Below are 72,089 nucleotides of genomic sequence, written 5' to 3' on the forward strand. Positions count from 1 at the left end.
TCATGTCACAAATGTTGGCCCTTGATGATTGTTTCACAGATATGAAACAGATATGATATCGCACCAGTTTATTTAATCTCAGTCTTAACTCAACGTCTCTTAAACGTGTAGCAGCTGATCTGACAAGTGCTGTACTATAGTTGTGAATAAGTATTACGTTAAGTCTGTTCTACCAAAGTGTCATTTCAGAGGCTCACCTCAATTTCAAATGAGTCCTTTTAGACATTGTAACGTGGAGGCTTTCACACTGAGAAGCCTCTTTCCTCCGATAAGGGATATAACACAATTCATCATCAATCACAATCATATCAACGTTTTCATAGGCTAGAAAATATTTTAAAAATTATTATTTCACGGTTGCAACTAAGCAATAAATGACTCTTCATGTGACCACCACGCTCTGACTGTAGGTGGCGCTACCCGTTCAAAACCGTTAAAAATAACGGTAGTAGTGGGTCGCACACACCAAGACTTCAGTTCAAAATATTTATTTCGTTTTTGAACAGGGACAAATGTTTCGGCTATCCAGCCTTCATCAGTGTGCAACAGTTGCAAGCAAGACGTGACGCAAACATGAACCTAGCAATTAACTAGTAGAAAAATGACATCTCTTGAGATGTCATTAAAAGAAGGTCCACTGGCACCTGAAGCAGCTCCACAGTATCCATGACTCGGTGCATTGTCCGTTCACTCCTCACACATCACGACCTTATCCAACACAACGCAACACAACATGCAGACTTCTGTGGCACGTTATCGAGAGTCCTGGCGACAAGCGGTACTATTTTCTAATCCCTGCTCGTGTGGGAGGATTTAGGAGCGTCCCCAAGACGAGTGGGGTGGTGAGGGTGACTGTCTGAGCATCCCAAACGGTGCATGGATCGATAATGGGGCCGTCGCGCCCCACACCCCGAGTCCGCTAACAGAGGAGCAGCAGGCACCTTGGCTAAGTGCATTCCCCGGGGCCCGCGGGCTCTCGTCCAGGGCCCCGACCCAAATCCCTGCTTGACCCCTGCTGATAAACTATGCTATGGATAGACCACTTCAAGGTTCTTTTCTATTCTCTGTTTTAAGAATTAGGGTTATTCCACAGTTTAAATAACATTGACTGAATCTGAAAATGGTCCCCGTGTGAGCAGACTCCATGATGTTACAATCATATCAGCTGTATTTGTACAAATAAGTAGCAAAAATGATATCGGTGTTATGTATTATTTAATGGCACTATGGCAGCAATACTGAGCCGTAATATCCAAATTATAAATCAACTGATATGTATTAGAAGGAGTGACAGGAGTGACAGGAGTGATAAAATGGGTGTATGACAGTCATAGTAAATGATGATGAATGAACTAGAGACATGTGAGGCAGAAACACACAGAGAGAAAGAGAGAGACAGCAGGAATGACAAAAGTGGGGGGACAGACAGACAGGAAGAAGATCCAAGGCTCTATGACCTATAGGGAAGCTCCAGTTTTGGCATTGGGCTAAGCCCAAGGAAGTCTGGCTTGCCTCAGCCGCCTGCGGACGTTAATTTGGCATGACTGAGAGGGCCCCGGACCAACGTGTTCTTGGAAGGATGGGATTAACACGTCGTGGTCGCCTCAGGACCAGTAGATAAGGGTTTGGGCCCTTTTTAAAGGAGACCCGGCCGTTCAACTGGAGTCCTTGAAAGTATAAGGTATTACAGGCCCTGGCATGAAGGTTCTCTTCACTACAATTTATAACTTTTGTCCTGATGTGTCATAATGTGTGATTTAACTTATTTAAGTAAATAAAAACGGTTATACTCGTGAAACTCATCATGCTGTTGAACTCTCCCCCTCCAGACTCACATTTCCTTGGCTGATCTGAGTTCAAAAGCTGAACAAACTGATAAGAACCAAAGCGAACCAGGGCAAAGGAAAAGGCTGTTGAATTCCTGTTCTGTTCTTTGGCTCTATAGAAGTGTCTATGTGTACGTCTCTAAATGTTTTGATGAATTGACCCTCTTGTAAACAAGTGTAATGCTTAATTGGGTCGTCCACTCACAGTTAACAGTCTTTATATTGAGTTTGGGCTTGAAATGTACTGTAATTCTGCAAACTGTTAATAAATATTTCAATCAATCAATCAATCAGTCAATCAATCTGTAGGCTACTCACTGTCATTTACATTCAAATGCCTGCATGGTATTTAGAACATGTTTGTGCAAAATTGTCAGGCCGGTGGCCTAGTGGTCCAAGAGTGCATGCCACATATACAGTAGGCTCTGGCCTGACAGTGTGTTGCGTGTTCTAGTCCTGTTGCTGCATGTCTCTCCCCTTCTCTCTCTTCCTCTTTCCTGTCAATCTTCACTTGAAACTATCAATAAAGGCAGAAAAAACTAATCTTTAAAAACAAAAAGTATATGTTTGTATTATGTTCAGCAACCACATTATAGGGAAAAGGTGGTTTAACCTCATGAACACTCACAAACATCTGCTGTCTGCCATGTCTCTGCCTGTTTGTCTACTGCTAGCCCCTCAGAGACTGAATACTTGTGATCAGGGGACACCAACAGGTCCGTGGCAAAGACTCGGTCTTGTCCGTGGCAACATTTTGGATTTTCTGCTAGTTTTACACACCTTTATAAATGTTCTTATTTTTTATCATAACACCCACTTACTGAATGTCAAGTCTCCAGGTTTTCTTCAGAATATGTACAGTATGACAATTATTTACTATCACTATGGCATATTAGGAGTCCAACTAATACTAGGTCGTTCTCAAATGTTTCATTTGCAAGGACCCCCTTAACTCTGAGAGTGTTCCATTTGAACACTCTCAGAGTTACAGACCTGCTATGGTCTATCTTTGTCTATATCTTTGTCCGCTCATGGCCGTGGCAAAAATGTCCATCACAAGCCAACATGGAGATGACCCCTGCTTGCGATCATAAGCCTCACTCTGCAGGAAATCTAATCTGGAGAATTTTGGGGGAAAATAAAAGAAATATGCGAGAGCATGAAATATTCATTTGGTTTGTGTCAAACGCTCAAACCATCATGGATCAGTTCCTGCCTTCTTAGAGCAACTAAATTAATCATGTGCATGGGTTTCTTCTGAGTGCTAGATCTCTCCCACAGAGCCAAGCGTAGACTTACTCATTCTTTGGCGTCTGTGTAGTAGTGTGTATGTTATGTGTACTGTTGTTGTACATCATAGCTGGGAAGTAACAGCAGAAGCAACTGATCTTGTGGGGACATTGGTCTGATCCCCATGAGAAAAAAGGGGTGTTTTTTTATGGGTAGACCTAAAGGGATTTTTAGATTTGGGTAACAATGTATGGTTTAGGATTCTGGTAGTCTCCGTCAAATTCAAGGGAAAAGAGGGTGCTGTTTTTCCTTTATTTTTTGACGATGGGTTCTCAGATTGAGGTTCTGGTGTTGGGTTCAGGTTAATTAATTATAATTATAATTATAATTTAACATAAGGGAAGGGGTTTTGGATTAGGGTTAGTGGTTATGATTAAGGTTAAGGTTTGGCAAATCACACCCATGTGAAGTGAGGGGCGCTCTTGTCGTCATACATCTAACAATACAAAAATGAATATACTTCTTCATGAATTAAATTGTCAACTTCTGTTATTATCATTTAACCATGATACAATTTTTTTTAAACTCATCTTTTCACCATGATCATGTAAGATGACAACTGAATTTATGTATATATATATATATATATATATATATAATATAAGCCCCTCACTTCACACGAGTGTGATTTCTATTTCTCTTTTTCAGCTTATGTAATAGTGGAGATTTTGCGGACTTTTCTGGGTCATGTAAATTATACTTATTTCATTTGCACGCCGGTGTCGTGCACCAAAAATAGCTAATCTACAACCTCACAACGCGTCACACTGCTACATGTTGCTATCTTAAACTGTCTGTACAGTACACACACAGTACACAACACCGTATATGCAATGAAGTATAAATTATAATGACTCCAGTACAATGCTTGAAATGGACCTTCCCTCCCAGCTTATCGGGCCCTGCAGCTTGGCCAATATAAATGGGAAAGACGCCGGTTCCTCTTTATGGGTCCCCACATTGTTTGGTCTAGGCCCTGTATTTAGTCAGATGTAAATCAGCTAGCAAAAGTGTTACATCCTGTCCTTGTGTTGTGGGTGGGAGTACGGGGCTCCTTTGGGGGAGGAAGTTGGACCAGTCGAGATTGCAATTCAACATAATCTTTTCCATTATGAAGCATGTTCGATGTAAGCAGCTATAGGTGACATCATCCAGCTTCCTTCTAAGGGCCTGGTTAGCGAGACAGGGCCCTTATACACCCACCTTATTCATTACTCAGCATTTTATGAATGGGAAACCTCGTCAAGCTAATGTTTTATGTGATAAGAGACATTGTTGGGTCCGAATACACAGTTTAAGCTTCAGAGTGAAAGAAAACCTTGTGTGTGTCACTGGGTCTGTCTAATCTATCTATCCATCTATCTATCTTCTATAACTGAGAAAACATTTGACACACTTGTAAAGTCTAACCCTTAGCCTACACGTTTGATTTGAACGCTTAAACTAAGCACATAAACATAATGGTAAATGGTGCATTTATATAGCGCCTTTATCCAAGGCGCTTTACATAGATAATGACTTCAAATTCCTATGAGATATAGTTAAATTGGGTCATACAACCTATTTTCTTCCCTCCCTCAGAGAGATGGGCTCCACAGAGGACCTGCATCTATATACTGCCTAATTAATTCAGGGGGCATGCACCCCCTTGATGGGTGATTAGTGTCTATGTTTTGTAAACAGTGTACTTACTGTAGGCCGTACCTGATAAATAATCATAGATCAAAGTCCCATACCCTCACCGATAGACTGTAAAAGCCCTCACCTCAAGAAGTCTCAAGTACTCAACTTGGCCTGTTTTTTGTGGACCTTCATTTCAACCAGATGTTTTGTTTTTGACCTGGGACCATCACAGACATTAGGCTATACTGCTGGACTTAGAGACATCACATAACATATAGGCTGCTATTCACTTATTTTCAGCTAGTAGTATGATAAAGAAAGTGCATTGCTCTAATAATCCTTTTGCTGATAAAAAACTATCTTTACACCTGGGAAAAACTGAATCCATTCTGTTTGGATCAGTAATCTTAGCAAGGCAGATGGCTTCTTGGTTAGAGTGGGTGACAGTATTTTCACACGAAAAGATGAAATTACCTACCTGGGTTCCATCCTGGAGGCAAATCTTTCCGGTGATAAAATAGCCACCAAGGCACCAACGTAGTCAAAAAAGTCAACCAAAGAACAAGATTCCTATACAGGATCTCCTCACTGCCTCACTGGTCAACAAAAACATCTTGAAGAGTGAAGACCCTAAACAGGAGACCTCGTACAAGGTTTCTTTGACTATGCATGCACCTCTTGGTACCACAGCACCTCAAAGGCTCCAGACTTCCCAAAACCAACTGGTCAGGCAGGCTGGCTACTACTTGGCCTCACTCCCCTAAGAACCCACCTCACCCCTGCCCACTTTGACAGGCTGTCCACACCCACAACACCAGAGGAAGTTCAACAATGTGCAACCCAGATTCGGCACAAACAAGGGACTAAATTCATTTCGCTTCTATGCCACCAAAATATGGAACGCCCTACCAACAGTCATTAAGACATGTGAATCCCTTGACTCCTTCAAAACCGCTCTCAAAGGGCACCTATACGGACGGCTGCAGTTCAAAACTGGCCCCCGTAAAATCTGAATCCCCCCACCCACCCCTTTTCCCCCTCACTGTATATGTTTTTTTTCCGTGTTTACCTCCTCTATGATGATTTCCTGTTTTTGGCTTAACAGAAGTGTATATTAATAGTAATACCATACGTCTCTAAATGTTACGATGAATTGAACATGGTGGACCCTATTGTAAACAAGTGTAATGCTTTATTATTATGGTGTCGTCCACAGTTCACAGTTTTGTATTGCTCAGAGCTGTGCTTGAGATGTACTGTAATTCTCCAATCTGTTATTTCAATCAATCAATCAATCAAACAAACAAAGTCAAAATAAAACGTGTTTGCTCTATGTGTCCTTTTTAGGCTTTTTTGTTGATTGATTGATTGAAATATTTATTTATTATTATTATTATTATTTAACAGTTTGCAGAATTACAGTACATTTCAAGCACGTGCTCAATACCTTCTTCTTTTTTCTTTTTTTTTTGTATATTAAAGAATATAAAGAACATTTTTGTTTGCGTGCAAATATAGTTTGAACTCCCCCCAGATCTACATTATGTTATTATCGTATAATATAAATTGAATTTGTTTTATCGCGCTGTCCCTCCTAGGCTTCCGTAGAGAAATTCCTTCACTGCGCTTGCAGTTGTGCAGCTAACCAGGGAGAGAGTGGTCTTTTCAGTGCACTAAAGGGGGAGAAGCAGTGCGTTGGGCCGCCAAGCCAGCCAGTATGGAACAGATCAATAACATTGAAGTGGGGCCGTGCACCAACTCCAACTACCTGACCCCGTTCAGGGTGCACTACAATCAGGTGAGTCCAATTAAATACCCCTCACTTAGCTTTATCACTGGTCAAACTGCGGGGCAACGTTTGGTACACCGGAATCAGTGACCTATTGAATACTGTGCCGCCCAGAGGTCGCTCGCTGTGTTTGGTGGTTTTCATTGATTCATCCTCCGACGGTTATTGTCTTTGTGTGGGGGGGATAGTGAAATATTTACCATTTAGATCAACTGCTAAAAGATTTAAAAAAAAAAAAAAAAAAAAAAAAAAGTGTTGCCTTGTTTAAAAGCCCCGTTAGTCAAAACATTAAGACATGCATCTATACGACTGGAGTCACTTGATTCGATAGGTCACCATTGTGGAGGTATCGCATAGCCCAACCCCCTCCCATTCATTTAGCATCTCTTGCTAGTATAGCAGGACCAGCCAGTTAACCTTAAAAGCAAAGGGACGCTGATGATATGATAGCACAGCTGCATTGATTCGTATTAGGTTGCACTGCTTAAATAATGCCGTGGCTTTTTGTGATGTTTTGGACAACGGGCTGTCCCGATTATCACAACAAGGAAATACTTTAAAAATGTAGCCTCGGGGCAGATGGGGGGGGGAGACAGATTTAGGTTAGCACAGTGACAGTCAGTCAGTGACTAGTGGGCTTGTTGTTAGGTTGGTTCCCCCAGCATCATTCATCACGATAAGACCACATGCTTTACATTAGGTCAGCTATAACCAGTTGGAAATTAGGCAGGTCCAGACTTCAGGAGAGTCGACACTGTCTGGGAGTCAAGATTGCAGTTGACTTTTTAAGTGCTGTGGCTGGCAAACTGAACTGGCAAGGCAGTCTGTACACTCCTTTGTTGTTTTATTGTTTTGATGATCAGGGTTGAAAACTTGAAATGATAATAAAAGTCAGTTCCAGACAGTGACACACAGGAAACGAGCGCTGTACAATATTATTGGGTTTAGGGTTATCCTTTTAGCATTAAATCTGTCCCACTGACTGCCTTTTTTTTGTGTGCAAAACTAGAAGTAAAGTATTTAATCAAAAAGACAATGTACATACTGTATTTTACTGTACATAAATAGACTCACTCCCCAAGTGTTGACACCAACACAGGCATGTTGGTGTCAGGGAGACATAGACCTTTACAGACCTGTACAGGTGTGTGTGTGTGTGTGTGTGTGTGTGAATGAATGATTAGGGCCGATTCATACTCCTATTTTACAGCTGTTTTGGCGCTGTAGTGCCGAAATGATTTCGGCTCGTCAGATATTTTCAGTAGCACCGAAGAGCCGACTTTAGGATGGTACCCCCCCCCCCCCCCCCCCCGAACCTCAAATGACGTCACATTGTAGGCTCTAGTAGCGCCGAACCGACTTTTATTCGGCTCTAAAATAGGAATATGAATCGGCCCTTAGTTTCAGAATCCAAGGGAGATTCTGTACTGTAGTTGCATAGAGAGAGAGAAAGTCACCTTCTTGAGATGTCTGCCTTCCTAGTCCTGCAGTCACATCACTGAGTCATCATGCACACACACACACACACACACACACACACACACACACACACACAAACACACACCATAGCTCATCCAGCCCCATAATCTCCTCGGAAGGGAGGAACACTGCATGTGCAATTTTCCAATTGTGCATGAGACCTAAATCTGTTTTGTCTGTCCTCCCGCTTTTAATTTAAGAGAGATTAGATTACCCCCCTAAAGTGTAGAATAATAACGCTGAACACGTTGACATCGGTGACGGAAACCCAGTGACCTGAACAAAAATGCAGAAATCCACCAGGATGACCTTATTTCCTGACTGTGTGTTAAAAAATATGTCATTCTTCTGGAGTGCTGGTTGTTCCACCCATAGTGGCACATAGGGATAGAAAACTGGCAAATTGCTACACATAATCCTGTATATCCCATTCTGACCTGAGATCAGATTCATACGAGTTTTCCACTGGACACACACTGGTCTGATTAACCCATTCTGACCTGAGATCAGGTTCTAAAAAAAAAATAGCAGACCTACAAGCTCGTATCGCGCCACTCGGTGGCGCGATATGAGCTTGTAGATCTGCTATTTTTCAATAGCTAAAGCATAACATGATGCCAACACCAAAATGGGTGCCCGGTCAGAATGGGATATATATATATATATATATATATATAAACAAAATGCATAGGAAATTAATCAACATTGTGACTGATGACATCATTACTGCAATGTGGATGGACAATTGGAGGCCTGGTGTAGTAAAGTATTTGGTGACCATCCCAGTGTAGGTGAAACAAGAGCCTAGTTCGTTGTACACCTCACGCATAGTGAGCAGGGAGACTCAGGGGAGCCAATGTGGTGGGAGTGATGATCACACTGCCCTGCTGCACCAAACAATGACAATTCAAGGAGACAGCAGAGGTGTGTGTGTGTGTGTGTGTGTGTGTGTGTGTGACTGTGTGTGTGTGTGTGTGTGTGTGTGTGTGTGTGTGTGTCCTTGTAACTAGGATGTTAAAGTAACGAGGTCAGTTGAGAGATGGGACCGTCCCAAATATCTTTTAGTCAAGCTTCTGATATTCTGCACATTTTGCAAAAGGTCAATATCCCAATCCTTCTGAATTAAATAGCCAATAAATCAAACAAAGGGAAGGCTCTTTGACATTGAGGCTGAATTAACAACACACACTGTAGTGGTATTAAGTCACTCCCAAGCCGGCCTGAAACCTGCTGGAGGACCATAGGTACTGCAGCGTGTTACATCTGGGCCAGACGCATGATGAACTTGTGAAAATGATTTAGTCCAATGGGTTTGACTCACGAGCTTGTGCACATTTCTTTTTGAGTGGTGCTAGCCACTCCTATGTGGAGCTAAGTGTGTATGTATGTGCACGTAGCTGCAAAACCTCAAGTGCCCCCCCCCCCCCACACACACCCACACACACACAGAGAGGCTAGGGAGGAGTACAGTACAGTACAGCACCACTCACTTCAGACGGGTCTGATTTTAACTATGGTCGCTCCTCAGCATTTTATGAATGGGGAAACCTCATCAAGCTAATGTTTTTTGTGATAAGAGACACTGTTGGGTCCAAATACACAGTTTAAGCTTCAGAGTGAAAGAAAAACTTGTGTGTGGGTCTGTCTAATCTATCCATCAAAAGGGGTTCCCGCGCAAAATGGGTTAATACCATAGACTGTAAAAAATATGGACAAAGCGTTCCCCGGGTCTAACATGAACGTAAAATGAAGCCTGTAATAATATGCTAATTCCTGATGTAAGTCGCCATCTTTGGTACCAGCTGGCCATTGGCTGGCTCCGTTTTGTATACCAGCTGGTCATTGGCTGCCCAGACAACGAGGCGGGACTTCCCCCCTTCTTCTCCGTTGGTTTTTATTTTGACTCGAGTGGGAGGGGAATCCCGATCATAGACTGTAATGGTAGCCACGCCCCTCAGAACATACGCGATGGTTTTTTTTCTTTATGGTCATTTTTTTAATTAATGGGACCATAATTTTCCAAAAAGAATATTATGACATTAGAAATGAGACTTTAAACTAGTGACTGGAAGAAGAAAGTATTCATGACCATGTTTATTAAGGTAATACAGTCTAGGTGAAGTTGGGCCAAAATACATGGGCCTCTATGGAGCTATGGGGCTTTTTGGGTCCGGTCCTGCGCCACAACAGGCCATTATATGAACTACCGATTTCAAATGAGGCTTCACGAAATATCTGGCTGACTGCCCCCCTGGTTAATACGCGGCACAGTTGAGAAGCAGGAGTTAAACTTTATTAATCTGGTGTCAGCTGAGGTTAGATGCAAGGAAGTTTAGAGAAGGAAAGGTCATGGTCACCAGGTCACGTGACTGGACACTTTTTTAAGAACACTTTCATGGGAGCCCGGAAGTTCCATGAATACAGACAGGTCAGTGAGTGAATGGAGCCGGCTGGACCAGCTCATAACAAACATTATTTCTGAACAATTGAGCCCTTTTTCTCATATAATTGTTTCCGGAGGCGGCGGTGGCTCAGGGGTAGAGTGGCTGGATGGCAACCGCAAGGTTGCCAGTTCGAACCCTGTGGGCTCCCCCAGAGTTAGTGTCGAAGTGTCCTTGAGCAAGACACTGAACCCCTAATTGCTCCTGATGTGCTGGCTAGTGCCATGCATGGTTTCTGCCGCCGGTGTATGAATGTGTGTGTGAATGGGTGAATTGATGCACAATCTATGTAAAGCGCCTTGGATAAAGGCGCTATATAAATGCACCATTTATCATTTAGGAATATAAAAGGAGACACAGGTTGTTTTCTAATCACTTTGCTTTTCGATGTGCACAGAGTGCACAGTATATCATTTTATCTGAGGATCTGAACAGCAGCAGGTATCGTTTCTGGCTCTGAGGTATCGCGTGATTTGACTGACAGACAGGAAACGGTGGGAAATCTCGCGATACTTGGTACATTCAGAAAGGTACTTTGTGCTCTTTAGATACCATGGGCTGTATTTTGCGTGTCTTAAGTACCAGGTCTTATTCCCTAACTTGAGTAAACTAAAGACCTGGAGGCGTGATCAATGCCATTTGGCTATTCTGAGTGGCCAAAGAGCATTGATCACGCCTCCAGGTCTTTAGTTTACTCAAGTTAGGGAATAAGACCTGGTACTTAAGACACGCAAAATACAGCCCCATACCTCTATAAAATTACACAGTGTACACGTCGAAAAGCAACACGGCAGACAATAATGTGTTACATGTCTTCTGTTATTTTCCAGAAGCGATTACAACATACTTTTCAGATAGTCGACATTTCTCGTTTAAAAAAAATCATTTTTTTTTGTGGTCTCGTAAAACATTCTAATTTGTTATGATTGGAGTTTTTGATTTTCATGAGCTGTACGCCATAATCATCAAGATTAAAACAAAAAAAAGGTTTTAAATACTTCACTTCATGCACAATGAATTGAGAATGTATGAAAGTTTCACCTTTTGAATTATATTAATTCATTCTATTAACTTTTACACAATATTCTAATTCATTGAGATGGACCTGTATAGCGTGTCTTGAGTGTAGATGTGTTTGATAAGGTCAGATCGACCTATGGAGGTGGCCATATACAGTATGGAGTGTGTCATGAGTCGCGACGGACATGTGAGCTTGTAGATCTGCTATTTTCCCCACACACTGCACAGTGTATGATTGACACAGAATGTAAGCAGCGGGTGATCCCCAGGGAAAACAGTCTATATACAGTAGGCAATCTTCTCTATATACAGTCTATATATATCAGTCTATATACAGTCTATATACAGTAGGCAATCTTCTCTATATGCAGTCTCTATATACAGTCTATATACAGTGGGCAATCTTCTCTTGCGTGTTGGACATTTCTACCTCTGCGACACTAGAGCTCGAATGGCCAGATGGAACTCATTACCTCCCTTATACATACAGTACATGCACCCCCCCCCCCCCTCTGAGTCTATACATTTATGGAAAGATGTATGTTTGTTATTGCTTAAAAATGTAACTTTATAATTTGATCGGGACGTCACATAAGGTGCTTCTATGTAGTTGTTCAAAACTTACATAGTGCTGCTTTAACCCATTTTGGTGTTGGCATCATGTTATGCTATTTAAAAATAGCAGATCTATAAGCTCATAGCGCGCCACCGAGTGGCGCGATACGAGCTTGTAGGTCTGCTATTTTTTGAAAAATCTAAGAACGACAGACATTTTTAGAATCTGATCTCAGGTCAGAATGGGTTCATCAGACCAGTGTGTGTCCGGCGGAAACCTCGTATGAATCTGATCTCAGGTCAGAATGGGTTAAGTTAATATTGGTCTTCCAGCGGTGCTAATTGTGCAGGGCACAGTGCAACAAGGCAGCAGTGTTGTTTATTTTAGTTTCAGTCATAGTATCTTGGATAGTTTTCATTTTAGTTTTAGTCACATTTTAGTCACCTGCAATGTTTCAGTGTTAGTCTATTTTTAGTCGACTAAATATCACAGGATTTTAGTCGACTAAAATGCATTTTGGCGGGCCTTGATGCCGCCGAAATGACTGATTTGACACTTGCTGAAAATAGCCGATCTACAAGCTCACAGTGCCTAGCAGCGCCACGCATTGTGAGCTTGTAGATCTGCTATTTTCGGCATGCAACGAACATTTTTCGTCTTAGTTTTAGTCGACAAAAACAACACTGTGTACTACACTTCTGGTCCAGGGTTGTCCCGTTGCATCAGTCAGGTCTCAAAGGCCTGAGTGTGGCTCCCATTGGCCCTGAGCATCTATGACAGACAGGTGGTTGGTGCTCCCATTGGCCCTGAGCATCTATGACAGACAGGTGGTTGGTGAGGCTCCCATTGGCCCTGAGCATCTATGACAGACAGGTGGTTGGTGAGGCTCCATTGGCCCTGAGCATCTATGACAGACAGGTGGTTGGTGAGGCTCCATTGGCCCTGAGGGTCTATGACAGACAGGTGGTTGGTGCTCCTATTGGCCCTGATGGTCTATGACAGACAGGTGGTTGGTGAGGCTCCATTGGCCCTGAGCATCTATGACAGACAGGTGGTTGGTGCTCCCATTGGCCCTGAGCATCTATGACAGACAGGTGGTTGGTGAGGCTCCATTGGCCCTGATGGTCTATGACAGACAGGTGGTTGGTGAGGCTCCCATTGGCCCTGATGGTCTATGACAGACAGGTGGTTGGTGAGGCTCCATTGGCCCTGAGCATCTATGACAGACAGGTGGTTGGTGAGGCTCCATTGGCCCTGAGCATCTATGACAGACAGGTGGTTGGTGAGGCTCCATTGGCCCTGATGGTCTATGACAGACAGGTGGTTGGTGAGGCTCCATTGGCCCTGAGCATCTATGACAGACAGGTGGTTGGTGAGGCTCCATTGGCCCTGTTGGTCTATGACAGACAGGTGGTTGGTGAGGCTCCCATTGGCCCTGAGCATCTATGACAGACAGGTGGTTGGTGAGGCTCCATTGGCCCTGAGCATCTATGACAGACAGGTGGTTGGTGAGGCTCCCATTGGCCCTGAGCATCTATGACAGACAGGTGGTTGGTGAGGCTCCATTGGCCCTGAGCATCTATGACAGACAGGTGGTTGGTGAGGCTCCCATTGGCCCTGAGCATCTATGACAGACAGGTGGTTGGTGAGGCTCCATTGGCCCTGAGCATCTATGACAGACAGGTGGTTGGTGAGGCTCCCATTGGCCCTGAGCATCTATGACAGACAGGTGGTTGGTGAGGCTCCATTGGCTCTGAGGGTCTATTGACAGACAGGTGGTTGGTGAGGCTCCATTGGCCCTGAGGGTCTATGACAGACAGGTGGTTGGTGAGGCTCCGTTGGCTCTGAGGGTCTATTGACAGACAGGTGGTTGGTGAGGCTCCATTGGCCCTGAGGGTCTATGACAGACAGGTGGTTGGTGAGGCTCCATTGGCCCTGAGGGTCTATGACAGACAGGTGGTTGGTGAGGCTCCATTGGCCCTGAGCATCTATGACAGACAGGTGGTTGGTGAGGCTCCCATTGGCCCTGAGCATCTATGACAGACAGGTGGTTGGTGAGGCTCCCATTGGCCCTGAGCATCTATGACAGACAGGTGGTTGGTGAGGCTCCCATTGGCCCTGATGGTCTATGACAGACAGGTGGTTGGTGAGGCTCCTATTGGCCCTGATGGTCTATGACAGACAGGTGGTTGGTGAGGCTCCATTGGCCCTGAGCATCTATGACAGACAGGTGGTTGGTGAGGCTCCATTGGCCCTGAGCATCTATGACAGACAGGTGGTTGGTGAGGCTCCATTGGCTCTGAGGGTCTATGACAGACAGGTGGTTGGTGAGGCTCCATTGGCCCTGAGCATCTATGACAGACAGGTGGTTGGTGAGGCTCCATTGGCCCTGAGCATCTATGACAGACAGGTGGTTGGTGAGGCTCCATTGGCCCTGATGGTCTATGACAGACAGGTGGTTGGTGAGGCTCCATTGGCCCTGAGCATCTATGACAGACAGGTGGTTGGTGAGGCTCCATTGGCCCTGAGCATCTATGACAGACAGGTGGTTGGTGAGGCTCCATTGGCCCTGAGGGTCTATGACAGACAGGTGGTTGGTGAGGCTCCATTGGCCCTGAGCATCTATGACAGACAGGTGGTTGGTGAGGCTCCATTGGCCCTGAGCATCTATGACAGACAGGTGGTTGGTGAGGCTCCATTGGCCCTGAGCATCTATGACAGACAGGTGGTTGGTGAGGCTCCATTGGCCCTGAGCATCTATGACAGACAGGTGGTTGGTGAGGCTCCATTGGCCCTGAGCATCTATGACAGACAGGTGGTTGGTGAGGCTCCATTGGCCCTGAGGGTCTATGACAGACAGGTGGTTGGTGAGGCTCCATTGGCTCTGAGGGTCTATTGACAGACAGGTGGTTGGTGAGGCTCCATTGGCCCTGATGGTCTATGACAGACAGGTGGTTGGTGAGGCTCCATTGGCCCTGATGGTCTATGACAGACAGGTGGTTGGTGAGGCTCCATTGGCCCTGAGGGTCTATGACAGACAGGTGGTTGGTGAGGCTCCATTGGCCCTGATGGTCTATGACAGACAGGTGGTTGGTGAGGCTCCATTGGCCCTGATGGTCTATGACAGACAGGTGGTTGGTGAGGCTCCATTGGCCCTGATGGTCTATGACAGACAGGTGGTTGGTGAGGCTCCCATTGGCCCTGAGGGTCTATGACAGACAGGTGGTTGGTGAGGCTCCATTGGCCCTGATGGTCTATGACAGACAGGTGGTTGGTGAGGCTCCATTTGGCCCTGATGGTCTATGACAGACAGGTGGTTGGTGAGGCTCCATTGGCCCTGAGCATCTATGACAGACAGGTGGTTGGTGAGGCTCCATTGGCCCTGATGGTCTATGACAGACAGGTGGTTGGTGAGGCTCCATTTGGCCCTGATGGTCTATGACAGACAGGTGGTTGGTGAGGCTCCATTGGCCCTGATGGTCTATGACAGACAGGTGGTTGGTGAGGCTCCATTGGCCCTGAGGGTCTATTGACAGACAGGTGGTTGGTGAGGCTCCATTGGCCCTGATGGTCTATGACAGACAGGTGGTTGGTGAGGCTCCATTTGGCCCTGATGGTCTATGACAGACAGGTGGTTGGTGAGGCTCCATTGGCCCTGAGCATCTATGACAGACAGGTGGTTGGTGAGGCTCCATTGGCCCTGAGGGTCTATGACAGACAGGTGGTTGGTGAGGCTCCATTGGCCCTGATGGTCTATGACAGACAGGTGGTTGGTGAGGCTCCATTGGCCCTGATGGTCTATGACAGACAGGTGGTTGGTGAGGCTCTATTGGCCCTGATGGTCTATGACAGACAGGTGGTTGGTGAGGCTCCATTGGCCCTGATGGTCTATGACAGACAGGTGGTTGGTGAGGCTCCATTGGCCCTGATGGTCTATGACAGACAGGTGGTTGGTGAGGCTCCATTGGCCCTGATGGTCTATGACAGACAGGTGGTTGGTGAGGCTCCATTGGCCCTGAGGGTCTATGACAGACAGGTGGTTGGTGAGGCTCCATTGGCCCTGATGGTCTATGACAGACAGGTGGTTGGTCAGTCATGACCTCTGACCCTTCCTTCTCCTGTGTGGCAGACAGACCGTGTGTCTGCTTGAGTTTAGCTGTGCTCTTTGTGGGACCTTCTGGAATCGATGAAGACTATAGGTTACCAAAGAGCTCACCTCGCCTCACCTCCTGTTTTTGAGGGGCGCTAGCCCCTCCTATATACAGCTTTTCGTCTCAACACGTGTCACATTTGCCATTGACAATGAAAGGACAATTTGGGCTCAATTGTCGTCACGGCTAAACCCGTATTTATTCCTAAACTAATTTAGCCTTTTTTTTTTTTTCAACTATTTTGCAAAACATTTTTGAATAGTTAAAATGGCCAGTCTCACAACGTGTCGATGTTGATTGGCTAGTTGAACTATTCAAAAAGGTTTTTCAAAATACCAAAAAAAGCCAAAGAAGTTTAGGGATAAGGGGTTTAGCGGTGATGAAAATGGAGCCCTTTACGTCGTACGTGTTGCAAATCGGCTTTTTGTGGCAACTTAAACATTAAATACATTGAATATTTTCTTTTAACATTGTAGAGAGAGAGAGAGAGAGAGAGAGAGATGGGGGGGGGAGTTGCACCACTCAGTTCACACGGGTGTGATTTATCTACAAGCTCACAACACACTTGTAGATCGGCTATTTTAGCTGTGTGACACACCATCGTACAACAGAATGAGGTGTGTGTGGTAACTATCCTACTCTATCATCCAATCACTATCCTAGGTCAGTGGACCCCCTAAATGGCACTCATTAGCCCACGTACCCCCCCATTAGAAAATATATGCCAAGGATTAAGGACCCCCATATCAGAAGATCTTTACAGCTCAAAATTCAGGTCAAACCCCCAGGTTTGACCTACGGGGGTACGGCCTACGACCTACGGGGGTACGGCCTACGGCTACGGCCCCCCATTTAATGGCATTTCTATCTCTGCGACCCCCAATTTATATTGTAAAATGTTAATTTAACTCAAGAGTGTACAAATGGAACCAATTTGGTTCCATTTGTACACTCTGAGTTACAGACCCATAAGGGTTCCAAACTTATCATTTTGCTGGGGACCCCCTGGAGCTCCCTCAAGGACCCCTGGGGGTCCCCGGACCCCACTTTGGGAACCAGTGTTCTTAGAAGGAGCTACCGGGATAGTATAGGGATCAACCTGCAGATGGATATAATTGCTTTTCACTCAACAAGTGTACTATATCCACTCCAATCCAGCGCTCCACTGAGCCCTTGTTGCTGTACTAATTAAAAGCAGGTTCGGGTCATGGGAGTGTGGGGCTTGAGTGCCCCCGCTGAAAAGTGTCTGGTGTGATGGTCATTACACCTGAGTGAGTGAGTGGGGGGAGGCACTGCTAAGCTTGTCAAGAGAGGGAGGCGGAACAGCTAAAGACAGCAGATGGACAACAAAAGAATGGACGGTGGTCTCTTGCTCTCTCTCTCTCTCTCTCTCTCTCTCTCTCTCTCTCCCTTTCATAGCAGCGCTGTGGCGTCTCCTCTCCTCCTCCTGGAGTTGGGGAGGGGACTCTCTGGAACACGCCACCCCTCTCTCTCTCTCTCAGTCTCACAAAGGCTTTTTTTCAGGACAGGCAGGAGAAGAGGTGGTATCTCATCCGAGGCTCCGTCATTCCTCCATTCATTCTTAATTCTGCAGAGGCAACATCTGCACCTTTTTTAGGCGCCACTGTCGATCTCTCACACAGTCACCCCCCCCCCTAATGTCAGCCCTAAGAGGAACTCTTATTCATGTTTGTAGTTTTGTTGCCTTTTGTTAACTCTTATTGCCTGCCCCGTTCTTCTACAAAGCAGGCAATTGCCCCTCATCGACGTAAATCCCACTAATCTTACATTGAACCACTGGTTGCTTGTTTGGGTACAACTAATTACATTATATTTATTCATTATACCAATTCAAATTGTTGCTTACAGCCATTGGCCTTTCTTTTTTTTTAACACTAGCATGACTGAAGTAAAATCAGACAGAAGTAGCATGTGCTTAACCTATTTTGACCCGAGATCAGATAAAAAAAAAAGTCTTCTACATCCTGACAGTTTTCTGAAAAAGCTATGTTTCTATGTCAGTGGTTCCTTGATTGGGCGAGTGGCGCGCTACGAGCTTGTAGATCTGCTATTTTTCAATAGCTAAAGCAGAACTTAATGCTAACACCAAAAGGGGTTCCCTTGTTTCAAAATGTTCAAAATGTTTCAGATGTCAAAACATGTCTGAGCTGATGGAATGGTGATGAATGATGATGGTCATGGAAGGGAGAACCTTCTGAAAGCTTCATGGGCTCAAAGATAATCAACTTCAAAATCTAAAAATAAAACGGTCAAAATGACATGCTAAATGGCCATGCAGGCCATCAGTCATGCAAATGTAATGTAATGTTCCTAACTTCCTAGACACCGGGGCAACGCCGGGCCACATTCAGAGCGCGTGGCTTCTCCAGACAGTCCAAACGAAGTACAGCACCAACACCTGGTCGTGTTTTCAAGGTAGCAGTGTGTTGTTTTTGTCGACTAAAACGAAAAGACGACTACCTTTTTTCACTGACGAAAACTAAATGGAAACTAAATGAAAACTGAGCTACAGTATGATGACTTAAGAGTAAGAATAAATGTATTGACAATTTCGTCAACAGATAAACTAAAATGTTAGGAAGGGACTAGTGGACAAGAGATCCAGTATGAGTCATTTTACACTTGGTTGCATGCTGAAAATAGCAGATCTACAAGCTCACAACGCGTCGCGCTGCGACGCGTTGTGAGCTTGTAGATCGGCTGTTTTCAGCAAGTGTAAAATCAGTCATTACGACGGCATCACGGCCCGCCAAAATACATTTTAAGCGACTAAATCAACTGTAGATTTAGTAGACTAAAATCTTATGACATTTAGTCGACTAAAACTAGACTCACTAAGAACACTTAAGACTTTCCAGGTGACTAAAAGAGATTTTTTTGACACTAGTCCATGACTATTCCATTAGAGAATATTAACATTACGTTTTACATGCAGGGCCAATCTCTCCATGACCATTTATAACACAGAGTTTCCTCCTGACTTTAGAATTGGTTCACGTGGCTCCCTTGCTTAATTCCGTCTGTTAGGTTATGTTAGGTTGTACAGGAGGAGGAGACCAGCTGATCCTAAATCCAGGGAAATTGAAGAGCACATGGTGGGAATTTAAAAGACTGCCATTTGTATCTGGCAGTGGGGGCGGGGCAGATGATTGTTTTAACCGCCCGCACCTGTCAGGTTCATATTTTGCAACGACGTGTGTCACGGTTATTAGACTTTAACCCATTCTGGGCGGGAACCCCTTTTGATGTTAGCATTGTGTTATGCTTTATAGCTATTGAAAAATTGCAGATCTACAAGCTCATATCATCGCGACGAGCTTGTAGATCTGCTATTTTTGAAAAACCCGTGAAAATGTGGCACAAATCTTTGTTCTTTCAGACTGAACGTTTTTAACTCAAATCTTTGCTTCTGGGGGCTCCTTGGTGGAACAACATATTTTCAGACGGGGGTCGGCGCAAACTCAGATAATTCCGCCGGTCCTTGACATGAAAAAGGTTGAGCACCGCTGACCATCAGAAAACTGTCATGATTTAGAAGACATTTTGTAGAATCTGATCTCAGGTCTAAAGGTTAAGTTGAATTTTGAGCAGGCAAAGCCAGAGGGACCACATTCATTTCAACCCCATACCTGAAAGTTGTTTGTGTGCAGATGTCCTATATTCAATAGCTTGTCCTTAGCTTCTCTCTCTCTCTCTCTCTCTCTCTCTCTCTCTCTCTCTCCCTCTCCCCATAGACTAATCTCTCTGTCGTAATCCATGTCGGCCTGGGATTCTCTCGGGTCTCCTGAGGGCCACCCCCCCCCCCCCCCCCAAACAAGTGTCCCTAGTAACGAGGGGAACCCCTCCATCTGTGTGTGTGTGTGTGTGTGTGTGTGTGTGCGCGCTCCAAACAGGTTGTGCCAGAATGCCATCTGATGTGGTGTGATGTGTAGATTGTTGAAAAGACTGTCCACATCTTCATTTATAAACGTTTGTAGTGTAACCCCATACCTGAAAGTTGTTTGTGTGCAGATGTTCTATATTCAATTTGGACATTGGACATCCTCATCCTGTTGTGCAATTGGTGGGGGGGAGGGGGGGAGAACTATGAGGCAATGCATCCCAGTCCCCTTACAGTACAGTCCCTAGTAAGTACAGTCCCCTTACAGTACAGGTCCCTAGTAAGTACAGTCCCCTTACAGTACAGGTCCCTAGTAAGTACAGTAAGGTGACGGTAATATTTGTAATATTATGTTGCTTTCCTTAAGGGCTACACACACCGTCTGCGAACCGTCTCAAAACAGCCGCCTCCGTTATTTTCAATGAACCTATCGCACACCGGCGGCGTCCGACGCGCGTTCACGCCTCGCCTGACGCTCCGATACGCCACCGTTCTATTTTCCAGGCCTGTGCCGCGTCGCTGCGCTGCGCACCCGCTGTGTGATGGGCGTTACACTACATATCAACCTCTGTGTGATGGGCTTTATACTACATATCACCCTCTGTGTGATGGGCGTTACACTACATATCACCCTCTGTGTGATGGGCTTTACACTACATATCACCCTCTGTGTGATGGGCTTTACACTACATATCACCCTCTGTGTGATGGGCTTTATACTACATATCACCCTCTGTGTGTGATGGGCTTTACACTACATATCACCCTCTGTGTGATGGGCTTTATACTACATATCACCCTGTGTGTGATGGGCGTTACACTACATATCACCCTCTGTGTGATGGGCTTTACACTACATATCACCCTCTGTGTGATGGGCTTTATACTACATATCACCCTGTGTGTGATGGGCGTTACACTACATATCACCCTCTGTGTGATGGGCTTTACACTACATATCACCCTCTGTGTGATGGGCTTTATACTACATATCACCCTGTGTGTGATGGGCGTTACACTACATATCACCCTCTGTGTGATGGGCTTTACACTACATATCACCCTGTGTGTGATGGGCGTTACACTACATATCACCCTGTGTGTGATGGGCGTTACACTACATATCACCCTGTGTGTGATGGGCGTTACACTACATATCACCCTCTGTGTGATGGGCTTTACACTACATATCACCCTGTGTGTGATGGGCGTTACACTACATATCACCCTCTGTGTGATGGGCTTTACACTACATATCACCCTGTGTGTGATGGGCGTTACACTACATATCACCCTGTGTGTGATGGGCGTTACACTACATATCACCCTGTGTGTGATGGGCGTTACACTACATATCACCCTCTGTGTGATGGGCTTTACACTACATATCACCCTGTGTGTGATGGGCTTTATACTACATATCACCCTCTGTGTGATGGGCTTTATACTACATATCACCCTGTGTGTGATGGGCGTTATACTACATATCACCCTGTGTGTGATGGGCTTTATACTACATATCACCCTCTGTGTGATGGGCTTTATACTACATATCACCCTCTGTGTGATGGGCTTTATACTACATATCACCCTCTGTGTGATGGGCTTTATACTACATATCACCCTCTGTGTGATGGGCTTTACACTACATATCACCCTCTGTGTGTGATGGGCTTTACACTACATATCACCCTCTGTGTGTGATGGGCGTTACACTACATATCACCCTCTGTGTGATGGGCTTTATACTACATATCACCCTGTGTGTGATGGGCTTTACACTACATATCACCCTGTGTGTGATGGGCTTTATACTACATATCACCCTCTGTGTGATGGGCTTTATACTACATATCACCCTGTGTGTGATGGGCTTTACACTACATATCACCCTCTGTGTGTGATGGGCGTTACACTACATATCACCCTCTGTGTGATGGGCTTTATACTACATATCACCCTCTGTGTGATGGGCTTTACACTACATATCACCCTCTGTGTGTGATGGGCTTTACACTACATATCACCCTCTGTGTGTGATGGGCTTTATACTACATATCACCCTCTGTGTGATGGGCTTTATACTACATATCACCCTCTGTGTGTGATGGGCTTTACACTACATATCACCCTGTGTGTGATGGGCGTTACACTACATATCACCCTCTGTGTGTGATGGGCTTTATACTACATATCACCCTCTGTGTGATGGGCGTTACACTACATATCACCCTGTGTGTGATGGGCTTTACACTACATATCACCCTCTGTGTGATGGGCTTTACACTACATATCACCCTGTGTGTGATGGGCTTTATACTACATATCACCCTCTGTGTGATGGGCGTTACACTACATATCACCCTGTGTGTGATGGGCTTTACACTACATATCACCCTCTGTGTGATGGGCGTTACACTACATATCACCCTGTGTGTGATGGGCTTTACACTACATATCACCCTCTGTGTGATGGGCTTTATACTACATATCACCCTCTGTGTGTGATGGGCTTTACACTACATATCACCCTGTGTGTGATGGGCTTTACACTACATATCACCCTCTGTGTGATGGGCGTTACACTACATATCACCCTCTGTGTGATGGGCTTTATACTACATATCACCCTGTGTGTGATGGGCTTTATACTACATATCACCCTGTGTGTGATGGGCTTTACACTACATATCACCCTGTGTGTGATGGGCGTTACACTACATATCACCCTGTGTGTGATGGGCTTTATACTACATATCACCCTGTGTGTGATGGGCGTTACACTACATATCACCCTCTGTGTGATGGGCTTTATACTACATATCACCCTCTGTGTGATGGGCTTTACACTACATATCACCCTCTGTGTGATGGGCGTTACACTACATATCACCCTCTGTGTGATGGGCGTTACACTACATATCACCCTCTGTGTGATGGGCTTTATACTACATATCACCCTCTGTGTGATGGGCTTTATACTACATATCACCCTCTGTGTGATGGGCTTTACACTACATATCACCCTCTGTGTGATGGGCTTTACACTACATATCACCCTGTGTGTGATGGGCTTTACACTACATATCGGGGACGTGCAGACTGCAGAGAGGCAGGTGCTGAAATCCCGTAAGAGGGCACTTTTGGACAAAAAAAATAGGAGATCTACAAGCTCACAACGTGTCGCGCTGCGACACATTGAGAGCTTGTAGATCAGCTATTTTCGGGGCAGCAAGCCAGCACTGTTTAGCGAGTGGAGAAGATGTCTCTTGTCATTGCACATCTGGCATTAGGAATTTAGGACTATGCCATGTCTATTCAATATCTTCCAACAGATGGTGCCCACTCCCTAGTGGACATATCCTTCCCAATTACCTTTTAGATTACTAGAGCAGTGCCCGTTGAGCACTGGCCTACTTGGAACGATGCAAGTTGGAAATGCATTGCACCCAAGTTATTTATGTCTGGGTCCCTTTTTTATGCCCATATATGGAGTTCTTTGTCAAGGCATGCCCAAATATGGAGTCTATGCAGATGTCAGAACAGCTCCAGCTCCATATATGGAGATCTAGGGGTGATCAGGTGTGATCAATTGGCTAATTTGGGCCCTGTCCAGAGCCCGGGAAGAGGCTCTTGTGGTGTTTTCGAGACAACGGTGTATCTCGCCGACTGACGAGGTCGGGCCCCCTGAGGTGGTGTGGAACGCGTGTGTCAAGTTGGTGGCGGCGAACGGTTTTCGAGTTATGTGGATTTCAGACGTACAGTGTACGTACACACGCACACACACACACACAGTCACGCACACACACACAGAGAGACGTGGTGCATTTACATTTAGGATATAAAATGTGCTAGGACAACACAAGCTACATCCAACATGATCCTATAAGCATGATCTTATGCATATGCAGAATTAATTAGCTGTCGGGGAGTTTGCTTGACTTGGTTAAGCTATCTATCATCTATCGCAGCCTCAGGATTACTGTACTTACTTACTGCGAAGGTCCGTCTCTACTCTCTAGAGGTGCCTCTCCTCCCAGAATGTCCTGTCAGAAGATAATTCTACACAGGCATTTTGCTTGCTTGTGAGTATTCACACTGCAAATATGCAAAGCTACAAAGCTTTGGTGTCTTCAGTTTGGTCTCCTGCCTCTGCCATTGATCTCAAAGCTTTGGTGTCTTCTGTTCGGTCTCCTACCTTTTGGTACGCTATATACTCAACTGAAACATTATGCACCAACCAACCAAGAAAAGAGAAATGTGCCTGTTTCCACAAATCTACGCCATATTTGGCGGACATTTGACCTACTTTCTCCTTTCATTGTCCATGGGACATTGTCCATGGGACATTGTCCCTGGGACATTGTCCATGGGACATTCATGGGACATTGTCCATGGGGCATTGTCCATGGGACATTCATGGGACATTGTCCATTGGACATTGTCCATGGTACATTGACCATGGACATTGTCAATGGGACATTGTCCATGGGACATTGTCCATGGGACATTCATGGGACATTGTCCATGGGACATTGTCCATGGGACATTGTCCATGGACATTGTCCATGGGACATTGTCCATGGGACATTGTCCATGGTGTCCATGGTACATTGTCCATGGTACATTGTCCATGGGACATTGTCTATGGGACATTGTCCATGGGACATTGTCCATGTGGGACATTGTCCATGGTGTCCATGGGACATTGTCCATGGTACATTGTCCATGGTACATTGTCCATGGGACATTGTCCATGGGACATTGTCTATGGGACATTGTCCATGGGACATTGTTGTCCATGGGACATTGTCCATGGGACATTGTCCATGTGGGACATTGTCCATGGGACATTGTCCATGGGACATTGTCCATGTGGGACATTGTCCATGGGACATTGTCCATGGGACATTGTCCATGTGGGACATTGTCCATGTGGGACATTGTCCATGGGACAGTGTCCATGGGACATTGTCTATGGGACATTGTCTATGGGACAGTGTATATGGGACATTGTCCATGGGACATTGTCCATGGGACATTCTTGTCTAAGTGTGATTTTTGGACACGGAATCAACTGGACTACCCAGACTACCTGATTGGCTCACCTCACCGGAAACTTCTCGTGACATCACAACACCTGATTGGTCAAGATTCACGTGACATCACAATAGTCTATATAAGAAGATGGAATGTGACAAACAGTACTCACTGCAAGTTATTATCGTATTCAGAATAATACCCACTTTATCAAACTGCTCCAGTCAGCATTAATTAGCCAAGCATTTAAGGTGATCAATTCTTGCACAGTGAGTTCAACGTCACATTTCCCCCCCACCTCTCACAGCAGTCGGCAGAAAATCCAGAAAGGTCTTTGTACCGGAATACAGGAAGAACCGGACGATTCCATTTAGGTCTGAGGTGGTGCTAACCGTGCGAGTGATGCTGCGCTGGACGAGGCATCTGAAAGGAGCGCCGCAGAGTGCTGCCCATGCAGCCGTGACGGCAGGGGAGCGTGTGTTCTGCTTTGCAGGAAGTTATGGGGAAGGAACGATGGATGTGCACGTCTTGGAAGTCAAAGACAACGAGTCTTTGGACAACCTGACATGGAAATTATTAGAAGTGACCGGCGACGCCCCCTCCAATCGCATCAATCACACAGCTGTGCTTATAGGTAGTCAAATCTACCTCTGGGGAGGAAGAGGAATAACATCAACATGCACACGTAAGTTCAATGAACTTCATGCCTTTGATATTGATGCACTTAAATGGTCCAAGCCTAAGACTTCTGGGGCTGTTCCAGAGGCCATGGGGGGCCATTCAGCGTGTGTCTTGAAGGGTGTCATGTATTTATATGGAACGCACGTCATGTTTGTAAAGGATCATGGCAACTTATCCTGTAAGATGTACAAGTTGGACACCGCCACATGGATCTGGTCTGTAGTTGACACCAGAGGAAAATTTAAGCCACCAATTTCAGATTTTCACTCTGCCACTATCATTGGGACAAAGATGTATGTATTCGGGGGAAAACCGCACCCGGAGGCCAATTTGAACTTTGACGATGATACCCCTTACTCGTCGAAACCATATACTAAGGAGTATTGTAATGCGTACAATGTCATCAGAGTGTTTGACACAGAGACGGACTGCTGGCTTCTTCCAGAAGGTCAGCAAGAGTACCGGTTTTCTTCACTGCGTCATCTAAAAGATCAGCCGAAGTACCAGTCCTCTTCATCGCTTCTTCCAAAAGGACGCCAAAGACATTCAGCCTTTGCCTACAATGGAGAACTCTACATATTTGGTGGATGCACGGTGCCGTGGAATTTATTCGATGACTTGTGGAAGTTCAACCCGGAGAGCTCCTCCTGGACGACGCTCCAGCCCAAGGGGAAACGCCCGTCCCACAGATATGGGATGTACTGTTTCATGCTGGGAGATCACCATATCCTCTTCTGTGGAGGAAAGGAAAAAGCGAACCACCATGGACTAGATGAGATGTGGATCTTAGATTTAAGCCCTCGCTTAGAGACACTGTGTGAGCTAGAGGTCCAACAGCATGGTCTACAGAAGGAACTACCAGGGTTCAGCAGGAAACTTCGCCTGTATTAGACAAATGTCGCTCCTGAGATCACAGCATGGCGTCTGATTTCCACAAGTGATCTCCACAGATGGGCATGTTAAGTCTGAATACTCTCCTGCCCATATATGGTCATGTTAAGTCTGACAACTCTCCTGCCCATATATGGTCAAATATGCTCACATTCTGGGACAATTACGGGTCACCCTCGCCCAACCGAGCCACCTGTCCACCTGACGGGCCCACCAGCAGGAAGGACGACGGCGAATGGGACATTGTCCATGGGACATTGTCCATGGTGTCCATGGGACATTGTCCATGGGACATTGTTGTCCATGGGACATTGTTGTCCATGGGACATTGTCCATGGGACATTGTCCATGGGACATTCTTGTCTAAGTGTGATTTTTGGACACGGAATCAACTGGACTACCCAGACTACCTGATTGGCTCACCTCACCGGAAACTTCTCGTGACATCACAACACCTGATTGGTCAAGATTCACGTGACATCACAATAGTCTATATAAGAAGATGGAATGTGCCAAACAGTACTCACTGCAAGTTATTATCGTATTCGGAATAATACCCACTTTATCAAACTGCTCCAGTCAGCATTAATTAGCCAAGCATTTAAGGTGAGCAATTCTTGCACAGTGAGTTCAACGTCACGTTTCCCCCCCACCTCTCACAGCGGTCGGCAGAAAATCCAGAAAGATCTTTGTACCGGAATACAGGAAGAACCGGACGATTCCATTTAGGTCTGAGGTGGTGCTAACCGTGCGAGTGATGCTGCGCTGGACGAGGCATCTGAAAGGAGCGCCGCAGAGTGCTGACCATGCAGCCGTGACGGCAGGGGAGCGTGTGTTCTGCTTTGCAGGAAGTTGTGAGGAAGGAACGATGGATGTTCACGTCTTGGAAGTCAAAGACAACGAGTCTTTGGACAACCTGACATGGAAATTATTAGAAGTGACCGGCGACGCCCCCTCCAATCGCATCAATCACACAGCTGTGCTTATAGGTAGTAAAATCTACCTCTGGGGAGGAAGAGGAATATCATGCTCACGTGAGTTCAATGAACTTCATGCCTTTGATATTGATGCACTTAAATGGTCCAAGCCTAAGACTTCTGGGCCTGCTCCAGAGGCCATGGGGGGCCATTCAGCGTGTGTCTTGAAGGGTGTCATGTATTTATATGGAACGCACGTCATGTTTGTAAAGGATCATGGCAACTTATCCTGTAAGATGTACAAGTTGGACACCGCCACATGGATCTGGTCTGTAGTTGACACCAGAGGAAAATTTAAGCCACCAATTTCAGATTTTCACTCTGCCACTATCATTGGGACAAAGATGTATGTATTCGGGGGAAAACCGCACTCGGAGGCCAATTTGAACTTTGACGATGATACCCGTTACTCGTCTAAACCATATTCTAACGAGTATTGTAAAGCGTACAATGTCATCAGAGTGTTTGACACAGAGACGGACTGCTGGCTTCTTCCAGAAGGGCAGAAGTACCGGTTTTCTTCACTGCGTCATCTAAAAGATCAGCCGAAGTACCATTCCTCTTCATCGCTTCTTCCAAAAGGACGCGAAACACATTCAGCCTTTGCCTACAATGGAGAACTCTACATATTTGGCGGATGCACGGTGCCGTCGAATTTATTCGATGACTTGTGGAAGTTCAACCCGGAGAGCTCCTCCTGGACGACGCTCGAGCCCAAGGGGAAACGCCCGTCCCACAGATATGGGATGTGCTGTTTCATGCTGGGAGATCACCATATCCTCTTCTGTGGAGGAAAGGAAAAAGGGAACCACCATGGACTAGATGAGATGTGGATCTTAGATTTAAGCCCTCGCTTAGAGACACTGTGTGAGCTAGAGGTCCAACAGCATGGTCTAGAGAAGGAACTACCAGGGTTCAGCAGGAAACTGCGCCTGTATTAGACAAATGTCGCTCCTGAGATCACAGCATGGCGTCTGATTTCCACAAGTGATCTCCACAGATGGGCATGTTAAGTCTGAATACTCTCCTGCCCATATATGGTCATGTTAAGTCTGACAACTCTCCTGCCCATATATGGTCAAATATGCTCACATTCTGGGACAATTACGGGTCACCCTCGCCCAACCGAGCCACCTGTCCACCTGACGGGCCCACCAGCAGGAAGGACGACGGCGAATGGGACATTGTCTATGGGACATTGTCCATGGGACATTGTCCATGGTGTCCATGGGACATTGTCCATGGGACATTGTTGTCCATGGGACATTGTCCATGGGACATTGTTGTCCATGGGACATTGTCCATGGTGTCCATGGGACATTGTCCATGGGACATTGTCCATGGTGTCCATGGGACATTGTCCATGGGACATTGTCCATGGGACATTCTTGTCTAAGTGTGATTTTTGGACACGGAATCAACTGGACTACCCAGACTACCTGAGGCTCACCTCACCGGAAACTTCTCGTGACATCACAACACCTGATTGGTCAAGATTCACGTGACATCACAATAGTCTATATAAGAAGATGGAATGTGCCAAACAGTACTCACTGCAAGTTATTATCGTATTCGGAATAATACCCACTTTATCAAACTGCTCCAGTCAGCATTAATTAGCCAAGCATTTAAGGTGAGCAATTCTTGCACAGTGAGTTCAACGTCACGTTTCCCCCCCACCTCTCACAGCAGTCGGCAGAAAATCCAGAAAGATCTTTGTACCGGAATACAGGAAGAACTGGACGATTCCATTTAGGTCTGAGGTGGTGCTAACCGTGCGAGTGATGCTGCGCTGGACGAGGCGTCTGAAAGGAGCGCCGCAGAGTGCTGACCATGCAGCCGTGACGGCAGGGGAGCGTGTGTTCTGCTTTGCAGGAAGTTGTGAGGAAGGAACGATGGATGTTCACGTCTTGGAAGTCAAAGACAACGAGTCTTTGGACAACCTGACATGGAAATTATTAGAAGTGACCGGCGACGCCCCCTCCAATCGCATCAATCACACAGCTGTGCTTATAGGTAGTAAAATCTACCTCTGGGGAGGAAGAGGAATATCATGCTCACGTGAGTTCAATGAACTTCATGCCTTTGATATTGATGCACTTAAATGGTCCAAGCCTAAGACTTCTGGGGCTGTTCCAGAGGCCATGGGGGGCCATTCAGCGTGTGTCTTGAAGGGTGTCATGTATTTATATGGAACGCACGTCATGTTTTTACATGATCATGGCAACTTATCCTGTAAGATGTACAAGTTGGACACCGCCACATGGATCTGGTCTGTAGTTGACACCAGAGGAAAATGTAAGCCACCAATTTCAGATTTTCACTCTGCCACTATCATTGGGACAAAGATGTATGTATTTGGGGGAGAACCGCACCCGGAGGCCAATTTGAACTTTGACGATGATACCCCTTACTCGTCGAATGATGATGACGATGATGCCTTAAAGGAACCATATACTAACGAGTATTGTAATGAGTACAATGTCATCAGAGTGTTTGACACAGAGACGGACTGCTGGCTTCTTCCAGAAGATCAGCAGAAGTACCAGTTTTCTTCACCGCGTCTTCTAAAAGATCAGCCGAAGTACCAGTCCTCTTCATCGCTTCTTCCAAAAGGACGCCAAAGACATTCAGCCTTTGCCTACAATGGAGAACTCTACATATTTGGCGGATGCACGGCGCCGTGGAATTTATTCGATGACTTGTGGAAGTTCAACCCGGAGAGCTCCTCCTGGACGACGCTCGAGCCCAAGGGGAAACGCCCGTCCCACAGATATGGGATGTACAGTTTCATGCTGGGAGATCACCATATCCTCTTCTGTGGAGGACAGGAAAAAGGGAAGAACCATGAACTAGATGAGATGTGGATCTTAGATTTAAGCCCTCGCTTAGAGACACTGTGTGAGCTAGAGGTCCAACAGCATGGTCTACAGAAGGAACTACCATGGCTCAGCGGGAAACTGCGCCTGTATTAGACAAATGTCGCTCCTGAGATGCATGGCATGACATCACAGCATGGCGTCTGATTTCCACAAGTGATCTCCACAGATGGGCATGTTAAGTCTGAATACTCTCCTGCCCATATATGGTCATGTTAAGTCTGACAACTCTCCTGCCCATATATGGTCAAATATGCTCACATTCTGGGACAATTACGGGTCACCCTCGCCCAACCGAGCCACCTGTCCACCTGACGGGCCCACCAGCAGGAAGGACGACGGCGAATGGGACATTGTCTATGGGACATTGTCCATGGGACATTGTCCATGGTGTCCATGGGACATTGTCCATGGGACATTGTTGTCCATGGGACATTGTCCATGGGACATTGTTGTCCATGGGACATTGTCCATGGTGTCCATGGGACATTGTCCATGGGACATTGTCCATGGTGTCCATGGGACATTGTCCATGGGACATTGTCCATGGGACATTCTTGTCTAAGTGTGATTTTTGGACACGGAATCAACTGGACTACCCAGACTACCTGAGGCTCACCTCACCGGAAACTTCTCGTGACATCACAACACCTGATTGGTCAAGATTCACGTGACATCACAATAGTCTATATAAGAAGATGGAATGTGCCAAACAGTACTCACTGCAAGTTATTATCGTATTCGGAATAATACCCACTTTATCAAACTGCTCCAGTCAGCATTAATTAGCCAAGCATTTAAGGTGAGCAATTCTTGCACAGTGAGTTCAACGTCACGTTTCCCCCCCACCTCTCACAGCAGTCGGCAGAAAATCCAGAAAGATCTTTGTACCGGAATACAGGAAGAACTGGACGATTCCATTTAGGTCTGAGGTGGTGCTAACCGTGCGAGTGATGCTGCGCTGGACGAGGCGTCTGAAAGGAGCGCCGCAGAGTGCTGACCATGCAGCCGTGACGGCAGGGGAGCGTGTGTTCTGCTTTGCAGGAAGTTGTGAGGAAGGAACGATGGATGTTCACGTCTTGGAAGTCAAAGACAACGAGTCTTTGGACAACCTGACATGGAAATTATTAGAAGTGACCGGCGACGCCCCCTCCAATCGCATCAATCACACAGCTGTGCTTATAGGTAGTAAAATCTACCTCTGGGGAGGAAGAGGAATATCATGCTCACGTGAGTTCAATGAACTTCATGCCTTTGATATTGATGCACTTAAATGGTCCAAGCCTAAGACTTCTGGGGCTGTTCCAGAGGCCATGGGGGGCCATTCAGCGTGTGTCTTGAAGGGTGTCATGTATTTATATGGAACGCACGTCATGTTTTTACATGATCATGGCAACTTATCCTGTAAGATGTACAAGTTGGACACCGCCACATGGATCTGGTCTGTAGTTGACACCAGAGGAAAATGTAAGCCACCAATTTCAGATTTTCACTCTGCCACTATCATTGGGACAAAGATGTATGTATTCGGGGGAGAACCGCACCCGGAGGCCAATTTGAACTTTGACGATGATACCCCTTACTCGTCGAATGATGATGACGATGATGCCTTAAAGGAACCATATACTAACGAGTATTGTAATGAGTACAATGTCATCAGAGTGTTTGACACAGAGACGGACTGCTGGCTTCTTCCAGAAGATCAGCAGAAGTACCAGTTTTCTTCACCGCGTCTTCTAAAAGATCAGCCGAAGTACCAGTCCTCTTCATCGCTTCTTCCAAAAGGACGCCAAAGACATTCAGCCTTTGCCTACAATGGAGAACTCTACATATTTGGCGGATGCACGGCGCCGTGGAATTTATTCGATGACTTGTGGAAGTTCAACCCGGAGAGCTCCTCCTGGACGACGCTCGAGCCCAAGGGGAAACGCCCGTCCCACAGATATGGGATGTACAGTTTCATGCTGGGAGATCACCATATCCTCTTCTGTGGAGGACAGGAAAAAGGGAAGAACCATGAACTAGATGAGATGTGGATCTTAGATTTAAGCCCTCGCTTAGAGACACTGTGTGAGCTAGAGGTCCAACAGCATGGTCTACAGAAGGAACTACCATGGCTCAGCGGGAAACTGCGCCTGTATTAGACAAATGTCGCTCCTGAGATGCATGGCATGACATCACAGCATGGCGTCTGATTTCCACAAGTGATCTCCACAGATGGGCATGTTAAGTCTGAATACTCTCCTGCCCATATATGGTCATGTTAAGTCTGACAACTCTCCTGCCCATATATGGTCAAATATGCTCACATTCTGGGACAATTACGGGTCACCCTCGCCCAACCGAGCCACCTGTCCACCTGACGGGCCCACCAGCAGGAAGGACGACGGTGACCCACAGGGTCTCGGGCTATCTCCCGACACAAGCCAACTGCCATCATGCACTAACCATGAGCCACGCCAAGCGGACAGCCAAGCGACCACCGAGGACGTTCAGCATTACGACCCGAACGCCCTCAAAGCGCCAATTGCCGCAGTGCCAACGGCCGAGACGGCAACTGCCTCTGTCTCAAGCACAGCTCTAACCGCTACAGCGCTAGCAGTCAAGACTGCCTCTGTCCCCGCCCCAAGCGTGAGCACACCGTTAGAGACCAAGAAATACGAACCTAGCATCGCGCAGACAGGGAACAAGGAGAGCACCACTTTAGCCCCAATGAGTGGCCAAGTCGCCACGCTCCACCTTGTCCTTTGTGTGAACTCGTCTCGACGAGCGTGTGCATGTATTACAGCAGCAGACCATCGCCGGGAAGACATCCCACCCGGCGCCCAGGAGAGGCGATAATGTCCTGCTCGATGGAGAGCCGCTGCAGATCAACGAGATGAAACCGAACAAAGCCAGGCCGACTAGCCTAGGCCGGCTAGGTTTAGCCATTCTGGTAATCTCACTGGCAGCCGCAGTTGTTAATCACACTGGCAACCGCTAATGATCACCGCGGGCAGTCAGAAGATCTGCGCCTATCGGAGGAACGACTGGTTGGTACCAATCGACCCGAGCACGTCCCAGCCTGGCAACCCGCCAGGACCACAAACGAGACCCCGCGCAGCCAAGGCCAAAGTTCCCGGTGGAGCGGGCCTGTGACGTGAGCGCATAATTAAACGCAAAGAACATCCATGATTCTGCCACAAGTGATTTATTGTTTTATTGTTCATTGGCATGGATCCGCAATGTATACGTATCTCTGCTTTCACTGCCAGGGCATGTCTGATATATACGTATCTCTGCTTTCACTGCCAGGGCATGTATACAATGTATACGTATCTCTGCTTTCACTGCCAGGGCATGTCGGATATATATACGTATCTCTGCTTTCACTGCCAGGGCATGTATACAATGTATACGTATCTCTGCTTTCACTGCCAGGGCATGTATACAATGTATACGTATCTCTGCTTTCACTGCCAGGGCATGTATACAATGTATACGTATCTCTGCTTTCACTGCCAGGGCATGTATACAATGGATACGTATCTCTGCTTTCACTGCCAGGGCATGTATACAATGGATACGTATCTCTGCTTTCACTGCCAGGGCATGTATACAATGTATACGTATCTCTGCTTTCACTGCCAGGGCATGCATACAATGTATACGTATCTCTGCTTTCACTGCCAGGGCATGTCTGATATATACGTATCTCTGCTTTCACTGCCAGGGCATGCATACAATGTATACGTATCTCTGCTTTCACTGCCAGGGCATGTCTGATATATACGTATCTCTGCTTTCACTGCCAGGGCATGTCTGATATATACGTATCTCTGCTTTCACTGCCAGGGCATGTATACAATGTATACGTATCTCTGCTTTCACTGCCAGGGCATGCATACAATGTATACGTATCTCTGCTTTCACTGCCAGGGCATGTCTGATATATACGTATCTCTGCTTTCACTGCCAGGGCATGTATACAATGTATACGTATCTCTGCTTTCACTGCCAGGGCATGTATACAATGTATACGTATCTCTGCTTTCACTGCCAGGGCATATCTGATATATACGTATCTCTCCTTTCACTGCCAGGGCATGTCTGATATATACGTATCTCTCCTTTCACTGCCAGGGCATGTCTGATGGAGGTTTGTAGCAGATTCTCAGATGGGGGTCGGTGGCCAAATACATATATTTTTGGGGTGTCCTTGACATGAAAATGTTTCATAGAAACAGAGAGTATTTCTGAAAACTGTCATGATTTAGAAGACAATTTGAAGAATGGTCCCTCAGGACTCTGGGTTGTGTTTACTGTTTACTCAACCCATTTTGACCCACTATACTTGTCCCACACCAAACCCCTGGCTTCATGCTCTTGTTTTACACTCTGATGTAGTTAATGATACACAAAGCGTTCACGTTCCCATTAACTCATTGATCATTATTGCTTCAATATGGCCAAGACCTGCTAGGTCGTGCCAAAACGGTTTGACCATTACTGGAATTCCCGGGAAGATTTATTGTTCTGCTCTCTCTGTGAGTGATTCCATGGCTGCGGCTTGGTGCCCATCTTTATTGATCCCACCAGGGACGTTGAGTTGCCATAGCAGCAGTGTTGTTGTTTTCCTCGACTAATACTATGACAAAAAGGTTTCGTCGACTACCTTTTTGAGTGGTGCAACCACTCCAAGGAACAGCAATGTCCGCCTATGTGTTCAACTATGTATGTGTTCAACTTTGTATGTGTTAATGAGCACGAGTATGACTATTAGTACCAGTAGGGGCGCTGTTGTGCCAGAGAGAGAGAGAGAGACTAAGCTATGATGACTAAATATACTGACAATTTTGTCAACTGGACTAAAATGTTAGGAAGGGACTAGTGGACAAGAGATCCAGTATACGTCATTTTACACTTGGTTGCATGCTGAAAATAGCTGATCTACAAGCTGACACCCGCATGGCTTGTCAATTATTGCCAATTAGTGTAAGGAGCACAGGTTTGTGGTAGTCTACAATAGGGGTTCTCAACCTGGGGGTCGATTATTAAAAAGGTTCCGGCGAGCCAACCCGTGTCCGAAATGGTCGAGAAATGACAGAGTGTGGGGGTCCTCGGGGGGGTCCCTGTACTGTACTGTACTGTACTAATTTTGATGTGACTGTGCTGCTAGGTACTTGACTAATAATTATAGCTCTTCATTTGTTCATTTTTTTTGTATTCACAGAATGGGACAAAGAAATCCTGGGACTTCATGCGAACCCATGACAGGTAAATAAAAGTGTGTGTGTGTGTGTGTGTGTGTGTGTGTGTTGCATAAAGGGCGGGAAGTGAGGAGCGCACACGTCGTTGCCTGGATGAACGAGAGGTCTGCTACAGGTCTTCTCAAGAGGGGCGCGACAACGCAAGCGTAAAAAAACCAACTAAACAGAATCCAGGTCTGGTGAGGTCTGGTTTACTCAGAGATGTTGATTATAAAGCAGGCGATACAGGTTGAGGGGTACGACAGCCGAGCACTTTCTGTGCCATTGTTTTTCTATGCCCCCCCCCCACCTAGCATTGTCGCTACCCTGGGCTTGATATGACAAAGATCTCATGTTTTCTCGCTGCATGCTTTGACAACTGAGATGTTTAAAGACAAGACATACTTTACAAACATTCACATCACATATATACACACAAACCCTCCCCACCCCCCCATTCAAATGAAATAAAAAAATGAAAAATAAGAATACACTTAACACAGAAACAAAAACAAAACAAAACGTACAAATGTCACGGGTGTTAACCTCAAATACGAATTCGTAAAAACTGTTGATCTCTGCATTCAAGGTTTTGAATGGTGTGACATCAACTCCATATGCCTTTGAAATAAACCCTTTGGGGAGAATTTATGAGTGTTTGCTGTCTGCAATTACTCAAAGATTGATGGAACCTGTCATGGTGTGGAGCGTTGGGTCAAACTACCACACCTTGGAGCTAAAATAGCGACGGCAAATGAAAATGTAGCCTTTCAACTTTAATGATTTAAAGATTTACGATTTTGCTCAATCGACTGAAGGTGATTACGCATCGTTCGACACGACACTTTGCTCGCCTAAGCTTGCTTTGCGTTGCCTCTCGAGGTTTTTTTAATAGGTTTTTTTTAATATAATATATTTGCATACATGTGTTTTTGAGTTGTGCAACCACTCTGGGTCCCTGGCTGGCTGGCTGTGCGAGCATGAAATAGGAATTTCGTGCACACACACACGCACGCACGCACACACACACACACACACACATTAACTGTATCTATGATGATTTGGGGTGTTACAGTACAGTACAGTACAGTACAGTAGAGGGACCCCCTGGGGACCCCCACACGGTAACTCTGTCATTTCTCGACCATTTCGGACGCGGGGCGGCTCACCAGAACCGGGCCGGCCCCCTGTACACGTTACTGGGGGTCTGGATGTTCCAGGGACCCCCACATGGTAACTCTGTCATTTCTCGACCATTTCGGACGCGGGGCGGCTCACCAGAACCCGGCCGGCCCCCTGTGCGCGTGCATTCCTGTGGGTCAGGATGTTCCCGCCGGGGACCCCCACACGGAGTTGCACCACTCACTTCACACAGGTGTGAATTTCATTCTTTACACTGATCTACACTCTTCTCTTGAGTGAACCACATGAACCTTAGCGTCGCTTTTCTGGGCATACAGAACATTTGCCAAAAATAGCCACCACTCTACAAGCTCACATGCTTGTACAGTACCTTGTAGTAGAGCTTATAGATGGGGCCACTATAACAGAAATATCACACATTTCTGTCAAATCAAAGAGCTTGCTATATTACCCAGCTATTTAGCCAAAAGTTATCCCAATGCCCCCAGGTAGGTCGTCTCTCCTTTCCGTCCTCTTATAAGACCCCCAGGAGAGGGCATTTATTTAACTGTAACAGATCGTACCATAGAGAAAAGCAGCAATAAACCTCAGTCCCATATTTCCCTGAGAAAATAGCCCAGAGGTGCATTCAGATCTGCACCTTTTAGGAGGTAATTCTACCATGACGGCTAGCCCCCTAGCCAGGTCCTCGCTGCCGTGGGGGAAACCTGGTATCTCCAGACATAAACTGTTAACTTTTCAGGAAAATGGAAAAAGGAAGCTGTGTTCCAGTGCATTCCAATGTAGTTATTATAAGCTCTTTAAAGGAGAATTCCATGCTAGAAGGCTTTCTTACCTTTATTTGTAGTTGTTACGTCCCCACCAAAGAGATCCAGTTGTTATTTTGTGCAAAAGTGCATTATTGGCTATTTCTCCTAATATAAGCCCTCAATGGGGGTTGGGTTTTTGTGCTAATTCGCTTATTTCCATCGAAATAAGTAGTAAAGTGTGCCGCTTTGATTGAGCGATGGAAATAAGCGAATTAGCACAACGCCCCAATGCCCCATTCAATTCAATTCATATTCTTATAATGGGGAAAATAGCCAATAATGCGCTTTTGCACAAAATAACACCTGGACCTCTTTGGTGGGGACGTAACGACTACAAATAAAGGTAAGAAAGCCTTCTAGCATGGAATACATACGGTACACGTAACCACTTTCACCATTTTTCAAATCTACAAGCTCACAACACATTGCATTATGACCGCTTGTAGATGAGCTATTTAGTCCACTTTTGTGACACTGTAGTATGACGAGATATAGCTAAAAAACATGAACGTTGAAATATGGATATACAAGGTTTCTGCTCGACAGCAACGATATGTTGACACTAGGAACCGAATTGTTCATTAAAATGTATAACTTCAAATTGTAACACCCGAGACAATTGGCACATCGAGAAATATGCTGTATAATTCCCCACAATAAATTTGTTTAACCCATTCTGACCGGGCACCCATTTTGGTGTCGGCATCATGTTATGCTTTAGCTATTTAAAAATAGCAGATCTACAAGCTCATATCGCGCCACCGAGTGGCGCGATACGAGCTTGTAGGTCTGCTATTTTTGAAAAATCGAAGAACGACTGACATTTTTTAGAATCTGATCTCAGGTCAGAATGGGTTCATCAGACCAGTGTGTGTCCGGCGGAAACCTCGTATGAATCTGATCTCAGGTCAGAATGGGTTAAATTAAAAAAAGTTGTTTGTTTGAACCAAAATCACTTCATATCATCTGTGTGACACGATGATTATTATGAATATCTAAAAAAAAAAAATCCCCATGTCTGTTAGTTAGTTTGACACCTAGGTGTTTATGGGAGCAGTGGAATAATGGTATGTGTTTATGACCTGTTAGTGTTCTCTGTGTGTGTGTGTGTGTGTGTGTGTGTGTGTGTGTGTGGCCTGGAGCCAACTGAAAGGTAAAGTCATTTGGAAGCAGGCATATGTGGATGTCTTTAGTGGAGGGACAGTAGCCATGCTGTGTTGAACCTTCCCCTCCAGGGGGGTTCGGGGTAGGCCTAGGTCACTGGATGCTAATACAGTACGTGTCCCCTCTGGGGAGGACATTGTGACGTCTCGTATCTATCAAAGCACTTCTTTTGACTCTTTGTTTAGACAAAGGTAGCAGAAATCATTATTCAATGATGCTCATACACAATGTGTGCCAAACCACCCCACAGAGACACCTTGGAATGCTACTGTTGTTGGGTAGCTATTTAACCTTCTGTGCTTTCTTTTGACTTTAACGTAGATTCACTACAGGTGGCTCATTTGCCGCAGTTGCAATAAAATGTTTTGTAGGTTTATCCCCTACTGACTGATTCAAAGGGTTCAGCATAGGTGCATTAAGATGGTTTGACGTGGGAACGATTCTCCAAATGTCTTCTAAATCATGACAGTTTTCTGAAAAACCCATGTTTCTATGTCAGTGGCGCTCAACAATTTCATGTCAAGGACCCCCAGAATTATCTGTATTTGGCCACCGAGTGGCGCGCTATGATCTTGCAGATCTGCTATTTTTCAATAGCTAAATTATAACAATGTTTAAAACACCAACGGGGGTTCCCGCCCAAAATGGGTTAAGATGGATTGACATCATGGATCATAATCCGTGATTATTATTATAAGTTTGACTGTTTTGAGATGGGATCTTGATTCTTTATATCATTCAATTTCGTTGTCTTGTACAATGACATCCTGATTCTAATATAATTCATGGTAGATTGTTATTCATACTGCTGTGGGCTGAAGAATAAACCTGGTTATTGGCACGGTTGCTTTGCACAAAAGAGAGAATCCTTTTGAAGGAGAGGTGAGAGGCTCAGTCCCCCCGCAGAAGATATTCTGTGCATCAACTGTGTCCTAAAAATCTCAAAATAGGTTTATCCACATGAGCAGAAAAAAACGTTTTTCTTATAACAAAGTATATAATTATTTATAGTTCTAAGTTGATTTGGTTTCTTGTCTAGTCAACTTAAATAAAGCACATCAACAGATTGTCAACCCGCCAAGCCAAAATGTCCCTCTTTGACAAGCGCGCTGTACTGTAGCCAAACAACACACAGTCACTGAAGCGCGGAAAGACCCTCTCCACTGTTTTCTATCTCGTGTGTGTGTGTGTGTGTGTGTGTGTGTGTGTGTGTGTGTGTGTGTGTGTGTGTGTGTGTGTGTGTGTGTGTGTGTGTGTGTGTGTGTGTGTGTGTGTGTGTGTGTGTGTGTGTGTGTGTGTGTGTGTGTGTGTGTGTGTGTGTCTGTGTCTGTGTCTACTGCCGCGCACACTTTTCCCGCTGTCCGGCCCCGGAAGCCCCGCCGAGAGAACTCCAAGCTTAACGGCGCGTGAAATGTCCCGAGCACCCGTTCAGCCTGCTTCTTGGTTTAAACATTAGCGCAGGTTTTTTTCGGGGAGGGAAGCGGGCCGGGCCACACAGCAGTAATGGCACGGAACAAACGGTTCAAGGCTCAGACCTGCAGCCCTCGCGGGAAAACTTCCATGCCCCGGGCCTGCGTTCCCCCCCCCCCCCCCCCCCCCCACTTCTGGCTGGGATCTGTACCTCTGCTTGTACTGGAGACATGGAGAGATGTTCTGGCGCTAAGACTTCTGTACTCCACTATAAGACTTCTGTACTCCACTATAAGACTTCTGCACTCCACTATAAGACTTCTGTAGACTTCTCTACTCCACTATAAGACTTCTCTACTCCACTATAAGACTTCTGTACTCCTCTATAAGACTTCTGTACTCCTCTATAAGACTTCTGTACTCCACTATAAGACTTCTGTACTCCACTATAAGACTTCTGTACTCCACTATAAGACTTCTGTAGTCCACTATAAGACTTCTGTACTCCACTATAAGACTTCTGTACTCCACTATAAGACTTCTGTACTCCACTATAAGACTTCTGTACTCCTCTATAAGACTTCTGTAGTCCACTATAAGACTTCTGTAGTCCACTATAAGACTTCTGTACTCCTCTATAAGACTTCTGTACTCCACTATAAGACTTCTGTACTCCACTATAAGACTTCTGTACTCCTCTATAAGACTTCTGTACTCCACTATAAGACTTCTGTACTCCACTATAAGACTTCTGTACTCCACTATAAGACTTCTGTACTCCACTATAAGACTTCTGTACTCCACTATAAGACTTCTGTACTCCACTATAAGACTTCTGTAGTCCACTATAAGACTTCTGTACTCCACTATGAGACTTCTGTACTCCACTATGAGACTTCTGTACTCCTCTATAAGACTTCTGTAGTCCACTATAAGACTTCTGTACTCCACTATAAGACTTCTGTAGTCCACTATAAGACTTCTGTACTCCTCTATAAGACTTCTGTAGTCCACTATAAGACTTCTGTACTCCACTATAAGACTTCTGTACTCCACTATGAGACTTCTGTACTCCTCTATAAGACTTCTGTACTCCTCTATAAGACTTCTGTAGTCCACTATAAGACTTCTGTACTCCACTATAAGACTTCTGTACTCCACTATAAGACTTCTGTACTCCTCTATTAGACTTCTGTACTCCACTATAAGACTTCTGTAGTCCACTATAAGACTTCTGTACTCCACTATAAGACTTCTGTACTCCACTATAAGACTTCTGTACTCCTCTATAAGACTTCTGTACTCCACTATAAGACTTCTGTAGTCCACTATAAGACTTCTGTACTCCACTATAAGACTTCTGTACTCCACTATAAGACTTCTGTACTCCTCTATAAGACTTCTGTACTCCTCTATAAGACTTCTGTACTCCACTATAAGACTTCTGTAGTCCACTATAAGACTTCTGTACTCCACTATAAGACTTCTGTAGTCCACTATAAGACTTCTGTACTCCTCTATAAGACTTCTGTACTCCACTATAAGACTTCTGTAGTCCACTATAAGACTTCTGTACTCCTCTATAAGACTTCTGTACTCCACTATAAGACTTCTGTAGTCCACTATAAGACTTCTGTACTCCACTATAAGACTTCTGTAGTCCACTATAAGACTTCTGTACTCCACTATAAGACTTCTGTAGTCCACTATAAGACTTCTGTAGTCCACTATAAGACTTCTGTACTCCACTATAAGACTTCTGTAGTCCACTATAAGACTTCTGTAGTCCACTATAAGACTTCTGTACTCCACTATAAGACTTCTGTACTCCACTATAAGACTTCTGTACTCCACTATAAGACTTCTGTACTCCACTATAAGACTTCTGTACTCCACTATAAGACTTCTGTAGTCCACTATAAGACTTCTGTACTCCTCTATAAGACTTCTGTACTCCACTATAAGACTTCTGTACTCCACTATAAGACTTCTGTACTCCTCTATAAGACTTCTCTACTCCTCTATAAGACTTCTGTACTCCACTATAAGACTTCTGTACTCCACTATAAGACTTCTGTACTCCACTATAAGACTTCTGTAGTCCACTATAAGACTTCTGTACTCCACTATAAGACTTCTGTACTCCACTATAAGACTTCTGTAGTCCACTATAAGACTTCTGTACTCCACTATAAGACTTCTGTACTCCACTATAAGACTTCTGTACTCCACTATAAGACTTCTGTACTCCACTATAAGACTTCTGTACTCCACTATAAGACTTCTGTACTCCACTATAAGACTTCTGTAGTCCACTATAAGACTTCTGTACTCCTCTATAAGACTTCTGTACTCCACTATAAGACTTCTGTACTCCACTATAAGACTTCTGTACTCCTCTATAAGACTTCTCTACTCCTCTATAAGACTTCTGTACTCCACTATAAGACTTCTGTACTCCTCTATAAGACTTCTGTACTCCACTATAAGACTTCTGTAGTCCACTATAAGACTTCTGTACTCCACTATAAGACTTCTGTACTCCACTATAAGACTTCTGTAGTCCACTATAAGACTTCTGTACTCCACTATAAGACTTCTGTACTCCACTATAAGACTTCTGTACTCCACTATAAGACTTCTGTAGTCCACTATAAGACTTCTGTACTCCACTATAAGACTTCTGTACTCCACTATAAGACTTCTGTACTCCACTATAAGACTTCTGTACTCCTCTATAAGACTTCTCTACTCCTCTATAAGACTTCTGTACTCCTCTATAAGACTTCTGTACTCCTCTATAAGACTTCTGTACTCCTCTATAAGACTTCTGTACTCCTCTATAAGACTTCTGTACTCCACTATAAGACTTCTGTACTCCTCTATAAGACTTCTCTACTCCTCTATAAGACTTCTGTACTCCTCTATAAGACTTCTGTAGTCCTCTATAAGACTTCTGTAGTCCACTATAAGACTTCTCTACTCCACTATAAGACTTCTGTACTCCTCTATAAGACTTCTGTACTCCTCTATAAGACTTCTGTACTCCACTATGAGACTTCTCTACTCCACTATAAGACTTCTGTACTCCACTATAAGACTTCTGTACTCCACTATAAGACTTCTGTAGTCCACTATAAGACTTCTGTACTCCACTATAAGACTTCTGTACTCCACTATAAGACTTCTGTACTCCTCTATAAGACTTCTGTACTCCTCTATAAGACTTCTGTACTCCTCTATAAGACTTCTGTACTCCACTATAAGACTTCTGTAGTCCACTATAAGACTTCTGTACTCCTCTATAAGACTTCTGTACTCCACTATAAGACTTCTGTACTCCACTATAAGACTTCTGTACTCCACTATAAGACTTCTGTAGTCCACTATAAGACTTCTGTACTCCTCTATAAGACTTCTGTACTCCACTATAAGACTTCTGTACTCCTCTATAAGACTTCTGTACTCCACTATAAGACTTCTGTAGTCCACTATAAGACTTCTGTACTCCACTATAAGACTTCTGTACTCCTCTATAAGACTTCTGTACTCCTCTATAAGACTTCTGTACTCCACTATAAGACTTCTGTACTCCACTATAAGACTTCTGTACTCCTCTATAAGACTTCTGTACTCCTCTATAAGACTTCTGTACTCCTCTATAAGACTTCTGTACTCCTCTATAAGACTTCTGTACTCCTCTATAAGACTTCTGTACTCCTCTATAAGACTTCTGTAGTCCACTATAAGACTTCTGTACTCCTCTATAAGACTTCTGTACTCCTCTATAAGACTTCTGTACTCCTCTATAAGACTTCTGTACTCCTCTATAAGACTTCTGTACTCCTCTATAAGACTTCTGTACTCCTCTATAAGACTTCTGTACTCCTCTATAAGACTTCTGTACTCCTCTATAAGACTTCTGTACTCCTCTATAAGACTTCTGTACTCCTCTATAAGACTTCTGTACTCCACTATAAGACTTCTGTACTCCACTATAAGACTTCTGTACTCCACTATAAGACTTCTGTACTCCACTATAAGACTTCTGTACTCCTCTATAAGACTTCTGTACTCCACTATAAGACTTCTGTACTCCACTATAAGACTTCTGTACTCCTCTATAAGACTTCTGTACTCCTCTATAAGACTTCTGTACTCCTCTATAAGACTTCTGTACTCCACTATAAGACTTCTGTAGTCCTCTATAAGACTTCTGTACTCCACTATAAGACTTCTGTACTCCACTATAAGACTTCTGTACTCCTCTATAAGACTTCTGTACTCCTCTATAAGACTTCTGTACTCCTCTATAAGACTTCTGTACTCCACTATAAGACTTCTGTAGTCCACTATAAGACTTCTGTACTCCACTATAAGACTTCTGTACTCCACTATAAGACTTCTGTACTCCACTATAAGACTTCTGTACTCCACTATGAGACTTCTGTACTCCACTATAAGACTTCTGTACTCCACTATGAGACTTCTGTACTCCACTATAAGACTTCTGTACTCCACTATAAGACTTCTGTACTCCACTATAAGACTTCTGTACTCCACTATAAGACTTCTGTAGTCCACTATAAGACTTCTGTACTCCACTATAAGACTTCTGTACTCCTCTATAAGACTTCTGTACTCCTCTATAAGACTTCTGTACTCCTCTATAAGACTTCTGTACTCCACTATAAGACTTCTGTACTCCACTATAAGACTTCTGTACTCCTCTATAAGACTTCTGTAGTCCACTATAAGACTTCTGTACTCCACTATAAGACTTCTGTACTCCTCTATAAGACTTCTGTACTCCTCTATAAGACTTCTGTACTCCACTATGAGACTTCTGTACTCCACTATAAGACTTCTGTACTCCACTATAAGACTTCTGTAGTCCACTATAAGACTTCTGTACTCCTCTATAAGACTTCTGTAGTCCACTATAAGACTTCTGTACTCCACTATAAGACTTCTGTACTCCTCTATAAGACTTCTGTACTCCTCTATAAGACTTCTGTACTCCACTATGAGACTTCTGTACTCCACTATAAGACTTCTGTACTCCACTATAAGACTTCTGTAGTCCACTATAAGACTTCTGTACTCCACTATAAGACTTCTGTACTCCACTATAAGACTTCTGTACTCCTCTATAAGACTTCTGTACTCCACTATAAGACTTCTGTACTCCACTATAAGACTTCTGTACTCCACTATGAGACTTCTGTACTCCACTATAAGACTTCTGTACTCCACTATAAGACTTCTGTAGTCCACTATAAGACTTCTGTACTCCACTATAAGACTTCTGTACTCCACTATAAGACTTCTGTACTCCACTATAAGACTTCTGTACTCCTCTATAAGACTTCTGTACTCCTCTATAAGACTTCTGTACTCCTCTATAAGACTTCTGTACTCCACTATAAGACTTCTGTACTCCACTATAAGACTTCTGTACTCCACTATAAGACTTCTGTAGTCCACTATAAGACTTCTGTAGTCCACTATAAGACTTCTGTACTCCACTATAAGACTTCTGTACTCCACTATAATACTTCTGTACTCCACTATAAGACTTCTGTACTCCACTATAAGACTTCTCTACTCCACTATAAGACTTCTGTACTCCTCTATAAGACTTCTGTACTCTACTATAAGACTTCTGTACTCCACTATGAGACGTCTGTACTCCACTATGAGACTTCTGTACTCCACTATAAGACTTCTGTACTCCACTATAAGACTTCTGTACTCCACTATAAGACTTCTGTACTCCACTATAAGACTTCTGTACTCCACTATAAGACTTCTGTACTCCACTATAAGACTTCTGTACTCCACTATAAGACTTCTGTACTCCACTATAAGACTTCTGTACTCCTATAAGACTTGTGTACTCCACTATAAGACTTCTCTACTCCACTATAAGACTTGTGTACTCCTATAAGACTTCTGTACTCCACTATAAGACTTGTGTACTCCACTATAAGACTTCTCTACTCCTCTATAAGACTTCTGTACTCCTCTATAAGACTTCTTCTGTACTCATCATGGGTACGGTACACTAGGCCTTTCCTAGGAGAGGAGGATGTGAATGGAGGAGCGGGCTGTGTGAATGGCGGTGCGATGGAGAAAGAGGAAGAGGATGGAAAAGTGACAGGCAGGGGTTTCCATAGTCGGTGTCCAGATAAGAGGCCCCTGAATTGATTGTGTCCAGATAAGAGGCCCCTGATTTGACCGGGGGCTTTTTAAATCAGCTGGCCTCTTCCTCTCACACAGTATAACGCTGCTGATAACAGGGACCACACACACACTGACTGTAGACGTCTTGCACTGAGAAGTGAGATCCTTCAGGGACTCCCAGACTGTCACTGTTTTATTTTTTAATATAGCTGTCTGATCAGAGTGCAGTTACTGTACACCAAGGACACCCAAGACAGTGAACGACTTGGTATAGATACTACGGCCTGTAGTACCACTTGCCAAAATGACAGATCCACAAGCTCACAGTGTGAATGGTGGACAAGAATGCAAATGCAGCATGAGGTCAGTCCGCTGCCCCCCCCCAGGTTGGCAGAGGAAGTGTAGCGCCCAGGATTACATTAGATAATTGACACTGGGTGAAAAAATGGGTTTCAAAAATCGTGGGATAAAACATATTAACCCATTCTGAACGGGCACCCATTTTGGTGTCAGCATCATGTTATGCTTTAGCTATTGAAAAATAGCAGATCTACAAGCTCATATCGCGCCACCGAGTGGCGCGATACGAGCTTGTAGGTCTGCTATTTTTGAAAAATCAAAGAGCGACTGACATTTTTAGAATCTGATCTCAGGTCAGAATGGGTTCATCAGACCAGTGTGTGTCCGGTGGAAACCTCGTATGAATCTGATCTCAGGTCAGAATGGGTTAAAAAAAGAAGAAAGAATTGCAACACCGGCGTGGGGCGATATATGAAATGAATTGGTCTCTCTCTCTCTCTCTCTCTCTCTCTCTCTCTCTCTCTCTCTCTCTCTCTCTCTCTCACACTTTCTCGTCATGGGAAAGACAGGGCAGGGTTTCCTGCTGGCTCAGACGCTTCCGCTTTCCCAACACAGACCCCGGGCCTCAAGTCGCCACTGGCAGAAACACACACACACACACACACACACACACACACACACACACACACACACACACACACACACACACACCCCAGCGAAAACCACCTTTGTACACATGACTCAGTGATGGCAGTGATACACTGATAATGTATTGTGTATAAATGTAATGAAATGCTGCAAACCTTTCTCATGCATGGCCAAGATGGTACCCCAACTTTCAGCAGCCGTTCAAAGATTCCCCTAGGGTGGTTGGACAGAAACCAACGTGGGTTATGCTAGTGGACACATTTACACAAACACATTGGTGAAGAAACTTCTTGGTAAGAAATGTATTCCCAAGATTTGAGATTATTCTGATAATATTCCGTGACTAAAAAGCTTTTTCTACGACCCCTATAGGCAGCCTAGGCTGAGTTTGTTTTCCACTTTCCAGGTGAATGAAACTACAGCAGGGTCAAATAAAAACATGGCCGGCTGCCATCGCTGTGTACAAATAGTACACAGTGATCATTTAACCCATTCTGACCTGAGATCAGATTCATACGAGGTTTCCGCCGGACACACACTGGTCTGATGAACCCATTCTGACCTGAGATCAGATTCTAAAAATGTCAGTCGCTCTTCGATTTTTCAAAAATAGCAGACCTACAAGCTCGTATCGCGCCACTCGGTGGCGCGATATGAGCTTGTAGATCTGCTATTTTTAAATAGCTAAAGCATAACATGATGCTGACACCAAAATGGGTGCCCCGTTCAGAATGGGTTAAGCAACACAGCTGCAGCTAATCAAATTCATAATGGGTGTTGCTTGTACATCAGCATGCCCTTGGCTCTGGACACGCATAAATGTTCAGAGGGAAAGTTCTGCGAGTCCTTTCCGAAACTCGCAATGACGTTCATTTCTAGTTAAATAATAATGGTGTCATTTTAGATTTTAGCTATATATAGATAAATATATACAGCTACCGTACATTGGTTGGCTATGAAAACATAGCAGATATACAAGCACAGTGCTCTTTGTGAGCTTGTAGATATATTTTTTGGGGGGGGGAAATGTTTGAGAACCACTCGTATAGCAACACAAGTTTTTCATAAAACATTTGTAGAATTGGCCTCGCAGGTCTTAATGGGTGAAGTTTAGACGTCTTATATGGACCACACTTTAATCTCTGTTTAATCTCTCTCTCTCTCTCTCTCTCTCTCTCTCTCTCTCTCTCTCTCTCTCTCTCTCCTCTCTCTCTCATCTCTCTCTCTCTCTCTCTCTCTCTCTCTCTCTCTCTCTCTCTCTCTCTCTCTCTCTCTCCTCTCTCTCTCTCTCTCTCTCTCTCACAGCGTATCGGTGCTGATCTTCAACACTACCTCACACTGTTTCATCCTGGTCAAGCAGTTCCGCCCAGGTAACTCATCATCTGCTTCTTTTCCCGGTTCTGCTCCCAGTTAGATCCAACAGACAGAAGAACGTCACTACTTTGAACCCTCTGTCTGCACCTCAGACTGCACACTCTACTATCCTTTTTTCTTCTCCTTTCTTTCTTTCTTTTTATTTGTTTGTTTAATCCCAGTCTAATTCCTGCCAGGCTATATCTGGTTTGTTGGAACATCCTGTCTTCTAAAAAAAGAGTCCAGCCACTACAGTCCTCTCTGTTTATTCAACTGGATGAAAGCAACAATGCAGAGTCATAAATAGACTGCATGCAAGACACCCCGTTACAAAGCATCCTCCAGACTCCATTGTTGTATGCGAGCGCAACCTTTAGTACAGTGTGTCTGTATGTATGTATGCTTTTATATATATATATATATATATATATTTAAATATAGAACTGCCTCATCGATTGGGCGGTTCTCGAGATACGCTGGTGGTGACAGACTTGCACATACATGTACGTACGCAGAGTAGTAATTTTGTAGTAGGATTGTCGAGTGAAGAAGTTCAGACTGGTGTGAACGTCACTCAAAACAAGAGTTCAACTGGTGGCCAAACAGAACTGCATTACTCCAGGATGAACAATGTTTACCAAAACAACCAGTTTAAAAGCTACTTCCTAACCTTTTGCTTGGCTCAGCTCTCCTCGTGAACACTGTATAATAGGCCTGTCAAAAGAAATCCATTCGAGTTAGAATCGCGATTCTAATGCCGTCCGATTCAGAATCGATTCTCATTTTCCAAAAATCTTTTTTTTTTTCTTTTCTTTTTTTTTTTCTTGCACAAAATTTGTGCAAGGATTTTTTTTTTAATAATAATAATGGCCATAATGCATTGCATGCACAGGTACATTTGATGTACCTGTGCATGCAATGCATTATGGCCTGGGTTTCTGCATAGTGCATTTACTACCAGCTAAGCTAAGCCTGCCAATTGTATTTCTTTTAATACTAATGTATTGTTCTGGTATTGAGTGAGAAGAGATTTGTACTGGTTCAAATTTGTGCAAGCTAAATAAATGAGACATGTTCTTACTCTTGGATTTAACCTTTGTGTGTTTAAATCATTCAGTTGATAAATCTTTTACAATTATACAAGCTTTTTACTAAATGTACTCTGCTTTCATGCCAGAAGACTGGAGTAGATCATGCTAAAATTCTATTTAATTGTTTTTAATAAAAAAAAAAAAACTGCTTTAGAATCGGAAAAAAAAAAAAAAATTGAATCGAGAATCGGAAAAATCAAAAAGATCGTTTTTGAATCGAATCGTCACCCCAAGAATCGGAATCGAATCGAATGTGGGACACCTAAAGATTCGCAGCCCTACTGTATAACCAGATGGACGTTTCGGCACATGCGTAAATATAACAGACCAGAATTAAAGAATGTTATCTTCAAACCACACTATTGTCTTTCCCCTTTTCCCTTGTTCCCTCTGCTGTGGACAGCTGTATACATGTGTGAGTGGGAGAGAACCAAACCTCAGCCACCGCAGCCGGCCGAGCAGGCGGAGGAAAGCGCCTCGGCGTCCGAGGCTGCTGCTGCTGCTGCTGACCCAGAGTCTGCTGCTGCTGACCCAGAGTCTCAGGTAGGGCGCCGACATTACCACTCTGCTGACCCAGAGTCTGCTGCTGCTGACCCAGAGTCTCGGGTAGGGCGGAAACGTTACCATTACTTTTTCATCATCATCACTTTTCGACCGCGGTCGAGATCATGGATTTCACAAAGCCACGCCAGACTTTCCGGTCCTTCATTGCCACCCCCAGTCCCTGCTTTTACTGATGCATGTGTCCCTATTAGCGATGACATCAGGGAACGACAGTTTTCTACCTCTGGTCTGCTTTGAGGCAGGACTACCAGAGAATATATCCTCATTGTCAGCTCCGTAGCAGTGGCCGGCAAACTGTGTTCTTCTGGATCGGACCAGTGAAGAAACACGGTTACTTACTTTTTAGATGTATCATCTAAAAAGTATAATAATAATAATCTATATGATATTACTGCGTCCCGCGAGCGACAATCAACAATGGCGGACATTGTAAACAAAGAGGACATGCTAATTTGGAGCTGAAAAGGCCAGAGGGGGAGGGATTATACCAAGTAGGGCGACACATATGACCAAATCAGTTGGCCTGTTCTGAGAGCAATTTCCATAAAAACCCATATACATAATATGACGATTGTTCAAAATTGGGTATTTGTGTGGGGATAAACAAAATAGGCAAAAGTTTAAATTCATGGTGTAGGACCTTTAAAACACCCTTGGTGCCAGCCAGCGCCATAACCCGCGGCACCGCAGGTTATAATAATTAACCCATTCTGACCGGGCACCCATTTTGGTGTTGGCATCATGTTATGCTTTAGCTATTGAAAAATAGCAGATCTACAAGCTCGTATCGCGCCACCGAGTGGCGCGATACGAGCTTGTAGGTCTGCTATTTTTTTTTAAATCAAAGACACTTTTAGAATCTGATCTCAGATCAGAATGGGTTAATAATGAAACCGTCAGGATGTAATAGACATTTTTAGAATCTGATCTCAGGTCAGAATGGGTTAAGCATTATGGCATACTTCTTTGCACAGCGGTGACAGGCAACAGTAGTGAAAATGGCAGATATCGTCACCGTGAGCTTGTTTTAACTTTTCACGTAATGTCATGCACAAAAATTATCATATTATATTTCAATGTTATAATCGATTTCAATGAATTTAAGTTAATTGATTATCTGTCACCCCCCCCCCCCTAATCCCAGAAGAGCCAGGCGGCCTCAGAGAGTGCAGAGAGCTCCACTGCCCAGCCGCCTGCCTCGGCGGGCGTGACCTACGAGCTCTGTGCCGGCCTGGTGGACAAGCCTGACCTCTCCCTGGAGGAGATCGCCAGGCAGGAGATCCTGGAGGAGTGCGGCTACGATGTCCCTGTTGCCAAGCTGAGGAGGATCACCTCTTACAGGTGGGTCGGTCTGTCTGTCTGTCTGTCTGTCTGTCTGTCTGTCTGTCTGTCTGTCTGGTCGTTCTGTCGGGACATGAGACTAAGGGCTCCATTTTCGTCACCGCTAAACCCCTTATCCCTAAACTTCTTAGCCTTTTTTTTACTATTTTGCGAAACATTTTTGAATAGTTAAAATGGCCAGTCTACAAGCTGTCGTTCTACATTGTCGTGTCAATGTAGAATGGCTAGTTGAACTATTAAAAAATGTTTTTCAAAATAGTAAAAAAAAAAAAAAAAAGGCAAAGAATAAAAAGGTATAAGGGGTTTAGCGGTGACGAAAATGGAGCCCTAACAGTTATATCTTGCGCCCTTATCTCTAAACTTATTAGCCATTTTTTTACTACCGTATTTTAAAACATTTTAAAATAGTTCAAATAGCTGATCTACAAGCTCACAACGTGCTGTTGTAGATTGGCTAGTTGAACTATTTCTTGCAGTGTGTGTTATCCCTAGTCGGCGATCAATCGTTTAGTGTGAAAGCCACAAAGATAAAAAAACTCTTGTAGTGTGAAATACAAAACGATCTGATGACTCGCCGACAGTGTGTAGGGGGCGGGGCCATTACGTGATATTTGAAGTTTGGTAAAACATTGTGGCCATGATATTCATCATCTTTACTTGTCTTGGAGGGGTTAAAGGGATAGTTCAGATTTTTTTAACTTAAGTTGTATGAAATACTTTCCATTAATATAGTGGTTGCAACTGTATTAATTGATTGCCAGAGTCCCGTGGTGGGAGTTCTGCTCTGGTTTTGGTGAAATATCAAGTAGTTCCGGTCATTTTGTGGGGGGCACTGGGGGCCACACAGTAAAGGTAAATGAATCCACAAAACTAATACTCATTTGTATTGTTGACCCATTTAAAAAATATTAGTGCAACTTTCGTTCTTTTCTTTACCCCTCTATCACACAGAACCATGTTTTTTGTGTCCATATCACTACGCCCAAGAAATAGTTCCATGTGATGGAGGGGTCAAAGTTGAACGAAAGTCGCGCTGATTAGAAATAGGCCAACAATACAAATTAGGAAAAGGTTGGGAAAAGTGGATGACAAGTTCTGTCATGAATCTTTACATGACATTTATAAGAACTAAACAGCAGTCTTGATGTCATTGGTATTTCTATGGCCCCATCTAGCTGCTCTCCTGCTGCTTTTCCCAGTCATCCTCCCCAACTCCACCTGCTTACATCTGCTTGTATGTACGGTTGTGGAAATTATTATTTTATATTTTTTAAATTTTTGTGGCTTTCGCCTTTTATTTTATATTTCTTATGGAGGGACAGACCGCAGGCTGCCAGGAATCAAACCCGCGGCACACTGCCAGACTGGAGAACCACAAAAGCTCTAGTCTAGTCAGCCAAAATAAAATAAAACCTATTTCCATGCCATAACCATTATATTACATCGTATCAATATGTGAGTGATGACCCCCCTGAAGCAAAGAAATGCACTTAAAGCTTCCTAAATCACCAGGGAGCAATATACAGCAAGACCTTGCTTGGCCTACATGCCAAGCAAAAGAGAGAAATGAAAAGTTATGTAAATAATGTCAACGTGTTATGATCAGGTTACAGCCAGGTCGAGTCTACAGTAAAACATAAAAAGAGGTGCAGTTAAAGGCGCCCCACATTCAGTAACAGCTAGCACCTGTACAGTATTGACTGTCAACTTCACCCTTAAGTGTATGTTTGATTTGACTCGCACATCCCCTCTCGCTGTGTTGGTGGTGTCTACCTCCATTGGTATGTGTGGGTTGCTTCCATTAAATGGAAGGGTATCATCTCAACCCCCATGACTCCCATAAAGGCATATCTGACAGAGGCACTTGTTAACAGGAAACCAAAGGTCACAGAGTGTTACAGCTCCTACTGGAAAAACAAATAAAATTCCTGGAGAATGTTCAAGCTTAGCTTGGCGTGCGTGCGACGTGCGTGCGTCTGCAACTCTGCATGCTAGGCGCTCATCCATGATGTATCCATCCATATACAAGCAGAAGGGGGTACAGTACTGTACAGTACAGTACGTGTGCTTTGCTATCTGAAGTTTCATGAGGAGATTTGCTGACTTGAGAACATGTTAAAGCGTGCGCTGCCTCCGGTCAAATAAAAAACGTCAATAGTGGCCAAACGCTCAATTCTCCAAGTCGAAGTGTTATGGAGCAAATTGCAAATTACACACACTCGGGTCTACTTGAAGTGTTAAAGCTGCTATAAGCAATAATTTGTCAAAGTTTTAATGAAAATTAGTCTCCGTGACACATCTAGGGGCCACAATCTGGATACAAAGATTTTCCTAGAAGCTTTGTCATTGGTCGATTTGCCTGTCTGCTTCCTGATTGGTTAGTCATTGCGACCAGATTTCTTTTTTCGACCAACGACAAAGCTTCTAGGAACATCTTTGAGTGCAGATTGCGGCCCCTAGATGTGTGTGTCAAAGCAAATCTTTGAATATATATTCTTTCAGAGGGAAAGTTCTTAACTCAAATCTTTGCTTCTGGGGGGGGGGGGGGGGGGGGGTCCCTGGAACATAATATTTTCAGATGGGGGGGGGGGGGGGGGGGAATTCCATATAATTTTTGGGGGTCCTTGACATGAAATATTTTGAGAACCACTGACATAGTATCCTCGGAAACCCAGACGTTTTTATTTCCAGGGAGAAAAAAAAGAAAGTCTGGGACCGAGTCCACTTCAATTCGGCATAGAGTAGCGCAAACGTCGATCACTCTCTGCTGATTTCTGATCGTCTGCACCTTTGTTAAATTGACGCACACACACACGTACACACACACTCCTCTCTCTCTCTCTCTGTCGCTCGAATGAATTGGTCTCATGTCGCGCAGCTGCGTCTAGATTCTCCCGGGCGGATCCTACCGGGAGCTGCCTATGCCATAGAAAGCATAGGTGGACCCCAGGCTATAGGGGGTCCGTGGTGGAGCTGCCTATGCCATAGAAAGCATAGGTGGACCCCAGGCTATAGGGGGTCCGTGGTGGAGCTGCCTATGCCATAGAAAGCAGAGGTGGACCCCAGGCTATAGGGGGTCCGTGGTGGAGCTGCCTATGCCATAGAAAGCAGAGGTGGACCCCAGGCTATAGGGGGTCCGTGGTGGAGCTGCCTATGCCATAGAAAGCATAGGTGGACCCCAGGCTATAGGGGGTCCGTGGTGGAGCTGCCTATGCCATAGAAAGCATAGGTGGACCCCAGGCTACTGACATAGAAACAAGCTAGATTTTGTAGAATCTGGTCTCAAGTCTAAATGGGTTTCTAATATAAAAACAAGTACTATATTTCCACTACTTCCAGGTCGGGTGTGGGCGTGACGGGCTCCAAGCAGACCATGTTCTACGCCGAGGTGTCGGAGGAGAACCGAGTGGGCGAGGGCGGCGGCGCGCCCCAGGAGGGTGAGCTCATCGAGGTGGTCAAGGTGCCCCTCCACGAGGCCATGACCTTCGCCTACGACGAGACCATCCCCAAGACCATGGGCGTCATCTTTAGTTTCATCTGGTTCCATAACAACATGTCGCCAAAGTACAAGATCTCCACCAACGTGTAGCCCCAAACATTTAGACTTGTTCCCCCAGTTTAGAAACTCCTCCCCCCTGTCTGTCTGTCTGTCTGTCTGTCTGCCTGCAAGGGGCGCGGCTAGAAATACCTGGTCCCCCCCCGGTTTCCCCCTAATTATATTAATTCAATTGACGCATACAAAATTAGGGGTTTGTTGATACCACTTTTTAATGACCACCAAGAGCAAGTGATTTTTCTTTCTTTTTTGTGTAATCACTGATTACGTACGAGTGCAAGCATCTTCAATAATATAGCAGTTTTAAAAATGCAAAGAAATGACATTTTCTCTTAAATGTCTTAATGAGCAGAATTTTCCCCATTTCGGAACTTGCAAAAACGACTTAATCACAACCCTTGGCCTAGCAGCAGTTCAACAACGAAAACAGCCAATTACAATGTGCCTGTCCCAAAGTGTCCGTCCCTCCAGGTTATGGGAAAGATGTCCCTTTTAGAAACACACATCCATCCCATCCCCGGGGGTCATAGGTGCGAACACAGCTCTTTGCAAGTCGTATTTACAAGTGGCAAAATTACACTTTCTTTTTTTTTTTGTTAGTAAATGTGTTTATATTATTAGCCTGGCGTGTTGCAGCCCCCCCCCCTGTCCAGCTCTGGGCCCTCTGAAGCATTCAGGGTGTCCCCCTCTTATGCCCCCCCCCCTGTAGTCCGTTACAGGTCTGACCCAACCCACCCTCTTCCCCTCTGGTCGTTCCCAGAGTAACATAGTAAGAGAGAGTGGCGACACTAGCGTTGACTCCCATTGTAACAATGGAATGCGGAAGTGAGTCATTCTATCTCAATGGGATAGTTCCAATGTTTGGAACTATAGCCCCTAGATCAAAGCGTGTCGCTGCTCTCCTACTAGATTACTCTTCATCTGTAGTAGTACCTGATTAATTGGCTTTTCTCGCAGGGGTTTTCAACCAGTGGGCGGGCGGGGACCACCAGTGGTCCTTGAGGAGGGGTTTCCCCCCCAGCTAAATGATGGAGAGTTGCTAGTAACCAAATGGACCCTCATTAGATCTTTTAACTCTCATTTGGTTTCATTTTACGCTCTCAAGAGTTAAATTAAATAAACATCTGCATTACTTAATTTACGAGAAGTCGACACAATTAGAGAATGTTTTGATTTTGATAATTTGTTCGTTGTGCCCGTTATCTCTCCTATATGGTACCAACAGCATGGGATCGTGGACAAAATCCTATCCAACGATAACAAAATGCTCTTTAGTTTTGGCTCCGAGAGGCTAAATCTCATCAAATGGTGGTCCATCCGTGGCTCAAAATAAATGCCAAATAAATAATAATGGGCCTTGCTATGAAAAGGGTCGAAAACCACTGCTTTATTGACTTTATCAACCTATCATTTTAGTTTCATCAGACCATCTTCCAGATTTGTGTGAGGTCTCAACTACTCTTCCTATAGACAAAAAACATAATTGCCAGATGCTGGTGCTCACCAGTGCTTTTTTTTATTATCCCACTTACATTATTTGCTCTTAATGTTATTAACTTGTCTCCTTCTGTTGCCATCCTAATATGCTGCCATGGCAGTGCATATAGGACTTTCTTTGGCCATCCTTTATAATGTTCCAGGAATGCAAAAACAATGCTTTGTCAAAGGCAGGGCCTTTTTATTTGCCACCACCGGTTAAAGGCGTTAAAGGAATAATACCAAAGAATGTCTTATTTTCTATCAATTTCTCACCCCATGAAGCCTTGAATACATGGAGATTTTTTATTTTTTATTTTATATAGTATTTATTTTATTTTATTTATTTTCGTTTTTGTCGCATTCCTGAACCAATAATCCAATATTTGACTAATTGGAGTTAATAGGAGACGAATCTTAACAAGAGCAATACTATATTTAAAGCATTGTCTTTGAACAGGGATCATCAGGGGGGGGGGCGGCGGGGGCTCAGGGGTACAGTGGCTGGATGGGAACCGCAAGGTTGCCAGTTCGAACCCGGGCTCCCCTAGAGATAGTGTCGAAGTGTCCCTGAGCAAGACACTGAACCCTGGTTTCCCCTGTCATCGGTGTGTGAATGGGTGAATGTAATGCACAATCTATGTAAAGCGCCTTGGATAAAGGCGCTACATAAATGCACCATTTATCAGTAGGTCTCTACTGTGAGAGCTGTTTTAAGTTAAGAGGTTTTATAACAATATTTGATATAGTGTATAGTTGTATTGGTCTCCTACCACCGCCTATATTGGATTATTGGCTCACAAATGTGACGAAAACAAAAACATCACCATTAATTCAAGGCTTCATGGGGTGAGTAATCGATATTAAAAGACTATATTCTTTGGGGTGAAGTATTCTTTTAAGGCCAATTTCTCCAGTCCTTCGCCTTTAAGCAATACATATGGGATACAACAGCACAATAAGATAATTAGACGACGTTTACGGTCACTGACGTTAACTTGGCACTCACATGTTGGTCGCAAAGTGTTTTAAGAAGTACACCATGAATTTTGTGTGCAGATAATTATGTACACTGCAAAGAAACTGCAAATTGTGATTGCGTTTTGTTAACGCGTCACATAACCGGGAGGTTCATTTACCTCTAGTTAGTAGTAGTTAGTTTGCAGTGTTCAGGCTACTGATTGCAGACACTAGCAGTGGTGGACAAACGGTGTGCCGAATTTTGCCTTGGAATTTTGTGTCAACCATACAGTATTGTATCAGTTTAATTTTTTTCTCAAAACAGAGGAAAATTCTACGGTATACCCATGTGTCATTTCTCAATAAGAAAGCAAATTCTACTGTATACTAGTATATATGTTTTAAACACTTTAAATTTGGCTGCCCTATTTTGGGTATGTAATTAGGCGGAAGTTTAAATGTTTTATTTTAATTTTCCAAATCTTTCGAAAAATAGCTAAAATAGCTGTGAGCTTGTAGACGGGGGGGCTGTTTTTCACAATGACTTTAGGTGTGCCTTGAGATTTGAAATGGCCGCCCTGGGCACAAAGAGTTTGAAAACCACTGCAGTAGACTAGACTGAGTTAACGGTTTGAACAATCCAAGTCTCACTAACCGCAACAGTGTTGTCATAATATGACAGACAGGAATCTAGTTTCATAGATAATTTTACATTTCAGTAGGAATATTACAAGCGGCTACTGTACACAGTAGGTTTCGGTTTGCGGCATGGCACTGGCATAGAAGTCAATGGTGAAATGGTTGATTTCATTTTTAACATGACTTACAGTACCGTACATTCAAGAGTTTCTTGATACCATGGTCTAAAGAAGGAACTTTCCATTTAAATGAGATGGGGAAATGAAGGTAAAACAGATTATGCAAAAAAAAAAGGAGAAAAGAAAGTATAGATAGATAGATAGATGTATACTTTTTAATCCCAGAGGGGGAAATTAAGTGTTACAATAGCAACAGGCAGCCAGCGTTACGCAGCGCCAAAAAATAACGGGGCTTCATGTGTAAATGCTGCGCGTAAAACAAAACGCGGCTCAAAAGCAGCCGTACACCAGTTTCCATTCAGGCAGTTTAACCACTTGAAACCTAGCATCTATTCTGAGGGTAACTTCTGAAACCTAGCATCTATTCTGAGGGTAACTTCTGAAACCTAGCATCTATTCTGAGGGTAACTTCTGAAACCTAGCATCTATTCTGAGGGTAACTTCTGAAACCTAGCATCTATTCTGAGGGTAACTTCTGAAACCTAGCATCTATTCTGAGGGTAACTTCTGAAACCTAGCATCTATTCTGAGGGTAACTTCTGAAACCTAGCATCTATTCTGAGGGTAACTTCTGAAACCTAGCATCTATTCTGAGGGTAACTTCTGAAACCTAGCATCTATTCTGAGGGTAACTTCTGAAACCTAGCATCTATTCTGAGGGTAACTTCCGCAGAGAATAGCTGACCTACAAACTCAAAACGTGTTGAGTTTGTGGGATTTGGTATGGGGGGGGGGGGGGGGGGGGGGGGAGTACAGAGTTGACCCCAATAAACTAAGTATTAGTTAACCAAGTACAGAGGGTTTAAGGTCCTTAACACTGGGATTGTTTATTTTGTGTAATTCACATGAATTCAAACTGCCCTTTACAAGAGTACATTGATTGAGAACAGTACGCGACAAAGTGCCGTAATTTCCGAAATGAAACCGATTTATATTTTGTCTTCAAATGGAACATTTAATGTAAATTACATTGGATACTCATTCTTCAATAATCAATAATGCAAATGCAACATAATTTAAATGAAAATAACGTTCAGGCTTAATAACATTTTGGCTGGTTAATGAATGAACAAATTCAAATGGAACATTTAATGCAAATTAAATCATAAAATAAAATGACATTCTGGCTGTTGGCATGAACAAATTCAATTTGAACGTTTAATGCAAATTAGTAGTAAATGACATCTAGAAGCTCAGCCTGGAGGGGTTGTCTAGTCAAAAAGGCCATCTTAGATAAGTTGGTCCTTGTCGGCGGGCTCCTTCTCGACAGCCTAGTTTATCGTGGTGACACTTTTCTACAAAAGTTCCCACAGACTGGGAGGTCTACCATCGTTTATCCATCCATCCATTCCTTCCCTCGCACCCTTTCTGTCTCTGGTTAGCCTGGTTAATAAACCAGACTAATATCGCATGGACCGCGGGATATTAGTCTGGGGAGGCTCAGCTTGGATTTCATTTCCAGGGAAACATTTTCTCTTTGACGCAATTGGTCAGAGCTACTGTCAGTCAAAGGTCTCAAGCATTGAAAGTCACTGTACCAAAGCCCGCCCATATTGCATACCGTGTCCCGATTGGCCGCCCACATTCTCTGGTGTAGGAAATGGGCGTACAATTGAGCCTCTCCAGACCGAAATCCGCCGGCAGGCAATTTATTTTTGCCAACGGCTGTTTTTTTTTTGTTTTTTTTAAGATATTTTTTTGCGGCTTTCGCCTTTTATTGATTTTTTAAGGGATAGAAAGTAGGCTGACAGGAAACGGGAGAGAGATGGGGGGAGGACATGCGGTAAAGGCCGTGTCGGGTCCGGGAGTCGAACCCGCGGCACACCGCGACTGGATCACCAGTCCGGTGCCCAGACCGTTACGCCACGGCCTGGGCCAACGGCTGGTTTATTAACCAGGCTAGTCTCTGGTAGCTTCTCTGCGTTTCTCCGCCGTTCTCTTGAAAAGAAGGTTATTGTTGATCTTTATAAAGTTAGGTCATCTTTTCACCTCCGCTGGATCCGAAAACATGAGGCAGATGTTGCACCGCAAATAAAAGCAAAAAGAAAACTCCCAAAAAACTGAGGCATCGCTAAATTTGTAGTTTCATGTGAAATATTTTAGCATTTTCTGATCATTAGTTTGTTGCGTGCCTGGTGTGTACGGACCGTTAATAAAGCCGCTCTGTGTTTTGGACTCGTCTACACACCTTGAATATTTTAGGAAGGTAATTATGTAACATGACTTGAATTATGACTAGTCTAGACTAGGCTACTCACGAGATACAGAAGCTGTTCACTTTTCTTATGAGAGCTGCGGTAATGTACTAAAACTACAGTAATTGGGAGCATTGCTGGTTGTTAAATTTGACAGATCACTCACACTGATTTAGTCAATCATTTTCAACAAGTGTTTTTCTCATAATCAAACATATACAGTATATCCACATCACTATAACAAATGGCTGGCTAGATTTGCCTTCATCACTGAACTGAATTTAAGGGTGTCCTTAGAGAGCGAGAGGGGTGTCTGTGTCGCAAAGGGTTATTGTTGGCAATTATTCGTGAAACCGTTTGAATTAGTAAAACATGACCGATAACAGTTGACCACATAAGAATTAAAAGTCATTATTCCTCAGCACTTCGACTGCCAAAACTATCTATCACCAAAACCGACTCCAGTCTGTGACCAAACCACTCCATGAGCAGCGATCTATGTGCCAGACCACTCCACTCGTGTGATTGGCTGACCGTCGTTCTATGCGCCAGACCTCTCGTGTGATTGGCTGACCGTCGTTCTATGCTTCAGACCTCTTGTGCGATTGGCTGACCGTCGTTCTATGCGCCAGACCTCTCGTGTGATTGGCTGACCGTCGTTCTATGTGCCAGACCTCTCGTGTGATTGGCTGACCGTCGTTCTATGTGACAGACCACTCGTGTGATTGGCTGACCGTCGCTCTATGTGCCAGACCACTCGTGTGATTGGCTGACCGTCGTTCTATGTGCCAGACCACTCGTGTGATTGGCTGACCGTCGTTCTATGTGCCAGACCACTCGTGTGATTGGCTGACCGTCGTTCTATGCTTCAGACCTCTTGTGCGATTGGCTGACCGTCGTTCTATGCGCCAGACCTCTCGTGTGATTGGCTGACCGTCGTTCTATGTGCCAGACCTCTCGTGTGATTGGCTGACCGTCGTTCTATGTGACAGACCACTCGTGTGATTGGCTGACCGTCGTTCTATGTGCCAGACCACTCGTGTGAATGGCTGACCGTCGTTCTATGTGCCAGACCACTCGTGTGATTGGCTGACCGTCGTTCTATGCTTCAGACCTCTTGTGCGATTGGCTGACCGTCGTTCTATGCGCCAGACCTCTCGTGTGATTGGCTGACCGTCGTTCTATGTGCCAGACCTCTCGTGTGATTGGCTGACCGTCGTTCTATGTGACAGACCACTCGTGTGATTGGCTGACCGTCGCTCTATGTGCCAGACCACTCGTGTGATTGGCTGACCGTCGTTCTATGTGCCAGACCACTCGTGTGATTGGCTGACCGTCTTCTATGTGCCAGACCACTCGTGTGATTATACGAGGCCATTTAACATACTATTGGTGAGGGGGGTTGTTCAGGTGTGTGCTAACTGAACCATATTGGAATGATAATGATAGACACCTGCCAGTTTTATCCATTGAAGTATTTGTATGCTTTTTCTCCTAATTATACATATTTTTATATGGTTTATATTTGTTCCTCATTTGTCCACACAGTGACTTTTGGTTTTGATGCAATGATATTTTGGGCTCCATTTGTCACCACTAAACTCCATTTGTCTTTTTTATTTTTGAATAGTTAAAATGGCCAGTCTACAAGCTCACAACTTGTCAATATAGATAGTTGAACTATTCAAAAATGTTTTTCAAAATAGTAAAAAAGGCAAACATTTTGTTGAAAACCGATCATCATGTGAGCGGGGGGAAAGGGGAGGGGACAAAGTACAGACCCCTGGGGTATTTAGGGTTTAGGGACTAAGTACAGACCCCTGGGGTATTTAGGGTTTAGGGACTAAGTACAGACCCCTGGGGTATTTAGGGTTTTAAGTGGTTAAATAGTCTTGAAATGATTTGGTGCATCAAACTGTAAAGTGTGACATAATGTAGATAGGTAGGTACTTTCATCCCCAAGATGAAATTAAGATGATCATCGGAAACAAAGAAGAAACATTAAAAACATCTATAATGCGCTTCTAAGAATCTACAGTATTCAAAGACAAACAAAAGTTAAAAACAAACCACTATAACAACAAAACAGTCCAGTGCATTTATTTATTTAATTTTAACGTGGCTCCTTCATAATCGGCCAAATCAATTGTACGATAAAGATTGAGTGAATTGTGTCTTAAGCTGTAAAAAAATTACATAACCCTCCTACATACAGTAGCTGGGTTTACATACTGCTGGTAGAAATTTAGTATGCTGTATATTGATATTAGGTTGAGTTAGGTCAGTGCTGTAAGATGAAAAATCGAGAGAAACTAAAAACATGAAGACTGCAGTGTTTATGAAACGAGTGAATCTTTTAACCGCTTCTTAAAACTTAAAAGAGCGTAATTAATTAAATCCTATTCACCATAGGATATATTAGGAACCTAAGTTGTATTGAAGTACGTATACACTTTACTTTAGATTTATTTATGAAGTCAGTGGACCACTGAGCATAATCTCATGCAAATTGATTTAACGGTAATCAATGTTTGTTTGTTTTGGGTTGTTTTTTTTATAGGTTTGAACCTATTTTTAGGTTGTATAACCGCTCCAAATAAACAGTACATAATATATGCACACAGGTATGGAGTAATATGGCAAGTTCAGTTGCGCATTCTTGGTTGGATTGTTCACAATAAACAATTCAAACAATGTCCCCATGTGATACTAGCCTTGTGAATAGCACTGATAGTGTTATAATGGTAGTTTTAAACACTTTACAAAATGTAATTTGCAAATATCCTACTACTGTAGGTCATATCAGAGTGATTCCTTTGGCTCATATACTGTAGGGTGATATCAGGGAATTATTGGAGTCTTCTTCTTCTCACTGGATCTGTGATCCCAATTGCTTTATCTGTTTTGTTTCCTCGAACCTGTGTCTTATGTACGACAATCTTTTACATCTCGATAAAATCTTGACAAAACTATCTGGGTTGAATGAACTGTGTGAGCTGTGTTCATTTGACCGCACACAATGGTGTCAAATAAAAAAAGAGAACTCCACTGAAAGCTTTCCTCTGACGCAAGTCCACACAGTGAAATCCACTGATAATTTAACTCTGAAAGTCAATTTATTAACACTTTTAGAGTTAAATGAATGAAGGCGTCTACAGTGTGAATATACTCATGTTGATGTCATTTGTGAGAATAGAATAATGAATGTTATCGAGACATTTTTTTCCTCCTATACTGTTAGTGTTGACTCAGCATCTTCATTATCTGGAAGTTGGTCCATTGTCTCAGACGTGGGCTGGTCTAATCATGATACAGATACAAACCATCATGCCATTGATGTGAAACCTTCTGCAGGTGGGGACAAAAAGCCATAGAAGTTAGACCAGTCTGTGACTTTAGCCTCCTGCCAAATGTCCCCCACACCACACAGCCATCTATTTGAATCGTGATTCCCACTTTTTCCCCACGCGTACCCATGCCATTATGTGAACAAATATGCGAGCTGTTGTGTCATTTTACTCATTTTGTAAAAGGTACTGGACAGCTGTCTTCCCTTCTCACAGCAAAGCTTGAGGCCCTTTTGACAGGAAACCGAGGCTGCAGTCAGACAGACTGACAATGGAAAGCCATACTCTGTTTTATAAAATAATAATAATAACGAAAAAATATTTAATAAAGCTGCACTATGCAAGTTTTTAGAGCAACTATACTAAGAGTTCAATCACAAAATGGAATGAAACCCCATAAGATCAGCCCGTCACCCCAGATTTAACTTGATGATGTACTTTTATTGAAATGAGATTGAGTGGCCCCGGTGTGACCCGTGGCACGCGTACCAACACGGTTACCTCTCGCTGCCACCTGGGAACCCACGTGTGCTCAAACTCTGGCTCTTTTGCTCTCGGTGCAGGTTCATTGGTAATGTGTGTGTTGCCCAGGCTGGATTTCACAATTTATCCCAGCAAGAAGCAACATTTCTACCTCCATCACTCAGGCAAAGCAGGCCCAGCAACTATAGAGCCTGGCTGATATACTGGCCATTATTTGACTTTATTCTTTTTTTATTATTATTTTTTACAACATTGGCAATTATGTAGCCGATGTGTCCTTTGATGTTTAACCACTTTCAACCTGGTGTCCTTATTTTAGGGCATGTCGTAGGCAAAAAAAATTGTCAAAAGATCTACAAGCTCACAGGGTGACGCATCATCTTGCGTCTATTTTTTAGATTTTTATTTTTTTGAATATGACTTAAATGGTAAAAAAAATATATATATTGATCAAAACATCGTAAAAACATCAGTCTGGGACTCTCAAAAAAATCAGGGTTGGCATTGGACCCAAAACATCGCTACACCAGCAACTACATTTTGCATTGGCTTTTCCTTCAAGGCAACGCATTGACTTTTCAGCTACAAAGTCAGCTTTGCCAAAATACAGTATCAGTGGAGTTCTCTGTGACGGTGGCTAATTCTTATAATTCTTCTCACTGTAGTTGTTTGTTTTTCTATACATGTTATACCCATCGCTATGCTGTAGTTGCTTTTCAGTGTGATCTTTTTTTTAATGATTTGTGCACTGTTATATTTTGCTTTTATATTGCTCTAATTTCAGTGACCATAAACTATAGGTTATATTTTGAAACATATCAGTTAATGTTTTTAAAGGTATTTATGTGTTGTACTTTTCTAAAATAACAGGTACAGTATATATTGCTGTCTCATCAGTAGTGGCTACTGTTTTGTTTTTGTTTTGCAATTATGAACCTTATACCCAAAGTTGCTCATTTTGGATCTGGGGTAGTATTTTGAGAATTAAAAACAAAAAAGACTAAAAGGAAATAAATCCAGATAAGGCAGGTTGTGGGTTTTGTATCAGGTTTGCAAGCAATTCACTTCACCTCCTATTGTAAATGGTAGTGAAATGTGGAGGGAACGAAATGCTTAAAGTCCAGAGACGGAGAGAAGTTCATTGGGGTTATGTTGTAGCACACATGATAATTGGGTTTGTTTGTGATGGATTTTGTGAAAATCTGTATCACACAACACCTTAAAAACGGTGGTTGTTTTATTTTCATCATATACCACCAATTATTACTTGCCAGGTAATACTTTTATCAATATGTTCTTATGCCACTTTGGCTGGTTGGTTTTGTTTGTCCATGTCTTGCACTGGACGTAGAAAAACGACTATCTCTTGAGTATTAGCACAGGCAATACTTTGTCATAATGATGCTTTTATTCTGAGTGAAACCTCATTGTGGGCAGTGTTAATTATGTTATGTAATATTTCAGTTTTTTTTATATTTTCTAACTTGATTTCATATCTGTTTGAATATTTAACTTTTGAATCATATGGCACTTGTTACAAATATATTATTTAAAGATGATACTTTGCATGTGCACTAATTGTGTTTCATTGAACTGCATTATGTTTAAATAAAAGAGGTTTAATACCTGATGTCATTTATTTTGTTAACTGTGATTTTGATTTGCCCCAACTCTTGAATTATGAAAAATAATTTGTTGGAGAATGGAAACGAACTAATTTGAAGTCGGTGGGGCGAACGGTTCTCGAGTTACGTGGATTACAGACGTGACACACACATATACAGTGTATATATACGTGTGTGTATGTATGACATGTGTATATATATGTACTGTATATGTAGGCCCCTGGCCTATACTGATTATAATTAATGCTATAGATATATGTCAGATATACATATATACTGTACATTTGTCATATATATCAGTAACAGGAGTCTCTCTGGCTCCTTAGAAAACACATTATCGCAATGATCAAAATCAAGACATTTTACCTTTCAACGAAACACTGTGTTTTAACAATATCTAAAAAAAAGATCCCATACCCTTACCTTAAACTGCGGGCCATTGATGGAGTCATCCCAGTATTTCACATATAACTCTAGACTAGATAATTACAATGCTTTCTCTCAGACAGAAACAACTAATCATTAGACAGAGCTAATGGAGGGAGGCTGAGATGGCATTGGAGATATTAACAGCTTCAGGAACTCACCACGGTGCTGCGGCTGCCCTGCATTTGCCACGGTAACCTTCCATGTCCTTCCATGTCCACGGTAACCTTCCATGTCCTTCCATGTCCACGGTAACCTTCCATGTCCTTCCATGTCCACGGTAACCTTCCATGTCCACGGTAACCTTCCATGTCCTTCCATGTCCACGGTAACCTTCCATGTCCTTCCATGTCCACGGTAACCTTCCATGTCCTTCCATGTCCACGGTAACCTTCCATGTCCTTCCATGTCCACGGTAACCTTCCATGTCCTTCCATGTCCACGGTAACCTTCCATGTCCTTCCATGTCCACGGTAACCTTCCATGTCCTTCCATGTCCACGGTAACCTTCCATGTCCTTCCATGTCCACGGTAACCTTCCATGTCCTTCCATGTCCACGGTAACCTTCCATGTCCTTCCATGTCCACGGTAACCTTCCATGTCCTTCCATGTCCACGGTAACCTTCCATGTCCTTCCATGTCCACGGTAACCTTCCATGTCCTTCCATGTCCACGGTAACCTTCCATGTCCTTCCATGTCCACGGTAACCTTCCATGTCCTTCCATGTCCACGGTAACCTTCCATGTCCTTCCATGTCCACGGTAACCTTCCATGTCCTTCCATGTCCACGGTAACCTTCCATGTCCTTCCATGTCCACGGTAACCTTCCATGTCCTTCCATGTCCACGGTAACCTTCCATGTCCTTCCATGGTGTGTTATTTGTTCCACCTGTCAGAACCACTGACTTATACAGTTCTCTTTAAATGCACAACTATGCAATGTTGTGCTCGGGGACGTGCACACATAGTCATCAAAGGGGGCTTATTCAGCCCCTGCCCTTTTAAAACAACTGCCCTCTCCAGACCACGAATGCAGCATTTACTAACTATGGTGAAAGAAATGCAAATGCCTACTGCTTTTTTCCGAAGTCTCCTGAACTTGAACGCAGCATTTTGCGTTGAACAAATTTCTTTAGAAGTCCATGTTGTATGTACACCGCATCTCCACTAGCTGAAGAGTGCTGGGTTGCTCCCCGAAAATAGCTGATCTACAAGCTCGCTGCGACGCGTTGTGAGCTTGTAGATCAGCTATTATTTTTCTAAAAGTGCCCTCTTACGGGATGTCTGCCCCTCCAACACTATCTGCACGTCCCTGGTTGTGCTACAGTGCTCCCTATCAGTTTGATCATGTTGGGATCATGTCCATGTTCTGTAGCAACATCCTACATCAGGTTTCGCTGTAGACTCTGTAATAGGATAATAACAGAATAGTATTGTAGGCTACTGTTTCAACTCGGAAAAGGGTTTTGAATTGGGGCAGTTAAGTTGTTTTAAACCACCTGCATTTAATACCTGGAGGGTATTAAATGCAGCAGAATTGCCTGCCCATTTGACTTTACCATGCATGGCCGGGGAGACCCAGGTTCAAATCGGTTCAAATCCAGGTGGTTTACGTTATGCTTAACCATGACTTCTCGTAGAAATGACATGAATGCTTCCTCCCACCATCCCAAAACAAACACAAATACAAATGCACGCACGCACACACACACACGCATGCACGCAGCCACGCACACACGCATGCACGCACGCGCACAGCATTCTTACCCCCTTCCGCCTGTGTTCTGTCTGTGTGACAGTCTGGAGAGATGCCTACATTGTGACCTGACTTTCGTGTGTGTGTGTGTGTGTGTGTGTGTGTGTGTGTGTGTGTGTGTGTGTGTGTGTGTGTGTGTGTGTGTGTGTGTGTGTGTGTGTGTGTGTGTGTGTGTGTGTGTGTGTGTGTGTGTGTGTGTGTGTGTGTGTGTGTGAGCGTGTGCGTGCGCGCGTGTGTGTGTGTGTGTGTGTGTGTGTGTGTGTGTGTGTGTGTGTGTGTGTGTGTGTGTGTGTGTGTTTACCTGAGCAGGCAGTTTGCCGTCTCTCTCTCTTCTCAGGCTCAGGTCCATTCCCAGGTGTGAGAAACCAGCTGCTCTTTGAAGAGGAGAGAGAGGGGAGAGAGACTGAGAGCCACCTCTGGAGTTATGGGGCGAGTCGTGGGACAAAAGGCAGCGGCGACATTCAATATGATTCCAGCACACTGTCCATCTGTATGCTAATGAGGAGTCCAGTGCAGAGGGAAGGGGGGGGGGGGGGGGGAGGGAAACTGGAGATGGCTAGTAAACATCCCGCAGTGGCTTTGTGAGAGACTATACTAAAGTGAGAGTGTGCGTTCCACTCTGTGCGTTTGCCCGCTGCCACCATGGTTCACTCCTTTTCACAAGTAACACACGCACGCACGCACACACACAGTCACACACACACACACACACACACACACACACACACACACATGCACACATGCACACACACAGATGGTCAACACAAAGTATGTGCATGTGGTGGTTTATTATTGTCGCTATTTGGAGATTTTTTTTTTTTTTTAAGATTTTTTTTTTTTTTTAAGATATTTTTTTGCGGCTTACGCCTTTTATTGGTTTTTGAAGGGACAGACAGTAGGCTGGGAGAGAGATGGGGGGAAGACATGCAGTAAAGGCCGTGTCGGGCTCGGGAGTCGAACCCGCGGCACACTGCGACTGGATTACCAGTCGGGTGCCCAGACGGTTACGCCACCGCCTGGGCCTATTTGGAGAATCTTTGCATGTTCTTTACTCCTGTATGTAGCCTAATCCTACCCCCTTGGTGTTCTGCTACTGGCTACAGACGTTAGGCACTTTGTTCCAGGGCACCTTGATGCCGTTGGTTTGCTGAGGGAGGAGAAAATAAAGCTTCTCATTTATTTTCCCTGCCCAAAATGTTCCCTGCAGCTGGGCAGGCTAACCAGTGACCTTCTGGTAAGAACGGAATCCAGTGCTCCGTCACATCATCATGATCGACCCCCAATAGTCAACTCAAGTTCAAATTCCTTTAATCACCGCACAGATAGGCTGGTGGAGGCTTGAATGAGCTCCTTTTTTTTCCAAAGATACTTTTTACGCTTTTATGGAGAGACATGCAAGACTGACTGGAGTAGGATTTTAACTCCTTTCTCCACAACTCACAAGGAGCAGGTCTATGTGTACTAGCTGGCTGAGAAACAAGCTGTTTTTTACAGTTAACAATATGTCAACAGTGGAAAGGCACACTTGAAATAAACGTGTGCATGGGCCTGGATCTGGGTTTAACGGCGACAAACCATGCAGGACGTACCCAGGATTATAGTGTAACGTGTCCAACGGAACCTGTGATTAATATCTATTATCTGGTGTTAACCCATTCTGAACGGGCACCCATTTTGGTGTTGGCATCATGTTATGCTTTAGCTATTGAAAAATAGCAGATCTACAAGCTCATATCGCGCCACCGAGTGGCGCGATACGAGCTTGTAGGTCTGCTATTTTTTTTTATTATCGAAGAACGACTGACATTTTTAGAATCTGATCTCAGGTCAGAATGGGTTAATCAGACCAGTGTGTGTCCAGTGGAAACCTCGTATGAATCTGAACTCAGGTCAGAATGTGTTAATATACAGTAGGTTTTCTGTGTGAAGTACGAGCCATCTAATAGACGAGTTATGATATTGAGGGGGCAGAAACCGAGTGCTGTTCATGCAGCCTGAACTGACAAGCTGGAGTTGGAAATACATTGCTAAATATTTTAAGCATGTGTGCAACATGACAACTGTTTTAAAGTATTGTACAGTAACAACTAAAGTCTCTTTAAAGATGGAGTGCCACAATTTTTGTATTTTTCCAGTTTTTCATGTGTATATGAGGTGACAGTACTTCATTAGACACCCTGGAGTTGTTTTTATGTGCAATTGTGTATTGACTTTGTATTTAGGGTTTCTTCCTGGAGGCTGAACCCTTGACAGTCAAACGGTCCAATGAAGTAAACGGTAATATAGTGACACCACACTATCAGCCCCTCCCCTAACCCCTCCCCCTTTATCATACAACTACAGCTGTGGGTGCGGCTTCAGTTCAGGTGGATCACCACACATCACCACCCACCAGGCAAACCAGGCATACTTAATGAAGTGGTGGGCGTGTCCACATAAAAGCATGATTTTAACAAATACTGTACACTTTTTGGTAAAAGTTCTTCCCCCTTATATTGTAATAATACCTGATGATCATGTTTTAGGGTGGAAAAAAATGGTGGCACTCCATCTTTAATGTTTATGTTTTTACTATTACTACAAAACAATCTAAAATAAAGGGATTTAAGCTCATTAAAGCTGGGTCCAATGCATTTCTGCCTATACTTCCGGTCCAGGACTTTCTTGAGCCATGGCCAAAGAAATAATGTACAGTTTCCAATGTACGGTACATGCTTTTAACATTTCCTTAGAAATGCCATAATTTGGATAACAGACCAAATCGATGACCCCATGTCAGCTTTGGATCCTGGGAATCTTCTAATGTTGAATTCCTGTTGGTCTTTTTTGACTAATGGTATTCCAGATTTTGGTTCCTCAACCTGCACATTTCTGCTTGATTCCTGATAGTGATCATGGGTGATAGTGATAGTGATCGTGATCGTGATCGTGATCGTGATCGTGATCATGGGTGATAGTGATAGTGATAGTGATAGTGATGGTGATGGTGATGGTGATGGTGATGGTGATGGTGATCGTGATAGTGATCATGGGTGATAGTGATAGTGATCGTGATCGTGATAGTGATCGTGATCGTGAGTGAGAGAGAGGCAATGACATGCAGCAAAGGGCCTTGTGTCGGATTTGAACCAAGGCTGGCTGTGGGAATTGGTCTACAGTATTATAGCCTTATATTTATCCCATTTAGGCCTGCCGCCTGACCTAAATCCTCCAGTTTTCTGAAATAAATATTTTCACGATTTTTCAAAGAATAGCAGACCTACAAGCTCGTAGCGCGCCACTCGGTGGCGCGCTATGAGCTTGTAGATCTGCTATTTTTCAATAGCTAAATTATAACATAATGTTTAAAACACCAAAAGGGGTTCCCGCCCCAAGAGGACTAATAAACTATTGTAAGGAATTGTAAGAGTGACTTTCAGCTGCCACAAATCTAAATTCCTGGAAAAGATTATAGTCAATTAAATATAGTATCTCTTCATCGGTTAAGCTAATCCTTTATTGCTTCGTGCAGCCACTCATTCTTCTGTCCTTCTGTGCTTTGAAATTATACCTGAAGATTGACTTTTCTTTTCTGCCCCATCGCGCACCGTGATGCACGGGCAAACGTCTGCGCAGAGTTCCACCCATTGGGTCGTACCCTCGCATCGCCTGGGGGTCAACGTGC

The 72,089-nt window shown here is 44.1% G+C and overlaps 1 protein-coding gene across 1 annotated transcript; it reads left to right on the top strand.

The window, feature by feature from the left end:
- Nucleotides 1-6,392: 6,392 nt before the first annotated feature.
- On the top strand, nucleotides 6,393-55,370 carry nudt14 (nudix (nucleoside diphosphate linked moiety X)-type motif 14; the record flags this gene model as incomplete). Its single annotated transcript, XM_083790212.1, has 6 exons — nucleotides 6,393-6,537; nucleotides 35,757-35,800; nucleotides 48,738-48,802; nucleotides 50,280-50,419; nucleotides 51,585-51,781; nucleotides 55,121-55,370. The coding sequence occupies exons 1-6, from the start codon at nucleotides 6,457-6,459 to the stop codon at nucleotides 55,368-55,370; spliced, it is 777 nt and encodes a 258-aa protein (XP_083646338.1). The 5' UTR covers nucleotides 6,393-6,456.
- Between the last annotated feature and the right edge of the window lie 16,719 nt (nucleotides 55,371-72,089).

Source organism: Protomyctophum parallelum, assembly GCF_964188405.1.
Source record: "Protomyctophum parallelum genome assembly, chromosome: 19".
Lineage (NCBI taxonomy): Eukaryota > Metazoa > Chordata > Actinopteri > Myctophiformes > Myctophidae > Protomyctophum > Protomyctophum parallelum.